Here is a 72,089-nt window from a genome sequence, read left to right on the forward strand (position 1 = left end):
AGGGGCGCGTTCAAACAAAACATGACCCTCAGAGGTCTGTTTCATCATTTAAACGTAGGCCTCGGCCTAATGTTTACAAATCTCAACGCGACCCTCGCGTTATTTCTCAGGAACGCGACTCTAGATCCGTTCTTCAAGAACGCGATCTTCAAGAGGTCTGCCAGGTTCAGAAAAGTCAGCGTGGCTTCAAAATCCACGTTCGACAAGAACCAATCTCACCCACCCAAGGGCAGGGGGTTCCATCTCCGCCTCCGTGCCCGGGGAAAGTCTCCTCTCAAGTTCCTGATCTGCGGGAATTATTGTCGAGAGGAAAACCAACAGCACAAGCAGCTCACTCATGTCAATGTGAGAGGCTTATATCTGCAATCCTGTCAGAATGCCATTGTTGCGCATCCACACCTCAGCAGTCTGTATTCGACAGGTTGACGAACGTCGTTAGACCTGCCAAACGACAACGCCAATACAAAAAGAAGACAGCTGAAGCGGAATACTCCGAGGTCACCATCAACATGATCGGCAGAGGAAAAGCCTCGCATTCCGATTCTGATGAGTCGCAAAGAAGTCATTCTCCAACTGTTAGAGAAATTTGTGACCAGTTCGAAGGAGTATATCGGAATACTCGGACTCAGACAGGAGCTATCCGTCCGGTTAATTATCAAAGATTGGCCAAGGGGGTCGTTTCCGACGATGAACATTCGGCAGTCGCCGAATCTCAATCTTCAAGTTCTGTTGTCGCACGCGAGGTCTCCGCTTACACGACAGGGAACCATGAAGACATAGCCAAAAGAGTGGACGAATATTATGTCATGCTCCAGGTACAACAGGAGACACTTCTCCAATTAAAGGAAATGCTGGCCCAGCTTCTCGCTGAAAAAGGCCAAAACCCCGAGTCTTCCCGGAGAACTATGTCAAAGGGAAAGCAAAAGGCGCATGAACATTCGGATCGTGAGACTCACAACCTAGAATCTTCTTCCGAAGATGAGAAGGAGATGGAAAAAGAGTTGTATCCTCAGTCCACCAAAATGGATGAACTGGAAGCTCGCCTTAATGCAATCGCCAACAGAAGTGAGCTCCGAGAAGAAGGAGTAGTACGGCCTTACCCTGCCGAGTGGGATACAGCTCCCTACCCACCGAAGTTTAAGGCCCCTACCTTACAACCGTTCGATGGTACAGGATCGCCGAATCAGCACATTTACTACTTCAAGTCCCAAACTGGGGATGTAGTAGCAAACGACGCCATCCTGACCCAGGCTATTCATCGGTACCCTTAAGGGTGTCGCTTTCGAATGGTTTATGAAACTGCCTGCCGGATCCATCCAGAAATGGGTAGACCTGGAAAGGCTATTCTTGGCCAGGTTCTTTGAAGATGATACAGAGGTCTCAGTCCCAACTCTTCTCGCCACTAAGCAAAGAAAAGGAGAGTCCATCAAGGCCTATGTGGAAAGATTCCGCAGCATGGCATTGCGATGCCCCTCAGGTATGACCCAATCAACTTTGGTTGAAACTTGCAGGCACAACCTACAAACCCAGCTCCTTGCTCAGATGGGGGTAGCAGAGTGTCGCTCCTGCAGACAACTAGTTTCACAAGGAGAACAAGCTGAAGAGATAGTGGCACGTGTTAAAGCTGAAGAAGTGCCGCAACCCAAGCCGCAGCAGCAACGCAATCAGCAAAATGCCCAGCGGTCTAAGGGAAAAGAGACTTTAGCAGCTGACTACACGTGAGTACCACCGCCTAATAAGCAAGGCAAGGCGCCCAATCAACAAAGTGCGCCCAAGCAATGTTCGTTTAAAGAGGAGCATGTGGATACCTTATTCCAGTTGCTTCGAAAGAACAACAAGCTGCAATTGCCTGAGATCAGGAAGCCGGATGAAGCAGGGAAAGTGGATGACCCTAATTATTGTCGTAATCACCGATTCCTTGGACATCCTACCAAAAAATGCTATGTCTTCAAAGACATCTTGCAGAATTTGGTAAATGCTAATGTGCTCACCTTAAAACCTGAGCAGAAGACCGTATCCACCAATATGATAGCGGTCCAATTTGGTGACTTCCCCCCGGTGGTAACTGCGAACGGCGTTGTCCCCATTCGCAAGGGAGAAATACACTTAAAGAATGTTGACTTGCATAGTCAAAAAGACAGGGGGTTGGTACCCCTCACTACCCCAAAAGGGGAAATCATGTGGGTCCACCCTGATCTGCTAAGAGATCAAGAATGGACGAACACCTCGTCCAAAAAGAAGGGAGGCAAGGCTAAGTCTTCCAACATGATTAGCCCCTCCATTACTGAAAATGATGACCACCTCAAACCTCTTACTGATTCAGAAGAGGAGAGGATTACCCTGGCAGCATACCCAGGAGACAACCCTGACACTCGGTCAGGAAAAACTTATCTGAAAGACTACGGCCAGAATGCTCAAGAAATTGAGGAACAACACCAAGACGCTGGGGGTTCTGTCCCGAAAAAGCCGGTTGATAAGGGGAAACAAAAGGAGCTTCGATTCAACAAAAATCTCCACCAAGAATCAGGGGAGTCGAGCGCTCCCTTCCAATTCAATGTCATGGCTCAGTTGGCCAATATACCGGCCAGGATTACTCTATATGAGCTCCTGAGGTTGTCCAAAACTACCAAGGAAGCTCTGATCGAAGCCTTAAAGAATACGGAGAGCTTCATTACTCAAGTCACTCCGATCCCTGAAGCTTCTGAAGATCAACCTTGTCTGCAATGCCTACAAGAAGCGAGAAGTCTACCATGCATATCATTCACTCAGGAAGATATGCAAGTCAAGCACGAGCATGACCGACCACTGTACTACATAGGGTATATTGGATCCTCCGAAATCAGTCGTGTTCAAGTTGACCCAGGCTCAGCACTCAGCATCATGCCTTACAGGGTCATGCAGGTCTTAGGGATTCCTATGCACCGATTGCACACCACCCAGACTACTATCTTTGGGTTCAATGCAAACAGCACCCGACCTCTGGGAAAGATCAAGCTCAGATGCCAGATCGGAGATCTTAAGTCTGAAGTAGCATGCTACATCATAGATGCGGACACGTCCTACAATCTTTTGCTAGGACGACCATGGATACATGCAAACCGTATTGTCCCATCTACTCTGCATCAAGTCATGAAGTACGCCAATAACAAGCGCGAAGTTCGAACCTTAATTGTAGAAAAATACCCCTTCCGATGGGTGGAAAACTTCCATACCGACTCCGTCTTCTATCTAGAATCCCAGGAGAAAGAAGATGTGGACAGCGGTAACGAAGCTGACATCGAGCCAGATCCTGATGAAGATTGTCCTTGGGAATTAAACTTTGATGTAATGGGTCAGGGTGAGAGTAATAATAATGTACCGAGTGAGAGCGAGTGGTGCATTAATGAAGATTTCATTTTAGCGTACTTGTCTGATGTTTCTCCTAAAAATAAACAAATAGAGAATGATTCTAGTGCAGGTACCAACACATGGCACGTACTGTGCACAGAGGCATCGTTCACCTTGCCAATTCAGTCATCCTTCGCTTCAGATGAAGAAGTGGAGGACGCACAGAAGGCTTTCTTCAAAGTCCCATCTAAAAGGAAAGGGCAGAAGCCGGTCTGTTTTGGTAAAGTCAAACCCGAACAACGAGGAAGATGATGGAGTTCCCCAATTCCATTACCACGAACCCAATTCTATATACTTAATGAAACGAATGGGGTATAACTTTAATGAGAAACAGGGCTTGAACTTCGGGAAAGGAAGACGAACCCCAATCCGAATGTCTCTCACTCCTGAAGGAAAACCTCCGGACTATTATCAAAAAACCAAAAGAGGCGTGGGTTTCGTTACGCCTCCCCCTGCCTCGGAAAACGAAATCAGTAATTACCTGCGTCATGACCATTCATCCGGAACATCTTCATACGAGTCCGACGTCAGTGTTGGACCTTTCTTTAAAAGCCTGACTGTGAACATGGTTTCAGCTAGTCACCCCGATGAAGATGCAGGGGGTGACGAAGAGTTAATCGAGTCAACCAACGATCCTTGGATCAAACGTCTTAATATTTTGTGGGATATGCGCTTCGAACAACGCGAACCACCCACTGAAGATAAGGTGATCCAAGTCAACATGGGAGATGAACATGATCCTAAGCCCATATTCATAGCTGAAGACTTGTCATCATCCGAAAAAGAAGACCTTATATCTCTCATCCGAGAATATATAGATGTCTTCGCTTGGAATTATGAAGATATGCCTGGCCTTGACCCGAAGGTTGCCATGCACCATCTCAACATGTTAAACAACAACAACGCAGGTTTCGTCCAGAGATCATGGAATCAATTGAGTCAGAAGTTAAAAAGCTTATAGACTCAGGTTTTGTTAGGGAAGAGCAACACCCGGACTGGGTAGCCAACATTGTCCCAGTACCCAAGAAAAACGGTAAGGTCCGGATATGCATTGATTTCCGCGATCTCAACGCAGCTTGTCCAAAAGACGAGTTTCCTCTTCCTATCACTGACGTCATAATCGACAACACCTGCGGATATGAAAGGATGTCTTTCATGGACGGATTTTTCGGATATAATCAGATCAAGATGCACCCGGAAGACGAGAAACACACTGCTTTTAGAACACCGTTGGGAGTGTATTGCTACACAGTGATGCCATTCGGTCTGAAAAATGCAGGTGCAACTTATCAGCGTGTAATGAACACGATCTTTCACGAACACCTACGAAAGAAGATCGAGTGCTACGTTGATGATATAGCAGTAAAGAGCCAATGTAAAGGTGATCATCTTACAGATCTGAAGATAGTGTTTGAGATCATGCGAGCACACCAGCTGAAGATGAACCCGACAAAATCGTTCCTCGGAGTATCAAGCGGAAAATTCTTAGGATTTATCGTCACATCCAAAGGAATCTCTCTTGACCCAGAGAAAGTGCGTGCCATCCAAGACATGCCACCTCCGAAGAATCTCAAAGAGCTCAGAGGTTTGCAAGGTAGACTAGCCTACATTCGAAGATTCATATCAAATCTTTCAGGGCGCTGCCAACCTTTCTTTAAGCTCATGAAGAAAGAAATATCCTTTGTTTGGGATGCTGAGTGTCAAAGAGCATTTGAGGAGATTAAGAGATATCTCACTCAACCGCCAGTTCTCGTAGCCCCAATATCAGGAAAATCATTCCTGTTATATGTGAGGGCCATGGATCATTCTCTGGGTGCTTTGTTAGCCCAGAACAATGATCAAGGTCAAGAGCAAGCCATCTATTACCTGAGCAGGACTATGATGGGAGCCGAACACCGTTACAATCCGGTCGAAAAGGAATGTCTCGCCTTGGTATTCGCAATTCAAAAAATGCGACATTACCTAGTTGGACAAATCATTCAGGTCATCTCTAAGGTGAATCCTTTGAGAGTTCTGATGACGAAACCATCATCTCTAAATTGTCGGCTTGCAAAATGGGCCATTCTCTTGTCACAATACGACATGCAGTTCATGCCTCAAAAGGCGGTCAAGGGTCAAGCACTGGCAGACTTCTTAGCCGATCATCCAGTATCGGGAACGTCTAAGTTGTATGAAGAATTACCTGACGAGGTCGCTGAAGCTTGCGCTACCCAAGAAGCTATGCAAGTGTGGAAGTTATTCTTCGATGGTGCATCCAGAGCAAATCCTCATGGAGCAATCACCGCAGGAGTAGGAGTAGTATTAATCTCTCCGAATGGCCACGTAATCCCAAGGGGATTCTCCTTAATCAAACCTTGCACCAACAACGTATCCGAGTATAATGCTCTGCTATTAGGAATGCAATTTGCTAAAGAACTTAATGTTCAGCACCTTGAGGCTTACGGTGACTCTCAGCTCATCGTTAATCAAGTCCGAGGAGAATACGAAGTACGTCATGAGTGTTAGACCCTAGAGGGGGGGTGATTAGGGTCTTATGCTAATCTAATCCCAATTAAAATCAATTAAAATTATATAGATCAATATGTTCTTGCAGGCGATGGATATGAACAATAAGAACAATAAGGAAATGCACAAATAAAATGTGAGACAATCAAAGCACAGACACACGATATGTTCACGAGGTTCGGTCCCCACGACCTACGTCCCCGCTCCTCACCTCGAGGAGATATCCACTATCACAATCCGGTTTGGAAGCCGGAACTTCTACACACTCGGTTTACAAGTTCACCGAAAACTCTCACACTACACAATCACTCAACAAACACACTTTACACACTAAGTGTAGGAACCTAGCCCGTGTCCTCCTCCTCAAGTGCTCGATTACAACCTCTCCCTAGGTTCGTCAATCGACGCCACTCCTATTGGATTTGACCCCGTCTCTCTCTCCTCACACTTCTCTCGGTGTACAAGTGTATTACAAGTGATTCTCACAAACAAAAGTTAAATACAATGATTTGTTCTCAATTAACAAGTGAGAACACAATAAAGCTCACACTCACTAAATCCCACACTACAACCCACAATATATAATATGAGAATATCAAGCTCAATAAGTGTGTGTGATAATAGTGAATGAAACTCAATAAATATAACTCAATGAATATAGCTTAATCAAATGAAAGTGAAATAATAAGCTATATAGGAAAGAGTTTAGAAAACTTCTCAATGAACAAGAAGAGCTGAAGAAATGATGATTCCAATAGGGTTTGAAAGCCTCTTCTTGTTGTAGAAAAACTTCTCTTGAAAACAGATTGATGAAACAACTCTTAAACAGCTCTTAAACGCGATTAATAACTTGTTAAACAACAAACTTGGATTTCTTGAAAAAAAAATTATATAGAAGAAGAGCAGCAATGGAGTATATATAGCACCCCAATACAACAGCTAGAAATAAGTAAAAGACCAAAAAGTCCATTTGAAAAGCAGAAAACAGGTTTTGGGCAGTTTTTGGAAATTCGTTAAAAATATCAATTCATATCCAAAAATAATGAAACTTTGGGGAAAGTTTATAAATGATGAAATGAACATGTTTGAAAAGGAATTTTTGGAAAAACAAATTTTGTTTGTGAAAACTACCTGTTTTTGAAAAATGCTTAGAAAACATGTATTTTTATGAAAGTGAAATTTGACATAGGACTTGTAAATATTTATATATGTATTGTGCATAAATTATATGTATATAGCAAAGCGTGAGAGAGCTGTAAACAAGAGATAAAGATATTTTAACAATGTTTTAAGAAAAATCATCTATATGATATAAAACGTCAAAAATCGTGTTAAGTGTATATATATTGAGCTTAGATATCATCATACCATATATGTAAGTAAACTAAACAAATACCTAGGTAAATCCACGCAGATGAACTTAAATCTTTAACGCTGTGTTGAAATACCTGAAAAGAGAACATAAACACAAAACACTAGAAAAAACTTATTAGTAATAAATTGTTTGTCAAATCATCATCAAAACTATAGGGTCAACAATGAGGATTTGATCCCGTATTACTTCGCAGTGCTAGAGCAAGCTCAAAAGTTCGAAGGTTTCTTTATCGAATATGTACCACGAGCTCAGAATGCGTATGCAGATGCTCTAGACTCCTTGGCAACTTCATTAGCATTGCCACCGGGAGCTGAAACAACGATTCCAGTCGTGGGACAGAAACTATGCTTTTCCAAGATCCCCATGGAGGAAAACACAGACGAAAAGACGTCGGGAGAAGTCTGTACGCCATTTATGGAGTTCGAATCTAGGGATTGACGATTCCCGTACATCGACTATGCCCTACATGGAATTTTGCCTGATGATCCTAAGGTGTTAGACCCTAGAGGGGGGGTGATTAGGGTCTTATGCTAATCTAATCCGATTTTATGCCAATTAAAATTAATTAACAAGTTATCCTAGCAAGTATGCAATACAACAATATATGAGCTAGGATAAAGGCAATATGAACAATGAAATATATCCTAGCAAAGAGATATACTATGAGATATATATGTAAGGATATGAAACTAACACAAGGGTAAACAATATGAAATAAGATAGTGGATGATATAAATAATGAGACAATGGCGATATGAGCAATGAGCACAAATATAAATAAACGCCAAAGCACACTCAAACACAATCAAATGATCACGGAGTTCGGACCTTCCGTCCTACGTCTCCGCTCCCCACTCCCGGGGAGAAATCCACTATCACAACTGGGTTTTCTACGACAATGAGCACAAATATAAATAAACGCCAAAGCACACTCAAACACAATCAAATGATCACGGAGTTCGGACCTTCCGTCCTACGTCTCCGCTCCCCACTCCCGGGGAGAAATCCACTAACACAATCCGGTTTGGAAGCCGGAACTTCTTCTACACACTCAGTTTTCTAGCTAACCGAAAACTCTACAACTCACACTCTTGCAATCACACTCTACACCCACTAAGTGTTGGACCTAGCCGTGTCTCCCTCAAGTGCTCGGTTACAACCTCTCCCTAGGCACATCAACCGACGCCACTCCTCTTGGGACGATCCCCGACTCTCACCACACACTCCTCACTCGGTGTACAAGTGTATTACAAAGTGATTCTTACAATAAGCACAAATATAACAAATGATTGTTCTCAAAACAAGGTGAGAACTCAATTAGGCTCAACTCAATGTCACACTATCCCACAACCTAATTATATAATGTATGCAAATACAATAAGCTCAATGGTTGTGTGTGTAAACAAAGAGTAAATCAAATCAAACTAAACTCAATATAAAACTAGCTTTAATAGAAATGATAATCAACAAATAATTATAGATAAAAGCTAGAGTTGAGTTTAGGAAAACTTCTCTAGATCAAGATGGAGAGATGGAGATATGAAGCCCAAACAAGAAGATGATCTCCTCCACTTGTGAAAATAATCTTCAAACCAAACAAACACTAAAACTCACTTAAACCCTTGTTTAAAACTCTTTAAACTTGTTTAAAACATTTCTTGAGTTACCTTAGAGGTATGAGGGCATGGGGTATATATAGGCTCATGAAACAACCCCAAAAACCAATAAAAACACCCCCAAAACATTAAAATAAACAAAAAACAGAACTAGCTGTTACTGTAGCAACGGTCGGATGCTACAGTACTTCGGTCGACCGGTACGGTCGACCGGATTACTGTAGCAGTGCGCAGCTGTTTTGTAAAATCAATTTAAAATAGTAAATGAACTCCAAAAATTATGAAATTTTGTGAGAATGTTCTAGACATGTAGAATAACATGTCAGAGAAAGAATTTCTGAAAAATATTTTCCCAGTTGAGAGAAATAAATATTTGAACACAAATTTACAGTTTCTGAAAAACTGTTAACATATACGATTTTGTAAAATCAATTAGGCACAGTAAATCAACTCCAAAAATAGTAAAATTTTGAGGGAAGTTTCTAAACATGTAGGTAAACATGTCAGAGAAAGAAGTTTTCAAATATCACTTCCCATTTGCGAAAACTCATCTGTTTTGTAAAACATGCACGAACATGTGCACGAACGAAAACATGATTTTGTAAATTCCATTAAACATAACAAATCAATTCTAAACTTGATGAAACTTTGCGAAATGTTTGTAAACATGAAAACAAACATGTTAGAAAAAGAATTTCTCAAATTGAATTTCCATTTGTGAAAACTCATGTATTTTGCAAGTGTGTCCAAAGCATGAAACTCAAAACCATGCATGTATATATATAACTATATATATACATAGAAACCAAATACGTGTGTGTATATGATATTGCATAAAAACTCAAAACATATGTATGTATATATATAACTATATATATGCATAGAAACCAAAACTTATGTATATATATATAACTATATATATATATACGAATAAACCAATAAATGTGTGTGTATAGATATTGAGCTTAACGTACTTAACACACATAAATATAAACCTATACTAAATTACCCAAGCTTGATCTTGATCTTCATTGAGCTCAACTTGGTACACGTTGCGGATGAAGCTAAACTTAGATCTTGAACTTGAATTGTACGATGCTTCACTCCATAATTCCGCCAACCTCCTTTGGATATCGTCGTTGAAGCGCTATTCCATCCATCCTCCATCAACATTGTTTGTCTACAATAAATATGAAAACACAAATACTAGACAAACAACATTAGTGGTAAATTGTTTGTTAAACATCATCAAAACAAGAAGGCCAACATAAGGAAGCGGCTGCAATTAAACGAAAAGCTCTCCGATTCTATTACGATGCAGTTTCTCAAGTCCTGTATCGTAAATCACATGATGGAATCTTACTTCGATGCCTTTCCCGAAAGGAAGCGAAAGAAGCCCTCAAAGAAGCTCACGACGGAATGTGTGGAGCTCATCAGCCTGGAGCTAAATTAGGAGATCACCTCCGACGAATCGGTTATTATTGGCCGAAGATGTTTTCAGACGCAGTTGACTATGCTAAACGTTGTCACGCGTGCCAAATTCATGGAGACTTCATCCACCAAGCACCAGGGAACTTACATCCCACATCGGCGACTTGGCCATTTGAAATGTGGGGTATGGATATCGTCGGACCGATTTCCCCTCCGACGTCCAAAGGACACCGGTTCATTCTAGGCGTAACCGACTATTTCTCCAAATGGGCGGAGGCAATCCCGTTGAAAGAAGTCAAGACTTCAAATGTAATTAAGTTCATCAAGCATCACGTCGTCTACCGTTTTGGAGTCCCGAGACGAATAGTTCACGACAACGGGACACAATTCTTTAGCTTTGGGTTTCAAAGATTTTGTGACAAACTTAGAATCCAAAGTGTTGCATCTATGGTGTATTATCCACAAGCAAATGGTCTTGTAGAAGCTTTTAACAAAACCATAGTGAAGCTTCTCAAAAAATTTATTTCCAAAAGCCGGCGCGATTGGGATGAAAGACTTGGTGAATGTCTGTGGGCTTATCACACGACAGTAAGGACCTCTACAAGAGGCACACCTTTCTCTTTGGTATACGGCTGCGAGGCTGTATTGCCATTGGAAATCCAGATCCCTTCTCTGAGAGTTGCTATTACAACCGGGCTAACAGAAGAAGAAAAATATCAATGACGTCTGTAAGAACTTGAAGCCTTAGACGACAAACGACTTCAAGCTCAGCAACAGATCGAGTTATATCAAGCCCGTATCTCCAAAGCCTACAACAAAAAGGTTAAGGAACGGATTTTCAAGAAAGGCGATCTAGTTTTGGCCAACAGACGACCCATGGTGATGACACACAAAACTAAAGGGAAGTTCAATCCTAAATGGGAAGGGCCATTCGTAATAGAATCAGTCTATTCGAATGGAGCATATCGCCTCATCAACCAAGAAGGAGATAGGCTCATGATGCCAATCAATGGGAAGTTCCTGAAAAGATATTTCCCGTAGGTCATATAGCCCCCCTAAACCCCAGCTAAATTAGGCTAGGGGTTGCCTATTCTTAGTGTAATTCTATCTTGTATTTCGTTATGTTAACACTACACCTCTGACGATTGTAATTTGATGGAATTATTCTAAATAAATAATAAAGAGAATTTCGATAGCATTAGCTTTATTTTCTATTGTCTGGAACCAGATTTCAGCAAAAGAGATGATAGAAGGCAAAGTGATATCCTTTTCATTCAACTTTGTTAATCTAAATACAAAATGATGACAAACAAAATGAAAACGATACAAAATTCCTTAGTCAAGAACAGGACGAGATCTAAACATCAGGCCTCATTAACTTGAGAGATTTTAGCCTAGACTTGAAGGCAGAAAGTTTCTTCTGGTGAGCCGCTCGGACTTGTTCTTCAATCTCTTTTCTGAGTTCTGCTTCAACAGGAGCGGCAACAACAATATCTTTGCGAATCCGCTCAGTCGCGTGGAGCGTACGGCAAAAATCTGTATAAATTTGGCCACTTTGATGCTCAAGCTCTTTTCTGACATCCTCATAGTGGGCCAATTGGGCTTTCTTCTGGTCCAACTCGGCCTCTAATCAAGCGATAGTCTCTTCGATACCGCGGATATCAGAAGCAACACTTTTGATTTTAGCATATGCTACAGAGTGCTGCTTCCTTAAAGCTGATATGCGGGCCTTTTTGTCAGACAAGTCCTTGCGAAGAGTCCCTGGGTGATGTGCTCTGGAGATTATCGCCAAGGAAAGAGCCGGCTCCACTTCAGAATCTAAATTGGTGTGCTGCAGCTCCCTGAAAGTTGCTAATTCTACCTTCAAGAGAGCGATTCCCCCCTGACAGTGCTCAGTCCATGATGCATCCCCTTTATTCTTGATATCGTCTAAGCATTGGGTCAAGATGGGTTCACAATCTTCGAAAGAAGCTCCTTCAACACTGACAATATTAACAATTGTCTGCATCCAACGTTCCAGTTCCTCAATTAATTTCTTCAGAGCTCTCGAGCGTGGAGGGGGAATGGTTGGATAGATCGGACCTGTGTGTTCATCCTAAATGGATGATGGAGCAACTTCGGAAGAAGGGCCCTTACATGCACTTTCGTCTCGCGAAAGAGAAAGAGGAGCGGATTCAGAACCTTATATGGGCGATACCTCTCCAACTCTAGCGTCCTCAGGAATAGAAGGGGTTGATTGGGGCACTTCGTCCTCTCCATCAGTGAAACGCTCAACGGGCGCAGATTTCATCGCATCCCCCATTAATTTGGCCTTTTTGGAATTTTTGGCCATGACAGGTATTCGCTTACGAATTCTCCTGTCGTATTCGCCTTGCTCAGCAGCAGAAAGAGCCTTCTTACCCGATCTTAAAGAACGAGGTTTAGGAACAGGCTCTTCTGCAAGAATCTCCTCAGTTGTCTTTTCTTCGGGAGAATTAGCAATTGGTCTTCCCTCTCCGATCCCAATAGGAACCTCTTCCTCAGAAGGATCTGTGGTGGACAAGTCCCTAGGAGCTTTAACGGCTCCGGTCGCTTCCTGTTCGCAAGATAGGTACTCTTCCATCCCTGGCAGACGAGTACTCGTAGAACCGCTCCTCGAACGATACAATTCTCGAATCTCATTTATACATGAAGTATAAATATCATATTCCGGGATCTGAGAAACTTCAGCAAACCACTGGCGGAAATCCATAACAGTAGAGCAGCCAAGCAGTGAGTTGGGTAAGGTGAATTGCGCATGGGTTCCCCCGGCGGAGAAGAAGTACCATGCATGAGCTCCTTCATACAAATTCCCAATCTGAGCTAACGCCAAGTTAGGATTGCCAACATAGAGTTGGTCATATCCAAACTGTCTGGCGAGCCGAGAAGGCATGTAAGGCTCGATTATGCACTTCTCCCGCAAGCGGTAGACCAGGTAGCTCAACCTGATCATAAGAAGCCAGCTAAATGTGCCCTCTTCCAAAGAAGACGAGCCCTCAAAAAGCAAGTCCATGAAGCGGGCATCCTCCACGTCAGCTCCGTCAAAATTAGGAGCGTAACCGAAAATCCGGTAATTGTCCTCCCAGGATAGAAGTTGTCGAGCCCTGACTATATAAGAATTAGTCCACGTGGCCGACTCCAGTCTCTGTACAAAGGGAATATAAGCGTCATCGCCCTCATATACTCCCGTCATCAATGAAGGGCAATGCAACACGAACCAGGCCACTAGATATGTATACGGCACTGGAACACGTGGTTGAGGAGCTTTCCCAGCTTTCTTCTTAGTAGCTTTGACCCTCGAGGCGCTGAGAAGTTCTGAAGTCAACACCCTCAGGCCGTTCTGAATACAACCAACCATAGCAGTAAGGAGACTCACAGGTCTCCCATACGCTAGCAAAACAGCTGGGTACACAACCTCAGCTAATATTTCCTCTATTGGTCTTGACGGTACCACACACCGCTTCAACCAAATCATGAAGAAGCCTGCAAGTAGAGCCGTGTCAGAGATAGGAACTGTGGCTTGGTAGTGAAAACTTTCAAACTCGGCACCAGCTTCAAAATCATCCTCTGCATGCTCTGTCTTATAGATAGCACTGGAAGCTTTAATCCGAGCTTTGGCATCCTTATGAGAGATCACAGTAACCCGAGATACGGCTACATCTTTCCGGTTTAAATTCTGAAAGAGGTATTCCCCCACGTGGTATGCATAATGCCCCCTCCACGCATCCCAAAGACTTGGGTACATATGTGGAAGTGGCACATCAATTCCCAGAAAGTAGAGTAAATTACCGGGTGCGACTCCTTCAGTAAGGAAAGCTCCTCGGTGGTGGGAATAAACTCCTCGTAAGGCATTTTTCCGAGCGGCAGCCCCGACACCGCCTGCATCTCATGAAGAGCAAAACCTAACTCTCCCGCAGGTGTGAAAAATGTGTAGCTGTCCGGGTTATATTTCTCCAACATAGCGAAGAAATTGTGGAAACTTTGCACAACTCCCCGTCGAACAGCTAATACAGGAATTGTGAGACCCGATTGAGCGAGCGATTCCTTAAGCTCCTCAAGAACAAAGTCAACCATACGGGTCCACCAACCTCCTTCTCCAGAACAGACCCATCCGGGGGATCTAAATGTCTGGGTAGAGAATTCACCCTGAATTGCAAGGAATTGGCGGATAAAGATGTTCGCTAGACGTGGCATCTTCGGAACCAGCTCCTTCTTCTCAAACAAACCAGGTCTTAACCCCTTGAGTTGTCCCCCAATTTGTGTACGAGCTCGCCGACCAAATCCAAGCGACACGTTCTCCTTCTCCTTTACTATGTCGAAGGTCAAACCCCGGCGGCAGCTCACATTCAAAAAGTAGGAGAGTGGGTACATCCTCTTCATGTTGGGGAGGAATAAAAGGCGACTATCAACTCTCCGTAGCAGCTTTGAATCTTCCACATATGTGAGATGATCATCGACTGGTATGCGATCTCCAAATATGAATGCTGGTTTAGGAAACTGTGCATGACGGACAGGGGTCTCCAAGTCTAAGTTAGTTATCAGAACCCTGAGAGTAGAGCATTGAGGAAATTTAATCATTTCTGCTCTTTTCGAATCAGGGAAGGTACACAATGGAATTCTGCTCTGAAGACTGAATATTTCATTCGCGTCAGGTCCACCGATGTATTAATTCTGCTCTGAAGACTGAATATTTCATTCGCGTCAGGTCCACCGATGTATCCAAAATGATGCTCTTGTGAAAGCGGCGGTCCACCGATGTATCCAAAATGATGCTCTTGTGAAAGCGGCACGTTTGGGAGAAGCACTGCACAATCAGAAGCAGAGGTTAGCGGCTAGAAGCGAACTATCGACATAAAGACAGAGTCTGAAACACAAAGGGTTAAACTCTCGTGTTAAAATCTCCAACGCGAAGGTCGAACCTCGCGTCAGAAGTCTCAAACGCGAGAGTCAACCTCGTGTTGAAAAACTTGAACGCGAGGGTCGAGACCCATATGGGATCCCAACCCCGCGTTTTCATTGAGTTAAAACGAGTCATCTTCCTCGTTATCAAGAACCCATCTAGGGTTGTCAAAGAACTTGCCAAGGCAAGTTATTTCGGTCAGCACTCACCACGACAGGGAGGCCCCTGCGGCGGCGATGTCGACGGCAAAGTTCCCGCATGGACAAGGACACCGCCGGCGTCCTCAGCCGACGGCATCTCGGAGGTCGCTCCGGCGACTTTCTTGGAGTTAGAGCTCGTTCTCCGAGGCGCCATTGATGCAGTCGATCGGAGGAAATTCTTTTGAATGAGAGAGACGAAGTTCGTCGGAGATCTTGCCGTAATCAAACGAGAGTTCTCGTTCTAAGAAATAGCCGAAGAGTTTTGAGAGTCAAGTGACTCTTGACGTGACCACTCAGGTCTATTTATAACAGCCGTCAAGCTGTTAAGATGGCACGGGATTCTAGGAGAGAATCCCAACCATCTTTGAAACGCGAAGCTCACTATCGCGTTCAGTTTACCAAATGCAAAGCTCGAGCCAGCGTCACGAAGGCCCGAACCTCGCGTTTCAAACATCAAACGTGAAGGTCACCTCAGCGTTGTAATTCTTCTAAATGAAGAACCTGCACTTGTGAACCCGCTTAATGGAGTGTTAATCAAAACCTCTGTATCTCTTCAGCAGAATCTAAATTATCATTGGGTTAATATTACACCACAGATGATCATCATCCATACAGAGTCTAAGGTTAGCTGGCATCAATACCAACGCGGCTATGGCTTCTCTGTTAGAATCCACTTATTGATTTTCATTAATAGAATGATAAGTCTTCAAATCATTGTCAATTTATTAGCTCTCCTCAGCGGAGCAATAAATAACCTATTTTCAGTAGGGTAACAAACTTCCCCAAAATCTTGTTCAAATTACAAGTATCACAATTCATCGCTCCGATGATAAAACACTTAGCAGCTCTCCCCAGTGAGACGCTATGATATTCTTTCCCCACAAATGTCACGTTAAAATCACACCTCTGACAAAATCAACTTATCGATTCTCGTCAATAGAACGATAAGTCCTCAAAATTGCCCCGATCGCAATATTTCTCCTGTCACGTTAAAATCACACCTCTGACAAAATCAACTTATCGATTCTCGTCAATAGAACGATAAGTCCTCAAAATTACCCTGATCGCAATATTTCTCCTGTCACGTTAAAATCACACCTCTGATAAAATCAACTTATCGATTCTCGTCAATAGAACGGTAAGTCGTCAAAATTGCCCCGATCGCAATAATCCCCCTACCAAGTTAAAACTATACCTCTGGCACTCATAGATTTCTTTTAGTGTTCAAAGCAGAAATAACACAGGAAGAATTCTACTAGTCAACCCCATTACTGGAAAATAATAAAATTTTCATCCTCAACAGTTTGAAACTTTTGTAGTTATCTTAAACGATAATAAAGGAAGTTTTTCTGCATTAGAACCATTGTGGAGATCTATTCTAAGTCAGGAATACATCTCAGACATTTCTCGTGACTTGTACTTAAAATCAAAACATGATAAATGCAAGAAACAATGAGAAGTCAATATCACTTTTTATTCAGAAATCAAAAGAAAGTGATACAAAGCTGTTCTTAAGAAAAAGAATAGTACAAGGTCAAGTCAAAAGAAGCAAGTTGAGCTTTGGCATCAGAGAGCTTCTCCTCATGACTGGCTCGCACAACGGCTTCAGCCTTCCTCTGCAGATCATCCTCAGTGGGTGCCACTTCAGCGGTTGCCTCCTTCTTCGCTCTTTCGAGAGCCTGAGCTTCCTTATGGTAATCCAAAAGAGTGTCTACATTTTTGGCCCCAAGTATATTAACAATGGCTTCTTCGCGAGAAAGATGGGCCTTCAATCTCAGCACCTCCGCCTCAGCCTCGACAAGTTTTGTACGAATAAGGTCCAAAGAAGCAGTAGAGAGCTCTAGTTCTTTTCATCTCAGATCGCTTTGTTCTCGCAAATGCGTGACTTGAAGATCTTTTTCAGCCAGACCTCGCTCAATTACCTCACGTCGAGTCACTTCCTCAACTTGGAGGTCAGCAAAAGTAGACACGATCTGTGTCTGAATGTCTGCATGGCTGAGGGCTTCCAAATGTTTGAGCCGGGCTTCTAAGTGAGAAATGGATTCCGAACAACGTTCAAAGCAATGGGCATTGCCCACACTTTTGACCCCATTTAAGCCCGCTTCTAAGAGATACTTAAAAGAATCAAAGCAGCCTCGACCAGCTGTGACAACCTCGATTACCTTCCTCACGAGACTGTTTAAGTAGCTCAAGGAAATATAGAGGAAGTCAGGAGCATCCGTTGGACTGGAAAAAGTAATGGAGGACGACTCGACGACCCCAGAAGTGGACGTGCCAAAGTATGGATTAACAAGTGATTTGGGTGTAGAAGTCACGGAGGCAACTGAAACATTCAATTGCGAAGGACTTGAAGTCAGAGCCATCATTGTCCTCGCCGGAGACGCGCTTGGTCCGGTCTCTGTGGGCACAAGCGAGATCTTCATCAGTGCTGTAGGTGAAGCAGCTACAGTGGATGAGGCAGGCAGGGGCTGCTCTTGCATAGGAGCTGACACCTGCACGAGCTGCTGTTCTAGAGGAGGAGTTGCGGCAATAGTTTCAAGCAATGCTGCAGGAGGAACGATTACCGTAGGAGAACCAGGTAAACATTGCTCTTCTAAAGGAGCCGACATCTGCGCAGGTTCTTGCTCTGAAGTAGTAGCAGCAGTAGTCCCTGGAGAAGGAGAACCTGCACGAAAAAAGGGTCAGAACACGGAGAAGTCGAAGAAAACTAGGCTTACCGGAGATGTGAAAAGGAGTATAACCAGATACTTTATCAGATGGGACCTTGGGAGCATCGTCAAAAGTGGTGATGTCATCTATGGAATCATGCTCTTCATCATCTTCACCACCACCTGACATGTTGCCAACATCAGCATCCTCATCACCTCTATCTTCGTCAGCTATATCACCAATCGAGGAGTCTTTATAATCAACTCGCTCCTCATCATCCCGAGTAGCTGAGGGTTCAGGAAGATTTTGTGCCAGCAGCTGGTCTCTTCATGAGTCCCGTTGTCGGACTAGGAATTAAATCACCAGCTTGTGACATTAATGCTGAAGGAGGAGGGGATGGATTCTCTTCAAGACCCCCTGGTTCTAATGCCGGAGACTTAGGGAGGTCCATCACTGGAGCAGATTCTGCATCTGCAGCCATTAATTCGTCCTCTTCACCCTCGGGAGGATGATAAGAAGAAACTTCGCCCGATAGGGCTGGGCCATGAGAACGAAGTCCCGCTCTATGCGGCAGGCCTGCCAGAGATGATTCCTATTGTTCTTCATCTTCAGCGGCTCTGATGGCATCACCCATCAACTTGGATTTTTGTTGGCCTTTGGGGGGAGAATCAACCAACAGTTTTTGACGAATCTGCTTATCATACTGGCCGGCTTCATCTGCAGAAAGTTTTCTTTTCCCCGCTGCTCTCGTTGTGGGAGGATCAACCACTCGTTGCCTTTTCCCCGCTGCTCTCGTTGTGGGAGGATCAACCACTCGTTGCTCTTCCCCTGGAGCAGGCTCAGCTGTCTGTTCCTGGGAGGATCAACCACTCGTTGCTCTTCCCCTGGAGCAGGCTCAGCTGTCTGTTCCTCTTCCTGCCCACCCGGCTGATTCTCGATGGATAGGAACTCATCAATCCCTCTCAAGCGGGATGTTTTGGACCCCTTCCTTAAAGCATACATATGCCTAATGTTTTTAGGCAAGATGTATTCAGGTTGTAATTGGGAGTCTGAGAAGCGGCGAAATACCAATTACAGAAGCTTATGGAAGTGTAGGAGTTGGGTGTTTTGTGGGGAAGCCTGAAGATGGCCTTGGTACAACCTGCCACAGAATAATACCAAGCCCTGGCTCCTTCATATAAATTGCCTATAATTGAGAGTTAAGGACGAGGGTTCCCGACGTACAACTGATCATACCCAAATTGACGAGCGAACCTATAGGGTTGGTAGGGCTCGATGAAACAGTTGACGCCTTGCCGGAAAATCAAGTAGCCTGGCCTGATGGAGAGAAGCCAATGGAAAACACCCCCGCTCAGATGAGTGAATCCGTTAGGACCTGCTACGTCCTGATATTCCGCGCCATAGACACCGCCCTCGAAATCAGGGAAACAGCGGTAGATATGGAAGTGGGTGTCTCGCGCTAAGATTTGGCGAATTCTAACCATGTACCCCCCCCCTTCCCATTTCACAGATTCTAGTCGCTGCACAAATAGGATGAATGAGTCTCCCGGAGGAGAGGCTGCACTCATCAAAGGAGGACAGTGAAGCACATACCAAGCCATCAAATAGGTATATGGCATTGGCACCCTGGGATTGGGAGTTTTGAAAGCCTTGTGACCCTCAGACTCCACCTCTGTAATATCAACGAAGTCAGAGGCCAACTCCCGCAATCCATACTGCAAACAACCCACCATAGCATTGATGAGGCTCACAGATCTCCCATGTGCCAAAAGGACAGCTGGGTAGACCACCTCAATGGCAAGGGCATCGACCGGCCTAGTAGGAACGACGCAACGTTTGAGCCACAGCATCAAGAACCCGGCCAGCAGCGCTGTGTCGGAAATTAGAATTAGAGCTTGATAATGGAAGCTTTCAAACTCTGTATGAGCCGGGAAAACATCTTCCTTAGCCTCGTTGGTGTAATGGGAGGTAGCGTCGTCAATACGAGCCTGAACTTCCTCCAAAGTACTGGCAGGCAATCGGGTCACAGAGGCTCCTTTAGTGGTCAAGTTCTGGAATAAATATTCTGCCCAAGACACTTGTTTAATGCCGCTTCCACGGGCCCCCGTCTGCTGCATACAAATGTGGAAGTGACACATGACTTCCCAAAGAGTGGCATAAATTTCGGGGCTGGTTTTCTTTAAAATTTTAAGTTCCGCGGATCCCGGAACAAATTCTTCGTACGACAAATCCCCAAGAATGAGACCCGAGACTTCGTGCATCTCGTGAAGAGCGAAGCCTAACTCCCCCAGGGGTGAAGAAAGTTGGCAAGTCTCAGGATTATACTTCTCCAGATTGATGAAAAGAGTGGAAAGTGGGCTTCTGGATAATCCCGAACTTAGTAGCCCGCACAGGAACCTAGCAATCCAGCTCGAGCAAGAGGTACGTACCAATTCATCCAAAACGAACTTGGTCATTCCGAGTCCACCACCCTGTCAGCACCGGAGAATGAACCATCCGCCAGGAGTTGCCTAAATCCTTTGCGGTGGGAAACTGCTCCTTCTTCGGGCCACAAACCTCTTGACAAAAGGTATTTGCCGACTGGCCACTGCTTCGCCAAGGGGATACTCCTTAATGCGAAATAAACCCGGCCGTAAAGCGTCCCTGCGCGTTTATAACGAACTGTGCGGACGCCCAGTGAAAAGTCAGAGTGCCAAGAGCGACCACCCGTCACTGATCTAACCAGAGGCCTTAATCCAATACGCTCTTGGGACGAACACACTGGAAATAAGATATGGGGAACATCCTCTCCATATTGGGCAAGAAAAGGTTGCGGTCCCCAACTTTCCGCAGCCACTTATAGTCCCCATCATAAGCAGTGCTTGCTTCGAAGTCAACAAAGTCCCCGAAGAGGTATCCATGTTTGACTATTGGCTTACGGCTTGGGCTTTCAAGTCGAGCGTCCATAACCAATGTCCTAAGAGTCTCAGGAGAAGCTTGGGTAATTAATTCTACGCGACTCTTCTCCCTAATTTGGAAAACTGGGAGTTCTTGGCGCGAGCTGAATGTCATGTTCATGTCCGCACCACCTTCATGCCCGAAATGGTGGCGGAAAAGAAGAGGCTCACTGGTATGACATACTGCAAAATAAAGAAAATTTAGACAAGGCAAAAACAAAGCTCAGACGCGAAGATCGACTCCCGCGTCAGATAAGCTTGGACGCGAAGGTCGAACCTAGCGTCCAAAAATCTCAGACGCGAAGGTCGAACCTCGCGTCAGAAAGTTCAGACGCGCAAGTCGACCCTCGCGTCAAGAATCTGAGACATGGAGGTCGAACCCCTCGTCAAAAGAGATTAAACGACGGAGTCCAGCCCCGCGTTATTGAAACGAGTTTCCTCGTTGATCTCAAGATCAGAACTTGCCGAAGCAAGTTTAATGACCACGGAGGTCATACTCACCGCCAATCAAAGGAAGCTGGGGCGTCACATTCGCCTGGCCGGCGCTGACGTTGCCGACCCTCGAGCCGCAGCGGCATCGGACTTGGAAGGACGAGGAGCGACTGGCTTCTTGGGCGCCATGGAATTTCGTCGGAGGAGATGTGCAGTTTTCACCGGAGAAGAAAACGAAATGTTTCGTTAAAGTTTCAAGAAGAGTCGAATGACTTTTGATTTGACCTCCAGCGGTCTATTTATAGACAGCTGTGAGCTGTCAAATCATAACGGACGGGATTCGAGGCCAGAATCCCGCCCAAACTCGACCCTAGCGTTCGAGTTGTTTGGACTTCCAAACGCGAGGTTCAGCCACGCGTTCAAATTCTCCAACGCGGTGCTCACCCACGCGTTCCAATCCTCAAATGCAGAAATTATCTCTATGTTTGGACCGCTATGATAGCAGCTTCTTAACTACCAAGGCTACGACACGGCCCCAGATGAATAAAAGAAGAGCTAACAGCAATCATCAAGGCGACCAAAGCCGAGAAGAAACAAACGACTCCACTGGGGAGTCTATTAGAAAAGTACAGATAGATTATAATTAACAACAATGAAATCATCTGGCTCGATCAGACGGAATGAGCAATCGATCTACTAAATTTTGGGATCCAAAGTATTCCGAAAATTCGTCTTAGTCAACCGCGAACTTTTAAAAACTTTGGAGAGGGTTCTGTAGGCTGTCTAAAAATCACAATGGATAGATGATCCCTATCAAGCTCCGACAATGGAAGTCACAATCAGACGACTTTCTAATCACTGTATTCGCAATTCTACAATCGCTACAAACACGGCCTCATTTCTGAGATGATTGATCTTGATGGTTGCGACAACAGCATGACTAATATTATATTAGCAACTATTAGAGATGCTGATGAGCAGTGTAATGATTTTAGAAATAAAAGGTTGGACGTAGTTGGTGAGTTTTTTGGTAGAAAGCTGTGGGCAAATATTCATCTAAAAACACTATGGATGTTGATTCCCGTCAAGTTCCAAAAACGAAAGCTACAATCAAATAGCTTTCGCGCTGACAATCGAAAGCTGCAAATAGAGGACTTTTCACATAGATCGAGAAGAGTTACAATTCAATGACACTTCTGACAACTGATGAAAACTCTATTCAGCAGTCTTCACATTCTGCAGTGAAAGTTACAATCTGACGACTTTCACACTCCACAACAGCTAAAGCTAGGATTACTGAACAACGGTCCTTGCAACGCTTTACAGAAGAAGTTACAAGTCAACTAGCTCCTTCTAAAACGCGGATGCATCCCCGCGTTACAATTCTGGAAGTGCAGGCGACCCCAGCGTTTCCAAGCACAAGCTAAACGTGAGCGACCCTCGCGTTCGTAGGGGTTCAACCAACACCGACCCCCGCGTTCCCAAACTATAACAAATCAAAACGCGAGCGACCCTCGCGTTCATCAATGTTCAACCAATACCCAACTTCGCGTCTCAATTCTAAGACACGAAGTTGGGGTTCTGAATGTCAGATTGGGCGTTTGACTCGTTCAAACACGAGTCGAACGGTTTTAGAACTGTTTTTCCCACGATCTGAGGAAATCACGCCCACTCAGGAGCGGATTTAGAGGGCAGTTACAACCCCTGATCCCCCTATAAAAACTCAACAAACTCAACTGAGTTAAGGGCTGACTTTTTGGAATGGAAGAGTTGGTAGCAGGTTGGATTTTCAGGATCTCAACCACTCAGGTTTGGTGATTCGACAGCAGCAGCAGTAAAATCCTTGGAGATAGGATTTTTGAATCAAATTCAGGAGATCAAATCTGAGAGGATTCTTCAACAACAGAATACCAGCTTGGTCATTAACCGAATTTTCGGTTATAATAACTTGGGCATTAACCGAATTTTCGGTTCTAACAACTCTATTAACAGAGTTCTAACTCGTTCAGAGTTCTTAAACTCATTCAGAGTTATCTATTAAACTTTCCACAGAAGTTCATCGTTCCCACGAGATAGAAGACGGTCGGATTGTCAACGGAGAGCAAATTCGACGCGAGCAATCGAAGGAGGCATTCCATCGCTACCGAGAAGAACCCAGTTCAAATTCAAAAAAAAAAAAAAAAACATTTGGCTTAAACGCCACCGTCCGTTTCCTTCTCCCTTCCAACAAAATCCTCAAAAGATCCCCTCATTCATTCAGAGCAAGTCCAGCAAGCTCCCAGTTAGGAGTCCTAGTCAGCAAGCTCTTAAGAGCTCTCAAGCATTTTGGTATAAAAAATTATTAAAATAGGCCTCGGGAGCATCTCCTTATTTTATGGAGCTCCAACAAACTCCTAGTTAGGAGCTCCAACAATATCAAAAAAACCCATCTTCTATTTTAATATTTTACCCATTACTTTTAATTATATTTAAACCTCTTGTATTTTATTTCTAACCGTTGGATATGGCCTTCGAGGGAGCGCACACGATCTTCGAGGTAACCCATGGTCTTCGAGGGAGCGCACACGGTCTTCGAGGTAACCCGCGGCTTTCGAGGGAATGCACACGGTCTTCGAGGTAACCCGCAGTCTTCGAGGGAACGCACACGGTCTTCGAGGTAGCTCGCGGTCTTCGAGGTTGGGCACGAACTTCGAGGTATCGCAAACTTTGACCGTTAACCGACTGATTCCTATAAAATTCGATGCCTTCTCACCTCAACCAATCGTATCCCAGAACAAAATGTCTAGCTCATCTAGCTCTAACGATGATGAAATGATGAAGACGTTCTTTCTTATGGGAGCTGCTGTCGTCGAGGAAGAAGAACAAGGGAAAGGTCCAACTTCAGTTCAACACAAAAGACGTATCGTGCTCCATCGATACCGACTGGAAGGCCACAATCGGTTGTTCCAAGATTATTTTGCTGACACACCAACATATCCTCTTCATTATTTTCATCGAAGATTCAGAATGTTGCGTTCGTTATTCATTCGAATCCACGACGCTGTCGTCGAACATGACAAGTACTTCGTCCAAAAGAGGAATGGTGCTGGACAGTCGAATCCACGACGCTGTCGTCGAACATGACAAGTACTTCGTCCAAAAGAGGAATGGTGCTGGACAGTTATGACTATCTAGCCTTCAAAATATTACTGCAGCTATGTGGATGCTCGTATATGGAGCATCCACTGACGCCGTTGACGACTACGTTCGGATCGGTAAAAGTACGTCGCTTGAGAGCGTGAAGAGGTTCGTTCGATCGATTATCAACATCTTTGGGGAGGAATATCTTCGTTCACCAACTAATGAAGACGTTGCACACCTGCTCGAGGAGGGTTCACAACGAGGTTTTCCTGGTATGCTTGGGAGCATCGACTGCATGCACTGGGTATGGAAGAACTGTCCAACCGCCTGGCAATGTATGTATACTGGGTATTTTCATGAACCTACAATTATTTTGGAGGCCGTAGCTAGCAAAGATCTTTGGATATGGCATGCCTTCTTTGGACTGCCGGGGTCTCACAATGACCTCAATGTGCTACATCGTTCACCGGTTTTCGCACAACTTGCGGAGGGAAGAGCTTCACCGTGCAACTATACTGTCAATGGCCACGAGTATAATATGGGATACTATCTCGCCGACGGGATTTACCCAGAGTGGTCCACATTAGTGAAGACTATTCCAGCACCGCGAGGAAACAAGCATAAATACTTTGCTCAACAACAAGAGAGCGCAAGAAAAGATGTTGAGCGAGCTTTTGGCGTGTTGCAAGCTCGATTTGCGATTGTTCGTGGACCAGGACGTTTCTGGCAACCTTGTGTGCTGAAAGACATCATGACAGCTTGCATCATAATGCATAACATGATCGTTGAAGATGAACGAGATTGTCAATTGGACAACAACTTCGACTTTAATGATTCGATACCAGTCGTTGAACCTTCTCATGTACAGACGGTGCCTCTAACTGAGTTCATCCAAAATCATCATCGGATTAGGAACACGCAAACACACAAATCACTAAAGAATGATTTGATCGAGCATTTGTGGCAGCTCAAGGGAACCTTCGACGAGGATTAAGTTTCTTTATGTCTAATGTAATTTCAGTAAAGAAGTTCGAGTTGTTGTACTACGCCAATTTTCTTTTCAATGAAGTAGTTGTTTTCATTAAATGCCCAAAATTTCAACTTCAAGTAGAATCATAAATCTAATACAAGATAATTAGGTAAGAACTAATTTACGATGCGATGCGAGTACAAAATCATAAATCTAATAACAAAAATAATAATGATAAATTAGAAAACCTTAGCATCCACCTCTCCAATATCTCTGCCTGAACGCATTTTCAAAAGTATTGTCGTTGAACTGAATTGAGTGTTTTGAGAGATCCATCTTCATGATATCATCATCTTGTTTCTTTTGTTTTACTCTATTTTTTTATTTGTGGTTTCGCTCATCACTCAGCGAAAGCCTCTCCTATGATGTGGACTTAAGGCGACTCCAGAGGTTTTCCACATATTTGTTTCCTCTCTTGAGCTTTGACGCTTTCCTCCTTCAGCCTTGCTATAACATCTCCAGTCAGTGTTCAACTCGATGGGGTCGCTGCGAGAATTGTTTGGCTGGAGCCGAATCAGAGTAATGGTGGTCTTCTGCGGCTGTGATCGAATCTTATTTAAGTTTCCATTTTTGTTGGATCCACTTTGATGAGTGACGCAACTCAAACCCAGCAATGGTCAAAACACGAATGGCTTACCATAAAGAGATTGGTAGATTCTTTTACTTCTGCAGGTCTACACAAGAGTTAATTTTTAGAATAATCAAACATAATTAAACAATATGAATCTGCAGCAAACATAATCAACACATAATTAAATATTTACCCTGTTCGTCAATAATTCCGCGTACCAGATCTTTGTCTTCCTTCAATCTGAGTAGTAACGCACCCACAAAACTTGGTTGACGGCACAAATTGAATCGTGACCAACGATGCATCACCTTTGTTTGGCATGTGCGGCTCGTTGGCATCGGTGGAGTAAGATTAAAATAGTCGTTAGCTCGCGCTGCCAAAACTTATCTTTTGTGTTTGCCCCGTACCTTGGATGCGTCTTGGCTCGTGTTCAGCCAAGCAGACACAAGAAGCTTATCCTCGTGGACAGTCCAATTTCGGACCGCGTTGTAAGCCTTCTTCTTCTTTGTGGTCGGTGTTTCTTAGGATGACACTTGTTATGTTGTCGATTGCGAGAAACTCAATGGGTGACCTTCTTCTACGCCTTCTGTATAGAACGACGGGATAAGGTCGATCCTTCACCGGTAAGGAGTTGTGAATAAAAGTTTTTGGGGGGATCCATGAGATTGTAATTTGATAGGAAACTATAGGAGTTTTTATGAGAGAAATTGAGAATTGAGAGTTGTGTGGAAAATCTTTGTGCGAGTGAATTGAGAATTTATAGATGAGTTTTTACTGTTCATGCCAGTGTTTTCATCTCAACGGATAAATTTTTTTCACTCTAACGTTTATTTTTTAACGGTTCAATTCAACTCAACGGCTTACTTCTACTCACCATCAACATCTCAACGTTTATTTTTTCCATCAACATCTCAATGTTCAATTCAACTCAACTATAGAGTTTCACTCAACGTTTATTATATTTTTTCTTTTCACTCAAAGCAACAGACCCACCCAATCTCAAAATCCTCTCCCCGTCTTCCCAAATCATCTCCCCAACCGAGCTCCTTCTTCTTCGTTTCGCCAAATCTTCATCTCCTTCATCGCCCTTCTTCTTCGTTTTCGCCAAATCCAGTCCAGGCCGTTCATCTCCCCAACCGAGCGCCCCAAATCAAGGGTTCCCCAACCGAGCCCCCGTCGAATCAAACCCTCTCCCGCAACCTCCGCCGCCGCCGTCGAATCAAGGGTTCCCCAACCGCACCGCACAGCAAAGGTTTGATTTTTGGCTTCAATTTTGGTTGGATTCACTATTTTTTTCCAGATATGCAATTGTGAGCTTATGGGGGGGTTTTTGTTAAAATCTGCTGTCGTTCGGAGCTCCCAAGCGCTCCACAAATTTGTGGAGCGCTTGGGAGCTCGGAAGCTCCCCAAGGCCACGTCAGCCTTAGGAGAGGGGTTTGGGAGGGGTTAGGAGCTTGTTGGATACTAAGGTTACACTAACAAAGCTGAATTATTCTCAAAAAAAATTAACAAAGCTGACATCATGGAAGGCATTAATTGACGGATTAGCAAAATAGTTCAAAGAAATGGCATATTTATATCGGTTTTTCTATAGAGTGTCCATGGGCATTCTATAATGGAGGAGAGAGATAGAGAGCAATGAATAGCTCATGGGCCCTCCTGATTTGCATTAATTTCTGTGCATAATTTATTTTTCTCTATCTCTCTTCTCTCCTATAGAGTGCCCATGGGCACTATATAGAAAAACTGTATTTATATAGTAAACATATATCTTCAAGGAGCGAAACTCTTCTAAACTTAAGTGAATAAGAGCTCTTCTCCAACAACTTTTTTAACTTTTGATTTTGCTTTAAAATTCGTGTTACAAATCAATGCTATCTTTGAGATAAGTGCATTGATTTGAATCACATGTTAACAAAAATTTCAAAATAAAATTGAAGGCCAAAAAAGTTAGTGAACAACAAACTCCTACACATTTAGGTTTACAAGAGCTTTACTCATTTAAGAGTCTATTTTATTAATGTGGCGAAATTTTACATCAAAAATTTTTCCCCTATAAGTTGAAGCTGTTGGGTTTAAATCCAATATATGAGCCAATATATTAAATAGATATGTATTATGTGTTATCAATCAAGGTTAGCTCATTAAAGTGATCTGATTAGGATTTGGGTTTTTAATGCATAATTAAAGTATGAACCTCCCATGTATAGAGATAAAAATATAATTGTTAATTCTATAATGTGCTAAATTGATAATTGTGAATAACTGATAACAGTTATAAATAGGGTTGTGGTTCCCCAAATCTCCACGTAGAATCTGTCTGATTTCCCATCTTCGGAAGGATTAGGGTTTCTCTAAGGATGATATATACGTAGAAGATTTGGAAGATGTACATCTCAAAAAAACTCAAGAATCACATCCTACTCCATGGATTCAGATATGGTTCTGCATCTTCTTAATTATTTCAATAGTTTGACATGAACAATCTTGGGATTAATTAGAGTTTTATCTATTAAAACAAATTTTTTTTGATCTAACAATTGGTATCAGAGCGGTGTTCATGTTAATCTATTGAGAAACAATTTTAATTTCTGATGTGGTTCTCTTGTATGTTCTTAAATCTAAAAATCCTTTTTAATTGTTTAATTTGAGAACAATATTTGGTATTTCTTTCTCTTATGTTTTCTTCTTGATTACGGATTCAAAAGGGTTATCATATTTTAAATTTTATGAATCTGATTAGAAGAATTGATGTTTGATTGATTTTTTTTAAAATTTTTGCTACAATCCGGCTACAGTGTTGACGGGAAAAGAAAAAATGCTACAGTACCTCCGCCTTTGCTATAGTGTCACATTTTTTCTTTTTTGCTACAATTTTTTTTTCTCAATGAATGAAAATTTTATTCATCACCAAGTATGAGAAGTTTTGTACATATCAAAGTTACAAATCAACACACTGATTTTAGAAATCCAGTCTTCACTATGACAAGCTTTCTATATACTGTATCATATATTGTGGTATTTTATCATTCAAAATCTTTGTATATACACTGATTTTAATTACACGGAAGAGATTATTTGGGCTTCTAGCTGCTCTCTGCTACTGAAAAATTCTATAGTTCCTCTCTTGCCATAACATGTACACTGAAACAGACAGTGCAACTCTTTTCACTTACCAGTTCAAAATTAGATCCCATGAACATGATCTCCAATTGAATTTCATCTATTCCATCACTTTATTCCAGACACAAGCAGAATACTAGCATTCGAAAAAAATATGCTGGCAGGTCTTAGCTTGATGATCAGAAGAGCATAAAACACATTGATTTGAGCTTAGCATCCTCATATTACACAATCTATCTTGTGTGAGTAGTCTAGAAAGGGATGCTAGCCATAGAATGAATGAGTACTTGGGGTAATGCCACCCCCCCAGATAGTATCTGATCCTTCAAACAAGCTTTGTTGCTGGAATATAGCTCTGTAAATAGAAGAGATACTGACTTTGTCATTGATACAACAGCTATTTATAACATTCATCAAGTTAGCCACACTTCCAGACTTATTCTTCAATATATTCCTTACTCTTATAAGTTGCCTCCATATCCATGAGTCGCTTTCTTTTGCCTGAACCTGCCAGATATCAGTTTGTCTCAAGTAGTGACCATGAACCTATCTGGTCCAAAGAATGTCTTGTTTGAGATGTATCATCCAAAGCAATTTAGCAGGTTGTTTGCGTCAAAAGTTGACTTTGTCATTATAAAAAGTTGACTTTTTATAAGACTCCTTTTACACAACAAAATAAAAATTACAACTCTTGGGAAACAAACACAGGATCGTTATTTGGATCACTGCTTGCGTGGGATCTTTGCCTATGCCGGGGGTGCGTTAGCCCGTGGACCACCAAATCACAGATTCTGATTGAATCGTGAGGGGTTTATGATTCTAACTTCGTTTATCGAAGTGAGAAATTGAAACGATATCTTATCGAAGTAAGATAGTCGTTCTTCTTGAAATCAAGTCAAAGCCTGAATATCAAGGAGTGGCCGTAAGCTCAAGAACTCTGCTCTCCCTCTGCTCTGGATTGCTCTGAAGTGCTCCAAATGATCAGCCCCTTTAAAAAATGGCCTTCGGGGGGTATTTATAACCTCCAAGGCTCGCGAGACAGAAACAGGCTCGCGAGACAGCATTTGCTGTCTCGGCGTAAAGACTGTCTCGCGTGGGCGAGACAGTAAAAGTCTGTCTCGCCAGCGAGACAGTAAAGACTGTCTCGCGTGGGCGAGACAGTAAAAGTCTGTCTCGCCAGCGAGACAGTAAAGACTGTCTCGCGTGGGCGAGACAGTAAAAGTCTGTCTCGCCAGCGAGACAGTAAAGACTGTCTCGCACGGCGAGACAGTCAAGTCTGTCTCACGTGCGAGACAGCCCATACTTGTGTTCTTCTGCCTTTTTGAGCTGTATTCGGATATCTCTCAGCATTTTTTGACGCCTACAGATACCCCCTCCAAAGTATTCCAGACTCAATCTTTTATAGAGGAGTTCTGGGATACTTTGGATAAGATAGATTACGATCTCTTCAATGCTTGGTCGAGTAGATCTTGTAAAATGGCTTCGACTCTTGATCTCTTCATCCATTAGTCTATTCAGTTCTTTGTAGAATAGCTAATACTTCTCCGGCACTGCGTTTATCACTTCTCCGGCACTGCGTTTATCGCTTGAAGTTGGTATTTCCAGATTGATGCTCGTTTGTCTCTCGAAAGTTCGTCAGGTTATCCTTAAGAATATTCAGAATAATATTCTCCAGAAACTTCCTGTTGAGGGTAGGAATACAGTTTAGACTCGTGTACTCATTGGAGTATTCGGGAAACAGTTTAACCTCATATACCCGTTGGGAGGTAGCCAGGTTATTCTTAAGAATATTTTGAGTGATATTCTCCAGAAACTTCCTGTTGATGGTAGGGAAACAGTTTAGACTCGTGTACCTATTGGAGTAATATGGTCTCTTTTTTGTTGGTAGAGATGAACCCGATGATGGAGAGGAAAAATTTTATATTCTATCTCCTGGTCTCTTGTTTGTTGGTAGAGATAAACCCGGAATCGGAGAGGAAGAATTTTATATCCTATCTCCTGGTCTCTTGTTTGTTGGTAGAGATAAACCCGGAATCGGAGAGGAAGAATTTTATATTCTATCTCCTGGTACAAAGGAAATTTGAAGTGGGATTTCTATTCAGAGAATCTGAATAAGGTTTGATCAATTGAGATTGGAAGCAATCCTAACTTTTATAGGTTTGATTGCGCAAATCGAAGGTGGACCTCTTGTTCATGGAAGGAATCAAGAGGGGATTTTGGCTTTGGTCCTAACTGTTTAAAGGTTTGACCTGGTGCAAAGAAAACTCAAAATGGGATTTCCACTTAGAGAATCTGGATTGGTTTGAATAATCTTAAATGTCACAAGGTTTGATTATTCAACTAAAATTGGACCTCTCGTTCATGGAAGGAATCGAGAAGGGATTTTGGTTGTGGTCCTAACTGTAGTAAGGTTTTGACCAAGTGGGAGTTTTGAGACGATCCTAACTGTTTAAAGGTTTGATCGTTCAATTTGTGGACCTCTCGTTCATGAAAGGAATCGAGAGGGGATTTTGGCTTTGGTCCTAACTGTAGTAAGGTTTGACCAAGTGGGAGTTTGATACGATCCTCACTGTTTAAAGGTTTGATCGAAAGAGTATTCGTAAATCACCGTGGGGATGTAGTGTTTATCACTTTATTTGTAATGATCGGGTTATCCCTAAGAAAATTACATATAGCATTCTTCTGGGAACTTCCCGTTACATGAATTATCCACCACCAGTTTTTTTTGCAAAACTGGGTGTAACGAGGAGTACGTTATCCTCAGTCGCATGTTCGGGTTATCCTTAAGAATATAAGATTCTCCAGGAACTCCCCGTTACATAAATCATCCACCCCCAGCTTCCTTTGCGAAACCGGGTTTAACATTGTACTTAGTTGGATGACCGAGAAGCAGTTTATACTCATATACTCTTTGGAGTGAGATGGAGAAGCAGTTTATACTCGTATACTCATCGGAGTTTTGATTGTCTTTACTCGACTTCTTTCGTCGTTATGACACCGGAGTCAATTAGGGCTTGGATCTTGTTTTTGAGTCCAAAGCAAATCTCGGTGGGATGAAGAACCCTTCTGTGGTATGCACAGTAATTTGGATCCGTAATCCTCTTAGCTCCATCCTGATCTTTAATAGGCGGTAGCTCAATCTTATCATTGGCGAGAAGATATTCCAATATGGCTGGAGCTTCGTCATCTTCGAAAGAATACTCCTTTTGGAACCTCGGATCGAGAGTTGCGTTCACAGGAATTGTGGATGTCGTCGGTTGACCTCTCTCAACTTTCTTTCTTTTAAGAAAGTGTTCAGCTTTCCAAGTGGTGGATGGTACGACCCCCAGAGCTTCCAGGACATCGATGGAGAGGTTATTGTGGCATGTTTGCAGGATGAACTCCTCTGTAACAGGGTCTCTGCAATTCATTGCCTTGTTACGGAAGCGCTTGACAAAATCGTCGACTGACTCTCCGTCTTTTTATTTCTCATCCAAAAGGGTTCCGATTGACACTTCGGTGTCATCATCAAAGAAGTTGCTGAGGAACAAACTTTCCATGTCATCCCAGCAATTGATGCTCCCTGGCTTAAGACGTCGGTACCAATCGAAGGCGGGCCCACGAAGGGTGCCAACGAATGACCGGACCATTAAAGCCTCATTTCCAGAGATCATACCCAAATGAGACTTGAAATAAATCAAGTGTTGAATCGGCGAACTCTTCCCCTCAAACGATGTGAAGTTAATCAGATTGAATTTTGTCGGGAGCGTTGACTTTGTTTTCAAGCTCTTTCATTTTCCCGTCATCGTCTATGTCTTCATTCGAATGACGTTGAGGAGAATGAGTTAGACCACCCCCTGTAAGAGGTGCCATTGAACCACTCCCAATATCGTTATTGGGAGAATGTGTTAAACCACCCCCAGCGTTATTGCTATTGGGAGGTGTATCAGCCATAATGACTTCATCCACCTCTGGATCACTGTCATCTACAACATTCCGAGTGTGGTGGCTGGATTCAAATCGCTGATTGGACTCAGGAGGTTGAGGCTGTTGAGTTAACAGTTCAGTGTGGCGGCTGGATTCAGTTCTTTGACTGGACTCAGGGGGTTGAGGCCGCTGAGCTAGCAATTCTCTCATTTGTTGGATAGCTAACTCCATTTCCGTCTTCACTTCAGCTCTAATTTCTTCACGTTGCTTCGTTAGAGCTTCTTGAAGCATTTGAGCGAATTGGCCAGAGGTGATTGTGAGTACTTCTCTGGTTTGTCCCGTGCTAGACATTGTATCGTCAGAAGCGATTGCAGAATAAGTGTCCGAGAATTCATCCTCCGAGGACATTCCTTCTTGCATTCTTTTGTAATCTCTGCGTCTGATGGCTCCTAATTGGAGTCGAGACATCCTTTGAGCAATTCTTGGATTGACTTTTCCTTTCGGGGAAAAGTCGGGATTTGAGTCACTTGAATGCTGTTTAGACTTTCTTCTATCAGCCACGTTGATGGTGACTTCAGGGAATTCATCATCTTGGGCAGCTGATTTTCTTTTGCGGAAATGTCTCAGCTTAGGCTTTGATAATGCAGAGACTTTTCGTGGGATGATTTCTCGTTTGAAACAGTCACATTCTGATAATGCTGCTTTAACGAGTCGCGCACAGGAACAATGAGAGCTTATTTCTCGAATAACTCTCTTTTGAAAATTATTCACAACCTCAATTTGATAATACGATTCATTGGTATGATTGCCAAAAAATCGTATCGTCTGTTGGTATGATCTCCCAGGTATGACGATATCATTTGGTGAATGCGTCTTCTTCTGGGGGTATAAAACCTTGTTGGCATTCTCAGGACAATTTATTTTTGTCTTTAAGCGATCCAAGGTTATGTCGGGAGTCGCACGTTTAGAACCACCCCCTTGTGGGTATGGAGTCTTAACGGGCTCCGAATGCTGATTTTGCATAAGTCCAGACTTTGGAATCCAAACTTGACGAAGTTTTGGTGATTCTTTGGTCACCATTTCCTTTCTCTTTTCTCGTCTTTGTTGTGAGAGAGCATGGGCATTAGCAGCTTTTGCACGACGTTTTTGTATACGTTCTTTGAGGGTCGAACGAGTCTTTTTGACAATAGTCCATTCATCCGTCGTTGTTTTAGCAGAGATACGAGTGATTGGTTGTTGAGACAACTGAACCACTCGATGTCTCCTCGACTCTAGGTCCGCGTGGTAACGAACCCCGTCGGTTTGTTCCAAGGCTTTAGCCATTTGGCGAGCACGGCGTTGACGTTGTCTCTGACGAGCTCTTTTCGTCAATGCCGGCGGGCTTTGATTCGATGACTCTTTAACTAGATAAGAGTCATTGTGAGCAGAGGTATTGCGAGTGAAATTCTCAGCAACAATCAAGCGAGAGTCTTCATTTTGTGCCTTCTTTGGCATGTAAGTCTTCCTCAATTGTGAGATCCTCTTGTACTTGCGAGATAATGAAGATCTTGAAGAGGATGATGAGAGATATTCCTCAAACTTGGTTTGGTCGAATTCGTATTCGACCATGGATTCAACTGGAATCTTGATCGGCTGCGACACGACGGTCTCGGCAGCGAGACCGTTGGCTCCCACTGTGGTCGCCAGCTTGTTTGCGTCAAAAGTTGACTTTGTCATGGAATTCATTATATCTTCAGTCGATTACAATAAATTCAAAAAAAGAGATAGCCTTTTTATAAGACTCCTTTTACACAACAAAATAAAAATTACAACTCTTGGGAAACAAACACAGGATCGTTGTTTGGATCACTGCTTGCGTGGGATCTTTGCCTGTGTCGGGGGTACGTTAGCTCGTGGACCACCAAATCACAGATTCTGATTGAATCGTGAGGGGTTTATGATTCTAACTTCGTTTATCGAAGTGAGAAATTGAAACGATATCTTATCGAAGTAAGATAGTCGTTCTTCTTGTAATCAAGTCAAAGCTTGAATATCAAGGAGTGGCCGTAAGCTCAAGAATCTCGCTGCGAGACAGCAAACACTGTCTCGCTGCGAGACAGCAAACACTGTCTCGCATGGTGAGACAGTAAAGACTGTCTCGCTGCGAGACAGTAAAGACTGTCTCGCTGCGAGACAGTAATCTCTGTCTCGCTGGCGAGACAGTAAACACTGTCCCGCTGGCGAGACAGTTCATATCTGTCATTTTGAGTAATTTTTTCTATGCTCGGATATCTATTGGCATTTTTTAACGCCTACACAGGTGTTGCATAATTCCAGAATTTGACAGAAAACAAACCCAAACCACCTTGTTTAAAATCCTGACAAACTGAATTCAAAGAGACCAAATGAATTTTTTGTCCCCATAAAAAATCAGAACACATGCTATCAATCGATCCTCTCCAGCACTTTTATAGGTAAGATGTAATTGCTTGTTCAAAAAATTTGAATGTCCATAATAACTGACTTTATTAACTGTAACCTCCCAGCATATGACAGGAAGTTTTTGCCTTGCTAACTATGGATTTGGTCTGCTATCTTGTTAATAAGGTGATTGCAATCAAGCCAAGAAAGCCTTCTAGAAATCAGTAGCATGCCCAGGTACATAATAGGTAAAATTCCTTCAGAGAAATTTAGATGAGCACAAATCTGATACTTCATATTATCATCAACCCCACTCATGAAGACATTGCACTTTGAAGGATTTGGTTCCATCCCAGAAACTTGACTGAATTCCTTAAGACAGTCCCATAATCTTGATATTGAGTACAAATTAGCTTTGCTAAACAATAAGAGGTCATCTGCAAAGATAACATGAGTTAGCTTCAGATTTAAACATTTAGGATGAAATTTGAAGAGCCTATCATCCTTAAGTGTGTTTAGCTTACTAGACAAGTATTACATTCCAATAACAAACAAGTATGGTGAAATTGGATCTCCTTATCTAAGTCCTTTAGCTCCTTGAAAATATCCATGAAGAGAATCGTTAATAGATATGGAGAATTTAGATGTTGTAATGCACTCCATGATCCAGGAAATCATGATTTCAGGAAAACCCAAGCCTACCAACATTACTCTGATAAAATCCCAGCTAATTGTGTCGAAAGCTTTTCTCAAGTTAATATTCAAAATTTCTCTAGGAGATGTATGCTTCCTGCCATAATGTTTGACGATTTCATGCCCCAGGAGGATATTGCTGGATATAAGCCTTTCTTTAATGAAAGCATTTTGAGCATCACTAATCAAAGAACCCATGACTTTTTGGATCCTAAATGCAATGATTTTAGAAATGATTCTGTATATGTAATTACAGCAAGATATTGGCCTGTAGTCAGATACAAGTTGAGGGATGAGAATTTTAAGAATTAAAGTGATAGAAGTGGCATTAATGTACCAAGCAATCTTCATGACCTGAAGAACTCCTCAACTGCTTCAAATAATTCATCACTGATGACTTCCCATGTAGCTTTAAAGAAGAATGCATTATATCCATCAGGACCTGAACTTTTGTCATTTGACAAAGAAAAGATAGCTTTCTTAATTTCCTCTCTTGTTACAGGTAGACTGAGCATTAGCCTTTGATCAGATGTGAGTTGAGGTCCATTTGCAATTACCATATGTTTGCGGTGAAAATTGATTGTTTCATTGCGGGATTCATTACAAACTTCAGACGTTTACAACAAAAACAAAAATCAGTCTTTTTATAAGACTTTTACACAATGAAAATAAAAAAAATTACAATTCTCTTCAAACAAACGCAACGAGTGTTTATCGCCCGCTGCTTGCGTGGGATCTTGGCCTGTGACGGGGACGCGTTAGTCCGTGGACCACCAAACGATCAATATTTGGACAGAGTTTCGTCTATCCGCGAAGGGATCGAGAAACCGTAGCTCTTATCTCGGCGAAGCGAGATAATCACTCTTCTTAATATTACCGCAATGGGATAATCCTAAGGAACGAACCGGGCTGCAGATCTAACTCCTCCTCATCTCTGAAATCTGTGCACTTTAAGTCTTCAATCCGGCAGGGCTTCGCCGAGGCATGAGAATTCCAGATCTCAAAAAATAAGGCTCCAGGGGTTGTATTTATAGGCTTCCAGGAGATCCGGGCGGTTAAAACTGATCGAAAACCGTCAAAAACACGTCCCAAGTGCGAGACAGCTCGGGGTGTCTCGCACCTGTGCGAGACAGTTTGTACCCTCTTTAGTATTTTGGCTCTAATTCTTTAATCCGAACTTGGATTTAAGTGATTCAAGATGTGTTGGAAATCTGATAAAGATATATACAACTTTCACGTTTTGAGTTTCTTTAGATTCTAACCGTATTATGGCCAAAAGTTCTACACAAGGTCCGAGACACCTTTGGGTGTCTCGGTGCTATTTTGATCATAACTTCCTCATATAACCTCCAAATGACCTGATTCTAGATAGGTTGGAAAGCTGACAAAAATATCTACAACTTTCATGTTTTGTGTTTCTTCAGATTAAAAACGAATCATGGTCACAATAGCTCCACAAGTTCCGAGACACCTTTGGGTGTCTCGGCGCTATTTTGGTCATAACTTTCTCATATGACCTCCAAATAACCTGATTCTAGAAGGGTTGGAAATTTGACAAAAATATCTACAACTTTTATGTTTTGAGTTTCTTCAGATTCAAAACGAATCATGATCAAAACAGCTCCACAAGTTCCGAGACACCTTTGGGTATCTCGGCCAGGTCCGAGACACCTTTGGGTGTCTCAGCGCTATTTTAGTCATAACTTCCTCATATGACCTCCAAATGACCTGATTCCAGATGGGTTGGAAATCTGACAAAAATATCTACAACTTTCATGTTTTGAGTTTCTTCAGATTCAAAACAAATCATGGTCAAAATAGTTCCACAAGTTCCGAGACACCTTTGGGTGTCTCGGCCAAGTCCGAGACACCTTTGGGTGTCTCGGCTTTGTTTTGGTCATAACTTCCTCATATGATCTCCAAATGACCTGATTCTAGATAGGTTGGAAAGATGACAAAAATATATATAACTTTCATGTTTTGAGTTTCTTCAGGATTTGAACGATTCAAAGTGCGTTGGAAAGCTGACGAGGAGTTCTATAAGCTCCAATGATTAGATCATCTGTGGAATAAATGAGACACGAAGGGCATTTCGTCTTTTGTAAGTGATACGGGGCTCCCGATCAGTTCGTATCCTTATTATTCTGAAACTTCGTTGCTTCACATAGTTCGTCAACCCACTTCATGTGTTTGTCGACATCAATCAAGCTCCTGTGACTTGGATAGTGACGTTCATCATCTTCTCTTAGCCTCGAGCTGTTCGTGGAGACCTATAGATAATTTTCAACGCCTACACCATAGGATTAGGAGTTGAGGTAGGAACTGAGGTACCAAGCAGATTTTTATAATATTCGGTAATTTCAGCAATCACCTGAGATTTATCAGTAATTCTAATCCCATCCTCAGTATGTAGTGATAGAATTTTATTGAGATGTCTTTTCTTTTTCATGGTAGAATGAAATAACTTTGACCGCTTATTCCCTTACAGACTCCAGTTAATATTGGCTTTTTGCTTGTAAAATGAGTGTTCACAGTCAAGCAACCTGTCATATTATTGATGCAATCTTTTTCTCTTGCAATTAAGTCTGAGCTGAAGAGATTATTGCTAAGTTGTCTCTGTATTTCATCTAGCTCAACCTTTGCTCTACAAACTTGCTCACTTATATTCATGAAGTGCTTTTTGTTTAGTTCCTTTAAAGCATACTTCAGTTTTTTGAGCTTAGAGTAGAAATTGAACATTTTGTATCCTTCAATATTTTGCTCCTAAATTGACTTAACAGTAGAGAAATAATCAGATTTCTTCACCCACATATTAAAGAATTTGCATGGTCTTTTACCCTCCACATCATCATCAACAATGGATAATAAAGCTGGAGAATGATCAGAGCATCTAGGCATAAGATATTCCACCTGACTGGAGGTATAAAGATGAACTTAGTCTTCAGTGATTAAACATCTGTCTAATCTGGTCCAGATTCTTCTCTCTGCCTCTTGTTTATTGCACCAAGTAAAATAGCAGCCAATAGTTCTTAAATGCATCAATTGACCAATGTTAATGAAATTTTGGAAATCTTTTGTATCAGCTTCAGATACTGGCAATTCTCCAATTTTCTCTTCACTACTTGCAATTGTATTAAAGTCCCCTCCAATAATCCATGGACCAGTTACATTTTGCTTATATTCCAACAGTTTCCTCCAAAGCATTTTCCTGCTTGACATTTGATTGAGTGCATAAACTATTATGCAAAAACTAGAGAATTTACCATCTCTGGATTCAATAGAGAAAGTAATGAATTGCTCAGTTAATATAACATTTTGTATTGATAAATCATACCCTCAAAGTTCAAAACCACAAAAAGGGCTGGAATTTTAAAACTTGGTAAAGAAAAGTATACTTGTTTGGCAAAGAAAAATATATATGGATATATATATATATAAATAGTCTAAGTTGATATAAATAAACAAAAGCAGTAAGAATTGATTAAAAACATTCGGTTAACGAATAAAAAATTTAAAAAAATTATAACTTAAAAATTATCATCACTATATAAATTAAAGTAACTGCATATAATTTTATTAATAAGTTGGAGCAGTAAAAATACATTAGTAACATTAATTGATAGATGTTTAAATCTATATAATAATAAAATATTATAATATAATAGCTTAGTATTAATTGATTATAATATAGAAATATTAATCTCTAATGTTAAAAATATTTATAGTGTAAAAGAATACAAGGAATTATATATGGAGAAATTATCAGAATGTTCAAAGATATTCTTCAAAAGAATCAAGCTATTTCCATTACAAATGGAAAAGTGACGGAAATACTTCTAAAATTCAGAAAACATACATGAATCATTTGAATTGGCATTAACATAATGCATACCTATTAAAGAAGCAGCGACTGAGTTATATTAAAGAATAATTTAATAATTTTATCTCAATCAAACAAAAATTCTCCATGGAAGAAATAAGAAAAATTAGTATGTGTTCATAAATTTCATATTTGTTCTTCAAATACTAAAGAAATTAAATATTAACATTATAATTTAAGATAAATTGGCAATGAAAAATATAGGTATTTAGTTTAGATATTTGTCAAAAATGATAGGGATACAGTAAATATAATATTATTGACATAGCAGAAACTCTTATTGGATGCACATCAGAAGTTTTTATTGTAGAAAAAAGAGGTAGCTCCTAATCTTATTTAAGTAATAAATTAAGAATACAAAGAATTTCATATATGTAAAATTAACACTTATTCTTATTGAAATAGAACAAAATAAAAGTCTGTATTTCAAGAAGTTTGTGTTGAACATCTAAAATACGTTTAACTTCTTTGTGAAGTTAAATGAGAGGATAAAAGATTAATGAGCCCAGAAAAGATAGTAGCACAAAAAATACAACTCCAGCCTAATGTCACAATCGATGTTGATGACGAAGACGCTACTCTAGAGTTGCCTAGGAAAAAGATAAAGGTGAAGAATGATTGATCTTAGCTCAATAAAAAATAAAACAAAAAGAATAAAAGGCAATATTTTTTGAATATTTTATAGAATAGTTTAATTATTTTGAGTGAAATTAAAAATCTTTAGAAGAGAGTTTTTTGAACTTTTTTAGTACTTTTATATGCTTATGTGGATACTTTTATCATATAAAAATATGCTAGAGTTGGCATTAATCTTCTATTTATAATTTTTTATGAAGTCTATCAATGATTAGGAAAACAAACTACATATTCTCTTTTGTGTCGTTTTAGAATACTTTTAATCAATCATTTTGCCTTATTAGTTTTAAATATTCACCTTCCTTGTATAACACTATTTCAATATTTTTTATTTTTACAACAATGTACTTTCTCAAGTAAAGCTTATTTTCATGTTAGTCAAAATTATATAAAAATTTAAATTAGCTTTAAATTATATTTGTTTTCTGTCAATTCAAATATCAACATGAAAATTTATATTGGTTATAACAGTAAAGAAAATAAATAATCACAATATTAAATTTTAGAGATAAAAGTGAGCACAAACTATTAAACTGGAACTGAGAAACAAATTTTAGTTAAAAAATAAGCCAAAAATACTTATTCATGATATTTAATCACGTGCATTGCACGTGTATAAAACCTAGTATGAAAACAAATGGCTCCTAATTAATGTATTTTCGGCCAAAAAATACACTTCTCTTTGACTGCAGTTCATACAAACTACGTTGTATGGGCCATTGCTACACGTTTGTTTGGTTCATTTTGGGCTGACAGCAAATGATTTTGTTACTCTCTATTCTCATGGGCTTCCATTAATAAAACTCGTGAAAAGCAAGTTAGAAATTAATTCTACCCCTTACCCACCGGCCACCACCCATTCACAGCATCCACGCTAATGTTTTCTTTCACAGTTAGGTATGGAACTCTGTTTTGATTCAAGGATTAGTTTTGATGCATGTGACAAATCTAAAAATATTCATATTCATATCTTGTTTGTTTGCATATTGAAGAAGATTTAATGAATGATAAATCTTAAAAAAAAAAATCTTGTTTGGTTGGTGAACATGAATTTATTGAGGATAATATAGTATAGTATCACTCCTTTTTCCTTTTACGATAAGCCTCAATAAAAATCAAAGTGAAATCAGCATATCTTTAGGGAATTAGAATTGATGCATGAATCCTATTGGAAGCTCCATTTTTGTGTTAAAAATATTAACCAAACAATGTATTTAGTTAAAATTCAAGATTTTGATCTTTTAGGTCCCATTTTTATAATGCAAATTTGCAAAATGTAAGGAAACAAATAACCCCTACATCCTTTTAGCTCATCATGCATTATTCTCAGGTACATTTATGAAGTACCATAAATTTATTAAGAGTCATGTAAAAATCATCCTAAGCTATTAGAGCAGTGATAAGTAGACAACTCTTCATCAACAACTTTTACACTTCAAAAAAAAAAGGAAAAGTGTGGGGACTATCCATTTTCTTTGTTTTGTTTTTTCAAAATTTATGACTTCTCAATAGAACTCTGATGTAGGACGCATAACGAGCAAATTTATTGAGAAGTAGGGGCATTTACTAGTTAAATACAGATACATATAAATTATTGACTTATCATCAAAGAATAACTGAATCCAAAATGCTGATTTTGACATATTATTTATGAAAATCACCTATCTCGATGAGACGAAGATATCCTGATTGATAGATTTTAAAATCACATCAGTATCACCGACTCTTGGCAGAAACCTAAAAAGAATTAACTTTTATACATAAAGTTGGAGTCAATTAGATTAGGAAACAAATTGTATTTTGATTCATGATTTGTTTCCTCCATTATATGGAGTCTTTTTAGAGTAGGATTTGATACTTTCTAATTCTTTATAATTCTAGTCTTATTAGGAGTCTATTTATTTTTCTATTTAAAAGAGATATATAACCCCAAAATGATGAGATAATTTTCCATCAATAAATTTCTTCTCTATTATATTCTTTTCATTGATTTGAAGTTCTTCATAGATTCAAAGATCGTTCTTTGTGGATTTAAAGAACAACAACTGGTGAATTCTAAGGTTTATCATTTCTGCCCCGTGTTAAACTCATACTTCTTTTTCTTATAGTTTAGTAATAGTTTGAAAGATAATGTAGAAAGTACGTTAGAAAATAGTATAAACTTTTTAACTTTAGTGTCATGATGATTAACGGGCACTAGTATTACTCGGCAGGTGATATACACATGACATGTTTTGAACGTTTTTGTTCTTAGTTACCTTAGGGGCTGTTTGTTTTACCAAGGGCTAGGAATAGGATTAGGAATCCTATTTAATTTATGGATTCCAACCTAATCCATAAAAAATTTATAGACAAGTTTTAGTTTTATGGAATCCTATTTTTTTATCATTCAATGTTTGTTTCACCCAAAGGATTAAGAATCTCACTTTTATAGAATTGGTCCAATTCCTAATACCATGTTTGGTTCAAAAAGACCCTTTTTTTGGGAAACGATACTGTAGCAATAGCTAGCCCCCTTTACATTTAAAAAATCACTATAGCAACGGATTGAAGCCACCAAAATTCAGATTTTAAGCTGAAATCACTGTAGCAACGGCTATTTTCAGATTCAAAAATCAGATTTCAAAATTCTTAGGCAAAACATTGTAGCAACGGCTAGTAGAGGGCCATGGTGGCTATAAATTCACCTTGAGGCCTCAAAATTAATCCAAGCATTCTCATTTTCAGCATTTATAAAATTCCCATTGTCTTCAATTTGCTGCCCCGACATGAAAATGATATCAGAAGAGTGCTGGCAGAATTGTGAAGTTTATTGTGACTGCCATCTCCGAACACCGATGAAAGTGTGTAAGAATGGTAAAAATAAGGGTAGGTGTTATTGGGGGTGTACAAAATTCCCAAATAAAGAATGCAATTTTTTCGAATGGGCTGAAGAAAGAGGAGAGTCATCAAGCAACCAAGGAAGCCAATATGTCAAAGAAAATAGGTACGGAGAAAAATATATTTTGCAATCAAAGAAGCTGAAGAAAGAATTGAGACTTGTCGAAAATCAACTACTAGTTTGGAAAATTTCTGCAATTTTCTTAGCAATTTTTTGTGTTATTTTAATTATTACAAACTTCATGTCATGTACCTGTACTTACAAAAAATACTGAGGATGTAATGAAAACTGTTGTTTGAATTGGGTACAAATTCTAATTGATATTGTATGGCTCAGTAATAGATCAACTTGTCATCATTGATTGCCCCACCTATAACTTACATGTTTATTACAGATTGCATTATAAGGATGAATTGCCTCGCCTAGACATTGTCAATTCAATGTAGGCTGCAATCTCATCCCCTTTTGCCTCATCTGGATATAATAAACGATGTAAGTTAGATTGTATTCTCAGTAAACGCTGATCATCATCATTGCCACATATCAAGTGCAAGGAAAACCACAGGCAAGGCAAACCAAAACAGCAAGTAACCCACAGGCAAGGAAAACCAAAACAGCAACACAAAATGCAACCACGAGCTACACAAGCTCTTAACAAAATAGCAGCAAACCCAGCAGATAGGGAGTAAACAAGCAACAAACCCCAGCAGCAGCAGGAGCTGCACAAGCTCCTAATAACAGGCACAACCCCAAAGAGCATCTATGTTACACAAGCTCAAACAAAACAACACCAAACCCCCAGCAGCAGCAAATGCTGCACAAGCTCTAAATAACAGGCACAACCCCAGCAGCAGCATGAAAGATACACAAGCTCAAACAAAACAGCACCAAACCCCAGCTGCAGCAGGAGCTGCACAAGCTCCAATTATCAGGCAAAAACCCATACTGTATTGGAGCTACACAAGCTCAAAATAAAACAGCAACAAATCCTAGCAGCAGCAGGAGCTGCACAACTGAGGAATAACAGCTTAACCTGTAATAACAAGGAGCTACACAAGCTCAAAACAGACAAGCAACAAACCCCAGCAGCATCAGGAGCTACACAAGCTCAAAACAGTTCAGCAACAAACCCCAGCAGCAGCAGGAGCTGCACAAATTGTTAAAGCAACAAACCCCAGCAGCAGCAGGAGCTGCACAAATTGTTAAATAACAGGCACAAACCCAACAAAGCAAGGATCGAATACAAGCTCAAAACAAAGCAGTTGGCAAACCTCAGCAGCAACAGGAGCTGCACAAGCTCCAAATAACAGGCACAAACCCAACAAGCTGATAGGAGCTACACAAGCTCAAAACAAAGCAAGGAATAGGACAAGCTCAAAAGAAAACAGTTGGCAAACCCCAGCAATGCGTGAGCTGCACAAGCTCCCAATAACAGGCACAAACCTAAGAAAGCAAGGAGCTACACAAGCTCAAAACAAATCAGTTGGCAAACCCCAGCAGCAGCAGGAGCTGCACAAGCTCCAAATAACAGGCACAAACCCAACAAAGATTGGAGCTACACAAGCTCAAAACAAAGCAAGGAATAGGACAAGCTCAAAAGAAAACAGTTGGCAAACCCCAGCAATGCGTGAGCTGCACAAGCTCCCAATAACAGGCACAAACCTAAGAAAGCAAGGAGCTACACAAGCTCAAAACAAATCAGTTGGCAAACCCCAGCAGCAGCATGAGCTGCACAAGCTCCCAATAACAGCCACAAACCCCAGAAAGCAAATGCTGCACAAGCTCAAAACAAAGCAAGGAGCTACACAAGCTCAAACCAATGCAGTCCTCAAACCCCAGCAGCAGCAGGAGCTGCATAAGCTCCCAATAACAGCCACAAACCCTAGAAAGCAACTACACAAGCTCAAACCCAAGAAAGCAAGGAGCTACACAAGCTCAAAAGAAAACAGTTGGCAAACCCCAACAGCAGCAGGAGCTGCACAAGCTCCCAATAACAGGCACAAACCCACAGAAACCACGTGTGACTATGGAGTAATAAACCCAAGCAACAGAATGTAAAAGCCGACATCAGTAAACCCAAGCAACAAACTCATTTACCTGATATCAAAAGCAAAGGTAAAATTCAAAGAACTCATTGATCATTCCACGACCATACTTACCTGCAACAAAGATTGCAAATATACCAATTCATCAATCCCACAACGACATAGATGTTCTTCATAATAAAAATATATATTACAACATTAATAGTTTGCAATTAACAAAACAATATCCATCAAAATATAATCGAAACCCAACAAACTAGCTATCCGGCCAACCTTGGTCGTTAACTAATTTTGTGATGTACCTCTGCTGACCTTCCTTGGATTTTATGAAAAACCTCCTAGCTTCACGTTCATTGTCATATAAATGGTCTAAAACCCTATCGAGGAACTCCTCAGAATATTCAGACCTATGTTCCTTCAACGCTGCAGCCAACTGCTCAGTCCAGTGTATAACGTGTTGATTTCTCATTGACTGAGACATGGACTCAACAAATGCACATAGCATTTCCTCTTCACGATTAGATTTTCTTGTTTTTTTTGTTAGATGATGAAGTCATGTTGTCTTTACTCTTAGTCTTATATCTAGTGGGTTGTGGTTGGTTAATAGCACTAGAACGTGGTTGGTTGCAAGCATCAGACTGTGGTTCAGTTTCACTCTCCTCTAGAATCTCACAATCATCATCAGGAATAGGTATGGACCTACTACACCCAATGTTAGCGTACACGGGCCTAACAAAATCACCATTAGCTTGATCATCACCCATGATAACTTGTAAATTTTTGAAGTGAGGAAGGGGTTTGTTTATGTACGCTTTGTACTTAGAATTGGATTTGTCCTGCAATAACAAATACTTATAAGTAGTGAATCAAATGTATTAAATTGAAGGTGACAATATAGATGCTGAATTTGTTATACCTGGGCCTAAGATTTTAAGGTTTCCTCATCCAATGTAATCATTTTACTTGTTTCATCCCACCCAACACCACTTATATCAAGGCAAGCCTTCATGTCATTGAATTTATTCCTCAAACATTTCAAGTGGTTAATGACATGAAGGTGAGTGAAATCAGTCCTGAATTGCATGTTGATTTTCATGGCAGCCATTTTATAAGCTTCAGCCTTGAAGTTCTTGTCTGGCTTCATGTCATCCAATGCTAAATCTGCAAGATAAGGAATAAGCACATCATCGTGCTCTGGAAGCCAAAACTTATTAGCCACGCCTCTTGAGTTCAACCTGGCACACGGAACTTTTTTTATAGGCTAATATTTTCCCTCTTTTCAATGGCGAAGTGTGCTCCGCACCATCAACGTCATGAATATCCTTTCCGCTTGAATCACCAGTGTTCGGTAAAAATTGATTAGGTCCACTACTTTGAGAACTGGCTGTGGGAAACATCAAACCTTGTGGACTGCCTAACAAGCTCATGTATGACATTGGCGGCTGTGTCATCCCACCATAATTACCATCGTATGGTGGGAAGAGTGAGAATGTATGCGGAGGTGAAGTGAATGGCTGTGGTCGAACAGACATGTAGTTCATGTTAATCCCTGATGTAGGATTTGGCATTGCATTCGAATGAGAAGGCACGCTTTGCTTATCTGCCGGATTGTTAGCCATACCTAATATATTTTGTAAGCATAGCCATATTAACAATAAAGAAATATAAAACAATACGGGATATGTACGCATTTATCAAGGAATATACGAAACGATGATATTTCTGGTTCAAACAACATAAAAAAAGAGCAACCGATATGATATTTCTGGTTCAAACAACATAAAAAAAGAGCAACCGATAAAAGTAGTAATGTTTTGGTACAAGCAAAAAAACAATAAACAATATCGATGCGAACAGTATTTTAAAATTCACCAAGTTATTACATAGCCATAGGACAAATACTACACTAAGTTAAACCGCTCTCCATTGTGTTACCACCATTGTACTTTGCACAATAATCCACCCACATCGCCCAAGCAATTTGATCTCGCATCTCCTTCCATTCATTTCTAACATCTCGATCCTATCTTTGTGTCCTACTTTGAGTATAGTCCACCACATTTGAATCGTCTTCATTCGTCTCTTCCCCAGTATCTTCATCAATTTCAACATTTTCATTGAAAATATCATCAGCCGGATCCTCCAAGGTAATAAAGTTGTGCAACACAGTACACGCTAGTACAATATCCACTTGAGTGGGAAATGGATAATTCGGCTTCGCCGCAAGAATTTTAAACCGATTCTTCAGTATCCCAAATGTGCATTCAATTTTTGATCTTAAAGATGAATGCCTTAAATTGAACAACTCATTGCTATTCTTTGGTGTCCTACCGGTGTGCTCTTTTAAATAATATCGGACACCGCGATACGAGGATATGAAACCTGACATTGTGGTGTATCCAGCGTCACATAGGTAATATTTACCTACATTAATTAAACAGTATTTTAAAATCTAAAATATTGCCAAGTAATTAATATATTATTCATAATGTGCACAAGTGAGAATGAATACCATCATAAACTCGGAGCCCGTAAGGCTGTGGTCTGGACAGGGCGTCTTGTAATACCCTATAATCATTAGCTGCCCCCTCCCAGCCAGCCAAGACATAAGTAAATAGTTTATTGGGGGTGCAGGCTGCTAAGATGTTTTGGGTGACCCCTTTTCGCCCTCTAAACCGTGCAACTAGGTCACTAGGTAACACCGCGTCGACGTGTGTGCCATCTATCAAACCAATACAGTCCTATAAAAAATGATAAATTATACATAGTTGAATAAAAATAAGTTTATTTGGAAAATTGTTAAGCTGTATGTATTTAATTTACCTTAAAGTAAGGAAAAATAATTTGAGTTGTTTGCAATCTCCTCGGGAACTTCTTTTGGGGCTTGCTTCATGTACCGATCACGTAGTCCATTCATTGCTTGCAGAACTTTATTGAAGTACCTGCTAACTGTTTCCCCTGATCTTATGAACTCAGTTCTTATTATTCTATTTTTAGTTTTGTGCCCAACAATACTTAGGAACATAGCAAGCTGTTCTTCAACTTGAACGTGTCTTGTATCTTTTAATAAACAGTTTGCTTTCATTACTTCAACAAGTTTTAAAAAGGCTATCGGTCACATTCTAATATAAGATTGGCAGCTATCTTGATAGCCCTCCAGTACACGTCTGAAGTGAGCCTCTCTACAATATATTTTTCTGATCTTTTCTTGCTTCGTACAAGTTGATATTCTCTTGCGCTTAGCACGCATTCTCAAAATACATGTTACCAAAGTGACCACGGCGCAGACAGCCGTATTAGCACACATCCTCTTCAATTCTTCCTCATCTTCCATATCCATCTACATCCGTTTTAAAATTATCATACAGTTACAACTTAAGATGGCTACTTATTTCTTATCAAAATTAATTAGATAATTGATACAAATATTTATTTCTTAAAAAGCAAGAAATCAAATTGAAATGAAAATTATTTTAACTGAAGTTGCATTTTATCTCACACAATTATCAAGAACAACACATTTTACTACCCGATGGATTTTCATGTAATGAACTTAACCCTATACTTCATGTCATGCATTCACATTCTTTGGTAAACACATATATTAAAAACAACTCATTCACACAAATATCATGCATTCTATTTCACACAATTAACTAAAATTTAGTAAACATGTACCCTATTTTCTGGTAATTATACATGTAACGAATTATCAAGAAAATTATCATTCTACAGATACCATTCATCACATTAAGCACGAAGAAATAAGTCTAAAAAAGAGTGCAAAATTTTATACCTAGCTGCAGAGGGGGGGAAAATGCCGACGTCCAAGCAGCAAAGTTGTCGAAGACAGAGAACCCACCGTAGCCAACAAAATGCTCCGAACCAGAACAAGTTCGAGTAGGTAACACCAAGAATCAAAAGCCAAAAACCCACCAACAAGATCGTGGAAATCAAATTATATAAATCACGGCGGAAAATGAGGCGGGATCAGATAGGGAGAAGCCGATTTCACACAAAATCGGCCAAGAAACCAGCCTCGGGAGAATCTAGGGTTTCGACAAACAACCCCGACCCCAAGTAGAAGAAGACGAAGGGCGGGAGAAGAGGCGCGAAGACGAAGGGCGGGAGAACGTCGATTCCAGATCTAGGGCTTGATTTCGTGAGGTTTAGGAATCGGAATCGACATTGTAGCCGCTGTCAGAAATCTCGCCCAAATCCGCTGAAACATCTCCGATTTGGGTTTCTATAAAAAAACCCATACTGTTGCTACTTCTAGGAATTTGTAATCCCAAATTTTTTTTCTGAGCCAAACTCTAGAATAGGATTCACAAAGAATTCAAAAATTACAATTTTGCCACAGTCAGTCCCCAAATACTAATCCTTTTCTATAAATTGGTGAAACAAACAACCCCTTATATAACTATTCTTTCACTCTCTCCACCTTCTTAACTATGAGGGGAAATTTAGACATTAATTAATAGTGATATCTTTAAACTTGGCTTGGTTTGGTAGGATGTACAATGAGGAAGTGTATGGTGGGGTGAAGTTTAATGATGTGTAAGAAAAGATATACTTTTTGCAGAGTGAGCAGAGATAAATGACTTTTTATTTTATTTTTTTTATTTTCTATGATCTCTCTCATATTCTTCCATTTGGATCATTCTACTCCTACGAAAACAATTAAAGGGGAAAAATTTGTGCTCCTCAGTTCCCAACCCTATGTAGTTTCCTTCTTAATAAAAGCGTTCTTATAGCCAATTATTTGGCCTAGTGATCCTCTACTTGAATGACGAGGAAGTCTACAATTCACGAATAAGATCTCTTTACTCAATATCTCTTGTAATTAATTATAGTTATTCTATGCAATTAAGATTGTAAAATTTTTTATATAACCCGTCCTATATGTCACTAACAATAGTTCGGTAATACGCACGGCCCATCTTTAAAATTGCATAAAGAGGCATTGTTACAATTCACACAAGTTAAACTTTTATTCATGTATCTCTAACAAAATTACATCCAAATCTTCAAATAACTCATACTTAACCTTCACAAAATTAAAGAATAAAAAAAGAAAAACATAGGAAAACGACCAACAACTTAATTAGACTATATACATATTCCTTGAATTCAATGTGCATCTATCTTAACCTCCTAACGAAAAAAGAATAACATCAAACTGAAAGTATACGTGTAACTTCTCTTTTAAGTATTCACTCCATTGATTCCTTTGCTAGGGCCTGAGGGAGGAATTCTTTTTCCCCTGGGCAGCCGGTTGAGCAATAACGGCCGGAACTTCTCCTCCATCTCCGCCTTCGACACGGGAAACATGCACGGAGGAGCCCGTGGCTGGATGCGGGCCGGATCGATATGGGGTAGGGGCCTAGAAGCCCATGAATTTGGTGCGATCATGAGGAAGAGGAGGAGGAGGAGAATGGTGGAGAGATGAACTAAACCTGCCATGTTGAAGAACAAAGGGCAAGAAATGAAGAGAGAAGCCTAACAGGGGTTTTTTATTATATAAAGAGAGAAAGGGAGGGGGGGGTGTGTGTTTGTATGAAAGAGGCAAAGGTTTTGACTTTCGAATTTGGAGAAGTTAATTAGTTTAGAAGTCGGTGTCGTGTATACGCGCGGGACGCTGGCCTCTAGTTGTAGCCAGCCGTGCGGACGGCATTTCATGATCTATCTTACTGAGGGCCCGTTTGGTTGCCTGTTTTTGAAGGGGGTAAGTGGTTGAAAGCTGCCACAGATAGGACATCTGTGGCAGCTTTCCCCGTCAAAATAAACCAACTAAACGGGCCCTAAGTATGTGTATAAATATAAAAATATGCTCGCGTGAAGTTTAGAAAACTATTCAGATGTCTGATAGCTAGAGTCTGTTGTCAAGAATTCGGTCTATTTTGTTGTTTCATGTGAAATTTAAACTGAAGTAATATTAACTTTTGTCATCGCAATTTTTTTTCCGTCATACTGCGACGAGGTTTCTTAACTTATTAGTAGAAAAACATTTGTTCGTATACATGAAATTGTTTTATTTTCACTTAATGACCTGAGAAAATAAAGGAATATGTTAGGAAGCAAGACCATAGTGATGTTTTTTTTTTTCCTTCGATGTTTACATTTCCCCCTTTTCTCAACAATCTTCAATATTATTATATATCCACATTCAACTCTACTTAACATGATAAATTTGCAAATCTAAAAACTGAAGATATGTAAGCTGTATTTTAATAAGCGAAAAAATTAAAGGGACAAAATTTATGTCCCTCCACTTTATTTCACAAACTAGTAGCATAGTCCACACGGGGAAAAATCAACGTGAATGATTAATATTATCATGTGAATATCTTCTTTTTTTTTGGGTTAAAAAACTTAAATTTCAAGTGGCATCACGAGTCTTTAAATCAATACGTGCTGAGCTCATGGGCTTTGAAATCAATTTATTTTAGTTTTTTTTTTAAATTCAATTGACGTTCTAAAGTGTTGACTCCTTAAGCCCACGTCACTTTTGCTGTAAAATTATCCAACGCGGCTACTATTTAAAGCTTCAGCACTGTGCAATGAACCTCCATTGTTTATTAGCTATTAATTAATTTTCTTTTTATGTGAAATTAGTGGTTAGTAATTAGACATTTGGAAGACAGAAGACGCTCTTACTTCATCAAACAATTTATTCCTTTGTTTTACTTTCTACATTTAATCTTAAATTTTTTTTACATACAATAACTGTACTTTGCTTCACTGGAGACAACTAATATCTTGCAACTGTGGAAGGCTGGCACCATTAAATTACAACCGGGATGAGAGTTATGCGCTTCCTTCAAATAAAAGAAATAAATACTTGTTATAGACCGGCTCGTTTTGAGGACGTATGAAGTTATCTGTGTTTAATTTTCTAAGCGAAGATACTTTTTTTGTTGAGAATAATTCAAATATTTTTCCAAAAAAAAAGGTACGAGCCTTAAAAAAAAGAGTTAAATCGATGATGCTATTTGGAGATTAAATAAAAAAAAAATTATGTGAAATTTAGTAAAATAAAACAGTTCACGAGGTTATGTGCGACTCCCAAAAGGTTCATGGAGGGTTAGTGCAAAAACAAAAATTGATGGGTTTTTACTGCAAGTCCTCAAAACTTCATGGAGGTTTTCCAAAAGTAATGCAAAAATTAATGGATTTTATATATTGATCCCTCAAATCTCTATATTTTAAAATTAGTTTTCAAATACTTGAAATTATTAATTAATTATGTCCCTCCAATCATGTTAGTCCTTTGAGTCAATATCTCTTAACCCCCATATTCCTTTGTGTTTGCATATAACCCCCTGAATTTTGGGTTCTTAGTTAAAATCGTGAACTTTGACGGGCATGTGCTAAATACGCGACAGCAAATGATGAAAATACCCGTCAATTTATTACAAATTAACATTTCTTCTCCGTTTTCATGTTTTGGTGGTTAATATTTCAAAAGAGCATTTTTGTCATTTTATCTTTAATGGGTAACGATGTTAGATTGTTAGGGGGCGTGTTTGAAAAACTTCGAAGTTCAGGAAAGTTAAGTGAGACACAACCAAAGCTCTGGAAGAATAAATGAAGCTTAAGGGGTTAGTTGCAAACCCTCCAAAGTTCAGGGGTTTACTCTCAAAGTAGTATCATCACTTTGTCGATGCTCTCTGGGCCTCTGGCCCACGGAGAGGAGATATGGATTCGCGGTCAGGGCCTCTCCTAAGTTACTTGTGCGGCTTGTTGACTGTCGGGGTAATGGGCCTTGGACCTGACATTGACCACTTTCTGGATAAGCTTTTAAAATGCTTTAATGTGAATAGTTGAAATCAACGGCCTTGAGCTTTAAAGCTCTACTTCTTCAATGAGCCATTAGAGTAGTAGAAGTCATTATTTACTAGAAACGTTTTGCATAAACTTCAGACTATCACTTTTTGACAAAATCAAAATTTTAATTCCCTCCGATATCACTTGTATTTATTTAATAGATAAATTAGTTCATTAAAAAGACGAAATATTTCTGTAAGTATATATGAACACATTTCAGTCCCAGAAAGGCACAAAACTCCTTCAAAAATATTCATAATGTTGTAAATATAAATACAATGAATGTGGACATTATTAGAAGAAGTCTCTTCACCTACTTGTGACTTTTAGTATTCTCTTTCACATCTATATAATGTAATCCATGGAAGACAAAATCACCTACTTGTGACTTTTAGTATTCTCTTTCACATCTATATAATGTAATCCATGGAAGACAAAATGTATTGAGGAGAAATGAAGATGAATAAAATGAGATCATCTATATAATGTAATCCATGGAAGACAAAATGTATTGAGGAGAAATGAAGATGAATAAAATGAGATGGTCACTTTCTCCCTATCTCTTTTTCTTGTTTATTTATTTTTACATTTCATGTTCGATTCTTACTTTTGATATGTGATGTATGTAGATACAACAACGAGATTACAACACAACCAAACTATAAACAAGACCTCAAAAATTAGAGCTTGAAAAAAACAAATTAATGAATTTAAAATATTAAAATACTTCTATTAATACTAAGTTTTAAATTATAAAAATTAAATAATAATGGTAATGGCCAATGTAGATTGTGGAAAAAAAAACGACCTTTGTCTATTTACAAAGTTTCATGTTTTCATTATCGGTTGATCGATTATGCCTCTGTAACAGTACAATTCCACGATTTATAAAATAAGACTTTATTTGTTTGGTAATTTCTTCCTTAATTACTGACATAAGTCATAAGTGTATCAATATGGAACCTTCTGCTCTACTCAAAATATTATTATTGTACTGCATCATCGTGAGATCTTCTACACTTTTCAAAATTATGTCAAGTATGCAGAAATGTACCGAACCTTATTACTTTGCTGAACTATGTCGTTTGAAGACACCAGCTGGGCTTTTGATTTTTATGAAAACTTTTAAATGTGTAAAAGAACCATAGCTGGTTGCAATCAATGCATATTTTACATTGATTTCAAAATTTGTTGTATTTAACTATATGAGATCTTCGAATCTACTTAGAGGGTGTGTCGCTAGGTACCTGAAATGTCCTTGCATATAAACAGAAGCTAGCTGGTTTTCTTCTTTATATGCAGACTAATCAATTCTTCATCTCATCCAATAAATTAAAAAAAAGAGCATATTAGAAGAGTTGATAGTAAATATATTTCCATCATGCATACTAGTTAAAGGGCTTGGTTTTTAACATGTAGTGTCCACATCTTTATAATTTAACATGGGCCATAATCATTAATTTCCCCTTTTGAAATCATACATTGGATTTTTCCACATGTCCATTGATGGCCACAATCATTAATTTCCTGGTAAATTAGACTTGAGATCTCGAGGAGTTTTCCTTTTATTTTTTTAAATTTAAATTAAAAAATAAGAAAGGATAGCACAAACTGGTTATGCCTTTGTTTAATTTCTACTTGCTTGAGTTTGTGATGGTGATTGATCGTCCGAGCATTAAAAATTTTGTGTGGATTTTAATATCAGACTAGTTTGCCAGAAGCAAATATTTTGAAAGATAGCCTTTATGAAGATCTTTAGAAAAAGGAGCTTGACGATTTTGCTGATTATGTGTGATCTTATTAAAATGTGAATTTTTCTAATTTCTCATGAACTAATCTTTCGTCCCCATGATTAGTACACTGTGATATATGATAATAACTATTACTTATCTTTGGCTTTGAACGTTTATTTTTACTAGACACCATTGTGATTTTTGTACGATTATATCTCTTGATTCTTTAAGTATATTTGCCCAGAAGGCAAACACTTTAAATTTTCTAAGACGTGAAAAAATATTCACTTTTCTGGGCAATCCCTGAAGGATCACTTTGATCTATGGAAACCAATAATCTTCCCTCAAACGCAACTGGCAGACTGAATCAGAACTTTTTGGATTTCAAATACATGACTAAATATGATTCAGCTCTGTACCAAATTATCTAGCAGCTGAAACTCTGTAAGCAGAACATTACAGACAATGATAAAATTGATCGAAAAATTATTTTCCCTATTCCACGCAAATAATATTGTACTCCAGCAACAGTACATGACCAAGAATTGCACTTAGCATTCTGAATTGATTAGTAGTCGCAGAGAAGCACAATCAATTGATGATTAGAAATCACAATGTCAGACTAGTTGGCTTACGAGTTGTGTTTGTAGCACATGCTACAATTCAGAAAATTACTTATACGCGTGGACAAGAGGAGGGCTATGAACATAGTAGGAGATCTTATCCTATAGCCATTTTTGGATTTTAAACCCTCGACTGAATACAATTCAACAAGTAACTTTATACTCTTACAATAGTACAACTAAAAATTATATTAAGTATTATGAACTAATCCTTGCATTAATAGTTGTTAAAAACACAACCAGCTGTTGTGAGAAACCATAATGCAAGTTTAATTGGTTCATTCATAGTGCCTGAAGCACATGTCATAATTCAAACTAATATTCATAAGCTTGGACGAGGGGAAGGTAATGGATCTTATCGAACTATTTGGTTTCTCTATATTTGGATTATATACATTTGTCAGACAATTTTAATTTATCTTGATTTTTCTTTAAACTCTTGTGAACCTATGTGGTTTTTATTCATGTGTATATTTTAGAATTTGTCTGACCTAAAATACACCATGTTACGATAAGTTTGAGATTTAGGAACCCAAATTCTTTTAAATTCTGGCATGAGCGATTGGGTCATCTTGGGCAAAATATGATTTGTCGGATTTCTGAGCGATTGGGTCATCTTGGGCAAAATATGATTTGTCGGATTTCCTTAAATTAAATGGGGCATTCAAATCAAATCCGACCAACTGCATATCACAATTTTGATTTGTCGGATTTCCTTAAATTAAATGGGGCATTCAAATCAAATCCGACCAACTGCATATCACAATTTTCCCCATTTATCTAATACGTGGTAAAGAAGCAAAACATTTCCCATCTGCGTATTCTTTATTTACAGTCCATGTTTCTATATCACCACCATAGTGTACCTCTATGAGACCTCGGTGAAGGTACATACATTATTTATGAAACTCCGTCAATAATTTAGTACCTATGGCCCATGTTAGGGGATCAATTTACAATTTAGTACGCTGACTGCATTTTTATTGAAGATCAATTCTCGACATTAGGGGGAGATTACTGCCCAAAATACAAAATAATATCAAGAAATTCCATTGGTGAAAAAGATCTTCAATATTTATATCCACGTACTAGTCAAACTGAACCAGAAGTTCAAATGATAATCTGCTAAGAAAAGAGTGACTAAGCCCCATATTCATGTTGAATATATCATTGATGATTTGGTATGCCAGAAGCATATTGTGCCAGAAGCATATAAAACATGTTAGTGTAAAAGATAAAAGTCCGTGGCAAACTAAATTATATATATAGAAAGACAGTCACTCCCATAACTTCCAGAAGAGGTTCATCCTGAAGATGGAATCTCCAGTAAATTGCACGTGCACTTGATAATCACAATACGGGAGATGCGGAACGGCCAAATCCAATTGTTAAGGGAAATGACGAGGATTTGGTTGACACAAAATAAGCTTTGAAGTGGCCACGAATTTGTGAAAAAGGAGAAATATATAATATAAATATAAAAGTTGTCGACAACATAGTTGCCTCTACAGTTGCTCTTACTATCTCTGAAAATAATCTGGATCCAAAACCTAAGTCGGTAATAGAGTGCTTGAAGCATTCGGACTAGGTGAGATGGAAAGTGGCAATTGAGGCTGAGCTGAACTCGCTAAAGTATTTTGAACCTGTAGTTCATATATCCCTGCAGGATATATATGGGTCTTCGTAAGAAAAATAAATGATAATTTTAAGGTGGTGAGATATAAAGCGAGATTCATAGCTAAATGGGTTCACGCAGAGACCCGACATCGATTTAGATGTAAAATATTCTCCTATTAGTGATTGTATTACGTTCCGCAAGTTAATATGGCAGAAACTATGAATTTATATATGCAGTATATGTATGTCATGACCATATTTTTATATGATTCTTTTATATGAAAGTCCCTGATAGACTTAAAATTCCTGAATTAAGAGAAAACAAGAATCGTAACATGTATAGCATTAAATTATAAAGGTCGTTATAAAACTTGAAACAGTCGGGTAGAATGTGGTATAACTGACTGAGCAAGTTCCTTCTGAAGAGGAGATATGCAAATAATGATGTTTGCCCTTGTGTGTTTATAAATAACTTTTGTATTATATCACTCTATATTGATGATATAAATGTTATTGGAATGCATAAGGAGCTTACAGAAGCTAGCTCATGCCTAAAGAAGGAGTTTGAAATGAAAGACTTGGGAAAAACCAAGTTTTGTCTCGGCCTGCAAATCGGGCATTTTCCCAGAAGGAATTTTTCTACACCAGTCAACCTATGTGAAAAAGGTTTTTGGAAAGATTTTATATGGATAAATCTCATCCACTTAGCACACCAATGGTCGTCCGGTCTCTCGAAGTGGATAAAGACCCATTTAGATCCAAAGAAGATAATGAAGAAATGTTAGGGCCAGAAGTTCCCTATCTGAGCACCATTGGAGCACTTTTTTATCTCGCAAATTGCACCAGGCCTGATATTGCATTTGCGGTGAACTTGCTAGCAAAGTATAGTGCTTATCCTACAATGAGGCAATGGAATGTCGTTAAACATTTCCTTCGCTATCTTCAAGGTACAAAAGATCTTGGACTATTCTATAAAAAAACCAAGATATGACATTGGTGGGCTATTAGGACGCTAGCTACATGTCTGATCCCCATAACGCCAGATCCCAAACTGGTTATGTTTTTTCTCTGTGGTGGTACTGTCGTTTCTTAGAGGTCTGTTAAGCAGACTATGGTGACTACTTCTTATAACCACTCAGAGATTATCGCTTTATATGAGGCCTCACGAGAATTTGTATGATTAAGATCGTTGATACAACATATTTGTGGCTCGTGTGGTCTAGCGAAAGATGATATTCCCCCAATGTCCTTTATGAGAACAATGCAGCTTGTGTTGTACAAATGAGCAGTGGATATGTAAATGGAACCATGAGAAAACATATTGCGTCAAAATTCTTTTATCCACATTAGCTCCAAAAGAATGGCGAAATCACCATCGAAAAAGTTCGCTCAAGTGACAATCTTGCAGATTTGTCCACTAAGTCTCTGCCTACATCAACTTATGAGAAATATGTTCAATATGCACAAACTTGAAAGACTATCTTCTTCAGGGGGAGCAAATTCTTAAAGAACAATCCTGAAGATTGGGCCCTGAAGGTCTATTATAATAATTTGCCCCTTTTTCGCTAAGTTTTGTCCCACTGGGTTTTTCTTAGCATAGACTCAGAAGATTGTCATCATAAGGGGGAGCGAATTTTCAACGCAATCCCGAAGATTGTGCCTTGAAGGACTATAGTTGTACTCTTTTTTCCTTTTGCTAAGTTTTATCTCACATGGTTTTCTTAGCTAAAGGTTTTTAATGAGGCAACTAATGCAACACAAGTTTGGATCTCGAAGATCTATAGTTGTACTCTTTTTCCCTTTGCTAAGTTTTGTCCCACAGGGTTTTCTTAGCTAAAGGTTTTTAATGAGACAACTAATGCAACAAGAATCTACATCCCGAAGATCTATAGTTGTACTCTTTTTCCCTTTGCTAAGTTTTGTCCCACAGGGTTTTCTTAGCTAAAGGGTTTTAATGAGGCAACTAATGCAACAAGAATCTACTAATGTCGTGTACTCTTTTCCTCGACTAGTTTTTATCTAGTAATATCCAAAGGGGAGTGTTGTAAATATAAATACAATGAATGTGGACATTACTAGAAGAAGTCTCTTCACCTACTTGTGACTTTTAGTATTCTCTTCCACATCTATATAATGTAATCCATGGAAGACAAAATGTATTAAGGAGAAATGAGAGGATGAATAAAATGAGATGATCACTTTCTCCCTATCTCTTCTCTTGTCTATTTACATTTACATATTCATGTTTGATTCTTACTTTTGATATGTGATGTATGTAGATACAACAACGAGATTACAACATGAAGGAATTTTTAATTATTAATAATAAAATTTAAAGTGCAATAATTAGAAACAGGTTAGTGAATCCACATGAGTTGAAACGAATGATCAGATGACAAGGTTCATTTTTGTTGACTTTTGAGATGAAAATGGATAGAATTGAGGTTAGAGGAATTCATGATCTTATTTAAATTTATCTATCTATCTGCTAGTAGTCCAGAATATTATGAGTTAATTGTGAAAAATAGAGATCAATTGTTAGGTATTTTAAATAAGCTCTTAAATTTTTAGATTAAAACATCCTAAAAACTGTTCATCTCAATTGCCTTAGCTTGCCCGAATCTTTGTATCAAAGTTGCCTCTTTACTGGAAAAAACTTTTTACTAACAAGTAGAAAATCTTTTTGGAGTCTAACCGGAAAATGGAATGTCGTTAAACATTTCCTTCGCTATCTTCAAGGTACAAAAGATCTTGGACTATTCTATAAAAGAAACCAAGATATGACATTGGTGGGCTATTAGAACGCTGGCTACATATATGATCCCCATAACACCAGATCCCAGACTGGTTATGTTTTTTCTCTGTGGTGATTAAGATCATTGATACGACATATTTATGACTCGTGTGGTCTAGCTAAAGATGATATTACCCCCACTGTCCTTTATGAGGACAATGCAGCTTGTGTTGTAGAATGTGTATGATTAAGATCATTGATACGACATATTTATGACTCGTGTGGTCTAGCTAAAGATGATATTTCCCCCAATGTCCTTTATGAGAACAATGCAGCTTGTGTTGTACAAATGAGCAGTGGATATGTAAATGGAACCATGAGAAAACATATTGCGTCAAAATTCTTTTATCCACATTAGCTCCAAAAGAATGGCGAAATCACCTTGCAGATTTGTTCACTAAGTCTCTGTCTACATCAACTTATGAGAAATATGTTCACAATATGCATAGACTTGGAAGACTATCTTCTTCAGGGGGAGCAAATTCTTAAAGAACAATCCTGAAGATTGGGCCCTGAAGGTCTATTATCATAATTTGCCCCTTTTTCGCTAAGTTTTGTCCCACTGGGTTTTTCTTAGCATAGACTCAGAAGATTGTCATCATCAGGGGGAGCGAATTTTCAATGCAATCCCGAAGATTGTACCTTGAAGGACTATAGTTGTACTCTTTTTTCCTTTTGCTAAGTTTTGTCCTACAGGGTTTTCTTAGCTAAAGGTTTTTAATGAGGCAACTAATGCAACACAAGTTTGGATCTCGAAGATCTATAGTTGTACTCTTTTTCCCTTTGCTAAGTTTTGTCCCACAGGGTTTTCTTAGCTAAAGGTTTTTAATGAGACAACTAATGCAACAAGAATCTACTAATGTCGTGTACTCTTTTCCTCGACTAGTTTTTATCCCACTGGGTTTTTCTAGCGAGGTTTTTAACGAGGCATTGACATCATGTAGTAATATCCAAAGGGGAGTGTTGTAAATATAAATACAATGAATGTGGACATTACTAGAAGAAGTCTCTTCACCTACTTGTGACTTTTAGTATTCTCTTCCACATCTATATAATGTAATCCATGGAAGACAAAATGTATTAAGGAGAAATGAAGATGAATAAAATGAGATGATCACTTTCTCCCTATCTCTTTTTCTTGTTTATTTACTTTTACATTTCATGTTCGATTCTTACTTTTGATATGTGATGTATGTAGATACAACAACGAGATTACAACACATAAAACAAAATTTGTACTAAAGGAATAATCATTTTTCTTTACTAGTTTTTAATTGTCTATTGTAATGTCTCATAAGTTTCAGATGGGAAACCGAGGTAAAGCATTTTGCTTCGGTACTTATCATTTTACCTTTGTAGCCTTTCTACATTAAAAAAAACTTGGTTCATTTTAGTGGTTAATTTATAAAAAATAGAAAATCATACTTTTCCGTAATAATTTTTTGTTGAGAAATTTCGGTTACTATTCTAGTTATATCTTACACCGTATGTTCATCTCAGGATTATTAGTAATGCTACATCCTAAGTGATAAGTATTGTAAACTTAGGTGTATTTTCCCTCTTGCTGATTAACTAGTACCATATCTCTAAATTGTTTTCGGCTAGCTAGTTAGCTTTTTTAGACCTCCATTTAGGCTCTATTTGGCAAAACTAGCTGAAAGCTGCGAAATTATAGCTGAAAGCTGTGAAATTATAGCTGAAAGCTGATAGCTGTGTAGCTAGTTGATTGAAGTAGAGCTGTTTGGCAAAAGTACCTGTACAACTAGCTTAAATTTGTTAAATAACTAAAAATAACATGTAATATTATTGATATAAAATTAGAATAAAAGACAAAATTTTGCAAAATTAGAACCATAAACAGAATCCGAAAAAAAATTTGGGTACTTATCTTGATATGATGGGTTGGACAAACAAAGAAAGTTCAATGGAAGGGTCGAAACTACCTTGACAATTGCCTTCAATGGAGATTGAGGAGAAACATGTTCAGGAGAAGCAGAAGGGGTGTCAGGCGTGAAATGAAAAAAAGCTACGGTTTTTTTGGGTGGGGTAGTAGCTTTCATTTGCCCTAATTATTAGGGGTAAAAACGGAAGGGGAAAAAATTGACAGATCATTCCCAAAGACAAACACTACTTGAGGTAGCTTTTCAAAAGCTACTTGCAAAAGACACAATCTCCAAAATAATCTCCTCTTATTTTTTGTCACTAAACAGCTCTACTAGCTTATTGACCAAGTCAACAAGACACAATCTCTTGTTGTCACACATTGCCTTAGGCAATGTTTGGCAACCAAAAAAAGTGTCTTATCTAAGAGCTTGTGTCTTATTAACTTGGTCAATAAGCTAGTAGAGCTGTTTGGTGACCAAAAATAGGAGAAGATTATTTTGAAGATTGTGTCAGAGCTGTTTGGTGACCAAAAATAGGAGAAGATTATTTTGAAGATTGTGTCTTTTGCAAGTAGCTTTTGAAAAGCTATCTCAAGTAGCGTTTGTCTTTGAAGTAGCTTTTGAAAAGCTATCTCAAGTAGCGTTTGTCTTTGGGAAAGAGCTGTTAATTTTTTTCTTCCATTTTTACCCCTAATAATTCTAATTTTATATCAATAATATTGCATGTCCTCTTTAGTCATTTAACAAATTTAAGCTAGTTGTACAGCTTCTTTTGCCAAACAGCTTTAGTTAATCAGCTAACTACACAGCTTTCAGCTAGCTTGACAGCTTTCAGCTATAATTGTTTGTGGAAAAATTCGATGTAAAAGAAATAAAAGAAAATTAATTTGTATTCTCTCAAAATCGATTACAATTGGATTTCCTGATTACAAAAGAGAGGAGAATGAATTTGATTCTTCTCTTTGTTTAAATCTGGGTTCTTCACGGTGGCGATGGAGTGCCTCCCTCGAAAGCTCACGTCGAGTTTGCTCTCCGTTGACGATCCGCACGTCTTGATTCACTGGAATGATATCTTCTCCTCACGATTTGACGTTGTGGAGAACTTGTGTGGCAAGTTTGAAACTCTTGATGAATTAATAACTCTGAACGAGTTTTAACTCTTGAAAAAGAGTTGATTTGAACCGAAAATTTGGTTGATAAGCCAAGGATGAAGAAGCTCTTGTTGCAGATCTCCCAAGCTCCAGAAAATGCTCCAAGGATCTCTTCTGCTGCTGTCAAACCGAGAGCCAAGTCCCCTCTGTTCCAACCTTGCTGCCAAGTCTCAGATCCAAAAAGTCAGCCAGAACTCAATTGAGTTTACCCATATTTATAGGGAATTAAGGGGTGTAACCGCCCCCTTAATCCGCTCCTAAGTGGGGTGAAAATCCCTCAAATCGTGGAGGGAAAACGGTTCCTGCAACCGTTCAGCTCGTGTTTGAATTAGTCAAACGTCTATGTCAGCGTTTAGGACCCTAACTCCGCATTTTAGACTGAAGACGCGGAGTTGGGTACCCGTTGGGCATTGAAAAACGTGGGTCCGACCCCAGCGTTTTAATATTGTAACACGGGTCCGACTCCAGCGTTTTGATGTTGTAACGTGGGTTCAACCCTCGCGTTTTGATGTTGTGACGTGGGTCCGACTCTAGCGTTTTACTGTTGACACACGGGGAGGACCTCCGCGTTTTGGTGTTGATACACGGGGAGGACCTCCATGTTTTGGTCTTAGAGCGCGGTGATGAGTTCCGCGTCTTGCTTTGGAGAGATTATCAACAAGTAATCTCTTTTGTCATAGCGTTGCAAAGATCATTATCTTGTAATCTTCGTCTTGGCTCCTTGAGAATATGAGAGTCGTCAGATTGTAACTCCCGATGTTGATTGTGAATGCTGTTGAACTAGAGCTCTCATCGGTTGTCGTGAAGGTCGTCAGATTGTAACATTCAGCGATCTACGTGAAAGTCTTCAAATTGTAGTATTCTGGAAGTCGTCAGATTGTAACTTTCATCATCGGTATTTGATGGGGGATAAGCTATCTATTGTGATTTTTAGACAGCCTACAGAACCCCCTCCAAAGTTTTCAAAAGTTCGCGGTTGACTGGGACGAATTTTCAGAATACTTTGGATCTCAACTCTGATCTTGGAGCTGTTGATTCCTTGTCATACAGGAGTTGTTCTTTGCACTCGCTTCGAAGGCACATTGGTTGAAGAGATTTGCCATGCATGACCTGTGTGAAGGTATGCGCCATAATCCTGCTTCTGGAATGCGGGAGTGGACCCCTGTGTTTTGAACTTGAGACGCGGGTCTCACCCTTTGCATTTTAGATTTGGAATCCGGGTATGACCACGGCGTTGCGATTTTTGTAACGCGGGTCTGACCTCAGCGTTTTGACTTGAGACGCGGATGTGGCTTTCATGTATTTTTGACTAAGTCTTTGAGACTTGTCTTTAGCTCATCTGTTTCAAGTCTCGGCTCACATCCATTAAGCTAATGGACCTACGAACATGCATAGGATTTTTGGCAAACCCTCAGCCATCAACGGATTTGATAAGTCTTTACCGATTACTGTTTGAGTCGGGCTAGCATGTGAATTATTTGAATCCGTTTTACATATAACGTTGTGCTAAGAGAATGAACCCTCTTAGACTTGATGCTATGATTTTGAATACATAGACTTTGTCATTTTTACGAAAAAAGACTAACCGGCAACGCGTGTTAGGCGTATGCTTATCTCTAATTAGGGATCGAGATAAAGTCCCCCATGCGTGTAAGACATGAATTTCGGTGTTATTAATAACAACCTGCTACGATGTTGAATACGTAGACTTTTGTCCTTTTTACGGTGAAAGACTAACCGGCAACGCGTGTTAGGCGTTGACTTATCCCTACTTAGGATTCGGGATAAATTTCCCCATGTGTGTAAGGCATGGATTTTGGCGTTATTAATAACGACCTGCTACGATGTCGAATACGTAGACTTTTGTCCTTTTTACGGTGAAAGACTAACTGGCAACGCGTGTTAGACGTTAACTTATTCCTACTTAGGATTCGGGATAAATTTCCCCATGCGTGTGAGACATGAATTTCGGTGTTATTAATAACAACCTGCTACGATGTTGAATACGTAGACTTTTGTTCTTTTTACGGTGAAAGACTAACCGGCAACGCGTGTTAGGCGTTGACTTATCCCTACTTAGGAATCGGGATAAATTTCCCCATGCGTGTAAGGCATGGATTTTAGCGTTATTAATAACGACCCGCTACGATATTGAATACGTAGACTTTTGTCCTTTTTACGGTGAAAGACTAACCGGCAACACGTGTTAGACGTTGACTTATCCCTATTTAGGATTCGGGATAAATTTCCCCATGCGTGTAAGGTATGGATTTTGGCGTTATTAATAACGACCCGCTACGATATTGAATACGTAGGCTTTTATCTTTTTTACGGTGAAAGACTAACCGGCAACGCGTGTTAGGCGTTGACTTATCCCTACTTAGGATTCGGGATAAATTTCTCCATGCGTGTAAGGCATGGATTTTGGCGTTATTAATAACGACCCGCTACGATATTGAATACGTAGGCTTTGTTATTATTTCTTCCTGTGTTACTTGAAACACCAAAAGAAAGTTAGAAGCGCCAGAGGTGTAATATTAACTTGGCATGAATTTCCACTTAGAGTGAAATTCAAAAATTTTCTTTATTATCACTAGGATAATTCCAGAAAATATTTAATCCGCTAGAGATTTTATAATAAAAACTTGCTATTGATAATCACATTTTATTATAATTTTATACCCTCATTATCTATTTTATATGAATAAATATACCATTAATAATTGTTGTTAGATTAGTTTGCACATAAATGAATAAAATAAATAAATAAATATTATTAAATATAAAAACCCCTTAAAATCTCTCTTCTCTATTTTGCAGCAATTTAGAAGCCTATGATTGAAAGGTTGGAAGCCCATCAAGCAAATGATGGCCCAAAGAAAAATAAAAAAAAAATCCATGAACTTCATGCTGCACATTATGAAGAAGCAAAAAATAAAAAAAATAAAAATCAAGGACAAGTTCCATTAAGGACCGGACTTCAAATGTAATGGGCTAGTGGGCTTCAAACTTTGATTTTGAAAACGGGAAGTTCTATTGAGGACCAGACTTTGGATGCAAGAGTTGGGCCGGACAAGCTGCTGCAGAATTGGAAAAATCAAGCACCGGACTTGTTGCTGTGCTGCATATTTTAAAAATCAAATGAGATGATTGGGCCGAACTGTTGCAGCTTTGAATTGGACCGGACTTGATTGGCTTTTGATTTTCTTTTGAAAATCAAATAAATCAATTAGGCCTCCTATGTTGGGCTAGAGAAGAACAAAAAGCAAATTCAAATGTGGAGATTGTTGCTTAGGGCTCAAGACAAATCCAATGGCTCATATTCATTGAAGATTACTATAAATAGGGGTAGAGAGTGAGGGGTTAGAGTGTGAAAATTTTTATAACTCCTTTTGGAGAGGAGGGCTACTCTTAATTGAGAAGGCCTTCCAAAATTGTAACTTTTTGTTGCAATTAATAATAATAATTTTTTCACCACTTTAAATTTTTCTCATCTTCTCTTTGTTGGATGATGAAGATGAAGATGAAGATGAAGAATTATTTGAAGGTTTGCATTTCTTTTCTTTTTCTCTTTTATTGCTTATTAGTGTAGATTTATTTCTATGCTTGTAGTTTAGATTTTATTTTCTTGTTAAATAGCCAAGAGGCTAGAACCCTCTTGCCTTAGATTTATTTTATGCTTATAGAATAGATTTATTTTCTTACATTTAATTCTTGTAATTTTATTTTGTAGTTTAGATTTTACAATTTATTTTGTAGTTAGATTTTAATTTCTTATACTATTTTGTAGTTTAGATTTTACAATTTATTTTGTAGTTAGATTTTAATTTCTTATACTATTCACCTTGAGGCTAGAACCCTCTTGGGTTTAGTTTTTCTTTTTGTTTATTTTTATTTTGTTTGATTCGCCTTTAGGCTAGAACCCTCTAGGGAATCACCCTTTTTCTAAGAAGTGAGTCAATTGTAGATTACCCATATCTATAATTGAATCCACCATCTTTAATTTCTTGCATTTTCTTTTATTCTTGAATTTTATTTTCTTTATTCTTGATTTTTATTTTCCTTTTCCTTCTTGCCTTATTGATCATATTCATTCTTTGTCACATCCACTCTCACTTATATCTCGTGCCGATTTACACACTATCACTTCCACTCTCTCTATCTCTCCACAATCACATTCACTCATCACTCCTATTTGTCAAGCACACAACATAAGAACCGATTCTATATTTTCTCCTACAAAACACCTTCCTTGTGGGATCGATATCTTAAATACTATAACTTGACACGGTTGTGCACTTGCAACCTTTTTGGTACATGTTTATGCCGCATCAAGTTTTTGGCGCCGTTGCCGGGGAAGGTGCTTAAGTAGGTTTTAATTATTTTGGTTCTTTAACTTGTGTGTTTATTGTGAAAGAACTACTTGGAGATTAAAGATCAAGAATTGGAGATTGAGGAATTGGATATTCGCTTGTGGTAAGTCTTCTTCCTTATATTTTCAATTCCACACCTTTAGTTAGTTTCTCACAATTAGTGACAATTAGGATCTTAAAAAAAAAGATTTTATTTCCGTTGACCATAATAAAATTCACCCTTCACTTTGACATTTACTAACAAGATAATAAATTCAAACAAATCCCCCCTTCTCATTTGTTTGATTGTTAACCCTAATTAAAAAAAAAAATTTCTTTTCCATCCTTTTTAGTTGCTTTTAATTCATAGGGTTGCATTTCATATAGTTAGTAGGAATTCACCAAGTGATTTGAGCATCTTGATTTGACACACACTTAAAAATATTTTTAAGGGCAAAACCCCATAATCAAGATAAGGTGAGGGATTTCATCACCCTTTCCTTAGCCCAAAAATCACTAATTCCTCACTACACCACCCAAGCCTAATAAAACTCATTAGACGTTGGCCCTAAGGAAAGAAATATTTTGGTGTATGCAACAGTGGATTAGGGATAATACACATCGATTAATTCGCTTTGAACCAATCATAGAAATGGAGCATCCTAATCCACCCGTTCTTCATGATATGTGCTATCCCATTAGGAATGCAATCCCCTCATGCATTAGGCTCCCCGAAACAAATGGAATAAGTTTTGAGCTTAGACCGCAATACATAAACATGCTTCCCAAATTCCTTGGTAATGAAACAGAAGACGCATATATTTTTATTTCGGAATTTGAGGAAGTGTGTATTATGATTAAAATGAGAGAATTAAATGAAGATGCGATTAAGCTTAGATTTATTCCATTTGCTCTTAAGGATAAAGCTAAAAAATGGCTGTACAGCTTACCAACAAATTCCATCTTAACTTGGGATGAATTTGTCACCGTTTTTCTTAAGAAATTTTTTCCTATTCATAAAACGGTAAAGCTTAGGAACAGCATTCAAAACTTTAAAATTATCCCGGGAGAACCTTTTTGGAAGTATTTTGACCGATTTAAAGATCTTCTCATCCAATGTCCTCATCACGGTTTAGAGAAATGGCGATTGTGCCAAATAATTTATGAGGGATTAGATTATTCTGCAAAAACTTCCTTAGAATCAATGTGCCACGGGGATTTTATGAGGAAAAACGCTGATGAAGCTTAGGAGTTTTTAGAGAGTCTTTCTGAAAAAACAATGCAATGGGAACAGTGCGATGATAGGGTTTTATCAGTCCCCCAATCTAAGTCTTGTGGTCTTTCCTTAGAGTCAAACATTGTTTCTGAAGCGAAGATGGCGACAATTCTGCGAAGGTTAGAAGCTTTAGAAATTAAGGAACGAGCTCCAGCTCAACTCAATCATGTTTCTTTCCCAGGATGTCATAATTGTCAGTCTCTTACCCACGTTTCAGAGGAATGTCCTCTCCTAGGAAACAACAATTCATTAGAACAGATGAACGCTGCATTTCAGCACCCTAGAAATGATCCATTTTCTCCAACCTATAATCCAGGTTGGAGAAATCATCCCAACTTTGCATGGAATCTAGGAAATTCTCCCGGAACTCAAAACTTCACTCCCGCTTTGACCCAACATTTTCCTAGGGGAAACACAGTTCCGTTCAATTCTCATTCACAATTTCAACAACCCAATCTGTCATATCAAAATCAGTCTCCTCTTCATCAAGCTGTAATTCAGACTCATCACAATCCTGATCAGGATAAACGTCTCAATGTCTTGGAAAGTGGTTTAGAAACCATAATTAAGACCTCTACTCAAACCACGAATATGTTGACTCAAACGTCTAGCACGCTGAATTCCTTCATGCAATCAACCGGACAAATGCTCAATTCTAACACTCAAGCTATAGCTAGATTAGAATCCCAACTAGGTCAACTAGCTAGTGCTGTGAGTGAAAGAGAGAAAGGAAAATTTCCGAGTCAACCCGTGGTCAACCCTAATAACACAGGATGCAGTTCATCCTATGAAGCTCAACTGCTCAAGTGAATGCAATCCATTCACTTCGGTCAGATAGACAGGTCGATAATCAAGTGAGAACTCCTCCAAGTCAAACTTCTGATCCAATACAAAATCCTTCTCCTTCTCCTTCTGATGAATCTATTCAACAATCACTCCCCTCAGATGACCAAGAACCTGAACCCGAACCTGAGCCTGCTTTTGATAGATTTAGACCGGTTGCTCCCTTTCCAGATAGACTCAGGTCTAGGAAACACTCTCCTCAGGAGGAGAAAATCCTAGAGACATTCAAGCAGGTTAAGGTCAACATTCCTCTCTTAGATGTAATTGAACAAATTCCATCTTATGCTAAATTTTTAAAAGAATTATGCACTAAGAAGAGGAGAATAAATGTTCCAAAGAAAGTCTTTTTAGCCGCCAATATCAGTGAAATGCTGTCAAATCCCATACCTTTGAAACGTAAAGATCCAGGTTCCCCCATCATTTCATGTATCATTGGTAATACTCACATTGATAAGGCGCTTTTAGACTTAGGGGCCAGTGTCAATTTGCTTCCATATTCAGTCTATCAGCAATTGGGTCTAGGTGTACTGAACCCAACCAAATGCACCTTACAGTTGGCTGATAGATCTGTTAAGGTCCCTATGGGTGAGTTAGAGGATGTTCTGATTAAGGTTGGAGATTTTATTTTTCCAATAGATTTTGTAGTCTTGGAAACACAGCCTGTTTCCAATACCAATGGACAGACACCTGTCATCTTAGGACGACCGTTCTTGGCCACTTCTAATGCTCTCATCAACTGTAGAACTGGTCAAATGAAGCTGTCCTTTGGGAATTTGACTGCTGATCTCAACATTTTTAATCCAGGGGACCAACCAAATAATCAGCCTCTAGAAATAAACTACATTCAGGAAAGATCAGAAGAAGAAGAAGAAGAAGAGTCTGATTTGAGTTTTGAGGAAATTTTTGATGAAGAGTTAGAGTTTTTAGAAGAAGCAGATCAGGTCCTTGAGAATAATAAAACTGTGTTAAACATGTGCTGCTTTGAATTAAATTTTGAAGAACAAGGTAGGATTCAATGTAGAACAAGAACTCTTCATGTTGAATATTTCATTCTACATTGTTTATTTTGTTTATTTCAGAATAATAAAAAGAATTTATTCTTCTCTCACTTGAGAGTTTCTTGTTCAGTTTTCAAAAAAAAAGGAAAAAAAGAAAAAGAAAAAAAAGAAGAAAAGAAAAAAAAAAAAGAAAGAAGAATAAATTTTTGTTTTCATCCTCCTCAGACCAAAGGTAATTGCAGATTTTTATCAACGGACCAAATGTAAGTGATTCACTTCTTATCTGCTTTACTTTATGCATTATAGAGTTTGCATTGAGGACAATGCAAAATTTAGGTGTGGGGGTGGGAATTAGTTATTCTCTTTATTTTACATTTTTAGTTACATTTTTTCCCCTTTGTCTTAAAAAAAAACTTGATTATAGAGTATTCCCGCCTGTCACGCGGGTGACCCGGGTTCGATCCCCGGCAACGGCGCCAAAAACTTGATACGGCATAAACATGTACCAAAAAGGTTGCAAGTGCACAACCGTGTCAAGTTATAGTATTTAAGATATCGATCCCACGAGGAAGGTGTTTTGTAGGAGAAAATATAAAATCGGTTCTTATGTTGTGTGCGTGACAAGTAGGAGTGATAAGTGAATGTGATTGTGAAGAGATTGAGAGAGTGAAAGTGGTGTGTAAATAGGTGCAAAGTGTAAATGAGAGTGAGTATGAACAATAAGGTGAGAAGGAAAAATGAATAAAATCAAGAAACAAATAAAAAATCAAGAATGAAGAACAAAATTCTAGAATAAAAGAAAATGCAAGAAATTAAAGATGGTGGATTCAATTATAGATATGGGTAATCTACAATTGAACCCACTTCTTAGAAAAGGGTGATTCCCTAGAGGGTTCTAGCCTAAAGGCGAATCAAACAAAATAAAAAAAAACAAAAAAAAAACTAAACCCAATAGGGTTCTAGCCTCAAGGTGAATAGTATAAGAAATTAAAATCTAACTACAAAATAAATTGTAAAATTTAAACTATAAAATAAAATTGTAAGAATTAAATGTAAGAAAATAAATCTATTCTATAAGTATGAAATAAATCTAAGGCAAGAGGGTTCTAGCCTCTTGGCTATTTAACAAGAAAATAAAATCTAAACTACAAGCATAGAAATAAATCTACACTAATAAGCAATAAAAGAGAAAAAGAAAAGAAATGCAAACCTTCAAATAATTCTTCATCTTCATCATCCAACAAAGAGAAGAAGA

General features: G+C 39.3%; 1 protein-coding gene across 1 annotated transcript; it reads left to right on the plus strand.

Moving 5' to 3' along the window:
- On the plus strand, positions 24,646-25,563 carry LOC109830742. Its single transcript, XM_020398106.1, has one exon. The coding sequence runs from the start codon at positions 24,646-24,648 to the stop codon at positions 25,561-25,563; it is 918 nt and encodes a 305-aa protein (XP_020253695.1).

This window comes from Asparagus officinalis, chromosome 2 (assembly GCF_001876935.1).
Source record: "Asparagus officinalis chromosome 2, Aspof.V1, whole genome shotgun sequence".
Taxonomy (NCBI): domain Eukaryota; kingdom Viridiplantae; phylum Streptophyta; class Magnoliopsida; order Asparagales; family Asparagaceae; genus Asparagus; species Asparagus officinalis.

Bases quoted from the DNA above. Each gene is read 5' to 3' on its own strand.
- LOC109830742 (XM_020398106.1), top strand. From the start codon at position 24,646: ATGTGGATGCTCGTATATGGAGCATCCACTGACGCCGTTGACGACTAC.